Source organism: Manihot esculenta, chromosome 12 (assembly GCF_001659605.2).
Source record: "Manihot esculenta cultivar AM560-2 chromosome 12, M.esculenta_v8, whole genome shotgun sequence".
Lineage (NCBI taxonomy): Eukaryota > Viridiplantae > Streptophyta > Magnoliopsida > Malpighiales > Euphorbiaceae > Manihot > Manihot esculenta.
The window spans coordinates 24065317-24136405 of record NC_035172.2 but is presented as its reverse complement, the minus strand read 5'-3'; the positions used below and the strand labels follow the sequence as shown (position 1 = coordinate 24136405).

The window sequence follows — 71089 nt, the reverse complement described above, 5'->3', positions numbered from 1 at the left end:
CAATTTCATGCTTAATTCCATTGTTGCTTTGTGGTTTACATCAACAGGGCCAATTGATTCTTGATTGCAATGTAATAATTTGTTAGTTTGGATAGTTTTAAGTCCATAATTGCTTGAATTATTCAAACACAAGTAACTCTTTGTAACGACCTGAAAATCCGGACCGCTATCGGCGCTAGGATCCAGGTCGGCATAAGGCCACCGGGACCCGTAGCAAGCCTAACATTCATCCTGTAAACCTGTTTAATCCCATATAATCACATAAAATCTAACAAAGTTCAACTAGCCTAAACATGCATTTCTACCCCATGGATCAACTTAAAATTTTTTTAAAACATACAATGAGTTCAAGATCGGCTCTTACCTCTTGAAGATCGAGAGAGAGATGACCTAAACTTGGAAACCAAAGGAGAAGAGCTCCTGAGTCTTCCAAGCCTCAAAACTTGCTCTTTGCTCAAAAATCTTCAAAACAAGGTAAAAACTCAAGAAAATCATGAAAAGATTTGAAGAAAAGGACTCAAAATCGGCGAGGGACGGCGGAGAACTCACCTTGGCCGAAAATAGGGAGAAAAGTTCGCCCATTCGGACAAGGGGACCCTTTTATAGGTGGCTGGCCAGGCCCCTTTCGGGGGCCTAACGTGCCTCTGCATGTATGCCATGTTCGGCGACCAAACATAAGGTTCGGCGGCCGAACCTGGACTTCCCTCACTTATGCCTTCGGGGGGCCTAAAGCACTCCCGAAGTGCATGCATGTTCGGCGGCCGAACTTGAGGTTCGGCGGCCGAACCTGAGTCTTCCTCTCAAGACCATTTTCATTCAAAACTAAATTTATTTCTCGCTTAAAACCATAAAATATATTAAAACATTTTATGAAAATATGGTTTTACCCTTCTAGAGGTTTCCGACATCCGAGATTCCACCGGACGGTAGGAATTCCGATACCGGAGTCTAGCCGGGTATTACACTCTTGGTGTAAAAACTAAGGAAATTGTATGATCTAGCAATATCACCATTCGTTTGGGTAGCTAGAATTAGGTCTCTCTATTTCTTAATGCAATTGATAGTTGTTAGATGCCAAAGGCCCAAGGACGTTCCTTGGCAACTTTTTGATTAGTAATTAATTAGACATTCCCTAATTGATTTATGCTTAAGGAGGGATATGGTGGTGAGAAGAGTCTTCCATCTCCATAACTAATTTATTGAATCAAACAAAGGAACCTAAATATCAATGATCAATCCCAACAACTGAAGTAAATTCAATTCTTCAACTAGAGCTTTTCTCATATTTGAATTTCTTTACTTTAATTATTTGCTTTACTTTATTGCTTTCAATATTAGTTTAATTCAATCAATCTCAAAACCCCCCTTTTTATTTTATTTTCAGTTTATTTTCTTGGTCTTGATAAGGAAAATAGGTAAGTATCAATTCCCTGTGGATTCGATCCTTTTGCCACTATCTGCAGTTGTAAAATTGTTGATAACCAAAAAGGTTAATGTTGATCAGCTTCGACAACCGCACAGTCAAAAATTTGCGCCGTTGCCGGGGAGTTGATTTAACTAATTTATTTTTCTTTCATGACCAGATTTGGACACAAGGAAACTCTGCCTTATGATCCAGAAATTGAGCGTACAATCAAGCGATTAGGGAAGTAAGCAGCCCGACTTTGGGAGCAAGCCACTACCGAATCTGCCACAGAAGAGCCTGCCATCGCAGGAACTGATTCAGAACCTTCTAAACTTCACCAAACAGCCGCAGAGATGGCCGAAGTCAATGCACAACCTGCTGCCCATGCTGAACATGCTGTCCATGATGAATTAATACCAGAAAATCCAGTAATGAGAGCACCAATGCCAAGAGAAAAAACACTGAGAGATTTGGCAGCCCCTATAGGTGATCAAGCACCTCTCTGCATCACCTATCCGCCATTGACAGTCCCTTTTAAGCTCAAAACAGGTTTGATACATCTACTACCTAAAGTTAGAGGTTTTGGAGAATGAAAATCCACATAAGCACTTGAAAGAATTTCACATAGTCTGTTCATCCATGAGGCCGCAAGGCATAACTGAAGAGCATGTTAAACTGAGAGCATTCCTATTCTCACTTGATGATTATGCCAAAGATTGGTTATTTTACTTACCACCTGGATCAATCACTTCTTGGAATGGTATGGTTAGAGCTTTTCTGAATAAATATTTTCCAACTTCTAAGGCCATAGGCATAAGAAGAGAGATTAGTGGTATTAAGCAAAAAGATACTGAGGATTTGTATGACTATTGGAAAAGATTTAAGAGATTGTGCACAAGCTGTCCTCAACATGACATTTCAGATAAATCACTCATAGAATTCTTCTATGAAGGTTTACTACCATCTAAAAGGAAATTCATTGATGTAGCATGTGGAGGTTCAATTGAAGATAGAACACCTCAAGCAATCAGAGAGTTGATTTCAACACTTGCAGCAGCATCTAGACAATATGGAGATGAAAAGCAGCTGCAAAGAGGAGTCAATGAGGTAAGTACATCTGTTCTCACTGCTCAAATTTCTGAACTAACCTCTACTGTGAGAAGTCTTATTATAGGTCAAGCTCAACAAGCTAAAAAACTTCAGCAAATTAAACCATGTGGGATATGTGCACATGTAGGACACCCAACTCATCGATGTCCTATACTTCATGAGGATGACCAGCAAGTAAATGCAATTGGAGGATTCAATAGCCAGCCTAGACATGATCCCTACTCTAACACCTACAATCCAGGTTGGAGGGACCATCCAAACTTCAGCTATGCAAGGGCTAACAACTACCAAAACTATCAAAGAAATCCAGCACCTCCAAGTTCCAATATACACCTTGAGGAGATGATGAAGATATTGTCAAATTCTGTCCAAAGTCTCCAACAGCAAATGGGTCAAATAGCCACCTCAGTGAGCAAGCTTGAATCTCAAGGTAAGTTACCTTCCCAAACAAAGGCTAATCCCAAGCAAAATGTAAGTGCCATCATGTTAAGAAGTGGGAAAGAGCTTCAAGATGTAAAGGCTGATGATGGAAGTTCACAAGTGCAAAGACAAGCTGCTAAAGAAAAACAACTAGAAAACTGTTTGTCCAAACAGACTGGGGAAACAGCACCAGTACACCAGCAAAATACAAATCAGCAAGTAAGTTTCAAGATTCCACCTCCCTTTCCAAAAAGGTTTGAAAAATCATAGAAAGAAAAAGAAGAAAAAGAGATCCTTGAAACCTTCAGGAAAGTGGAGATCAACATACCCTTGCTAGATGTTGTGAAACAAATTCCCAGGTATGCAAAATTTTTGGAAGAACTGTGCACTAACAAAAGGAAGCTTGCTGAGAAAGAAAAGGTAAGTGTGGGAGAAGTTGTGACAACTGTCATAAAGAGAGAACTCCCAGCCAAGTGCAAAGATAAAGGGATGTTTGTTGTTTCTTGTAAAATTGACAATGTGGACATCAAAAAGGCCATGTGTGACTTAGGTGCATCAATTAGTGTTATGCCTCTTTCTATTTATAATTCTTTGAATGCAGGTGCACTGAAAGACACTAGAGAGGTCATTCAATTGGCTGACAGATCTGTAGTATATCCAACAGGAGTTCTAGAAGATGTTCTAGTGCAAGTAGATCAACTTGTCTTTCCAGCGGATTTCTATGTGATTGATATGGAGGAAGACAATAGCAACACTACTTCAGACATCCTACTTGGACGACCTTTCTTGAGCACCACCAGAACTAAGATAGATGTGCATGATGGCACATTGACCATGGAATTTGAAGGGGAAGCAATAAAATTTAATGTTTATGATGCTATGAAATATCCTCATGACATGTCCCCTAATTATGGTTTAGATATCATTGATTGTTCGAGCTAAGAAGTTTTTGATATGAATCAAGATGATATGCTAAACAATGACTTTTACAGGGAGGCTAGCCAAAAAGATGAAGGAAGCCAAAAAGAGGCAAAACTGAAAGCAACAGTCTACTGCATTCAACAGATGGACTGCGACTAAACGCAAATAGACCATGCACAAAAGCAGCATGCGAAACATTGTCTGCCCAAACCACCGGATAAGGCAGTATCTTGTCTGCCCAAATAGAAGCCCCCTATGCAGCAACCTCCAGAATCTGAAGAAAGTGAGAATGACTTCTATGAACATATCTTCCATGCCCCAACTGATGAACCATGGTATGTAGACAAAATAAAGAAGAGTGCAAAACACTATGTTTGGGATGAACCACACCTGAAACCATACTATGAAGGGTTCACAGTGCAAGTAGTGGAAGGAGTTCCACTGAATCATCCCTCTCAGCTTGCTTAGTGGATCGCACCACACAAACCACACCAGGGGAGTACTCAGTTTCCTTTAAACTTTAATATTTCCAATACATTGAGGACAATGCATGAATTAGGTGTGGGGGTGCATATATCTCTAAATTTTTATTTTAAGTCCATTTTAGCTTTAATTTTTTTAGTTTGCACACATTTTTCATTTTTTTTTATTTTTGCACTCATATGTAGCCACAATTTTTTTTCTCTCTGTTTTGATATGCTTTACTCAAACTCATAGGCTGTGTTGAATGAGCTTTCTTTCCATGACCCCATTGATGTGATGACTCTTTAAACCTAAGTTGAATCAATTGCAGTGAGTTGCATTCATTGTTGGGAATTTCCTTTTGAATTGAATCTTTGAGCTTGCCATGGTGAAAAATATATGACATTACTCATTAGAGAGAATAATAAATTGAAAGATGTGTGAATAATGAAATATGACTTGTTTTAGCAATTGGTGTTGATTTGCCCAATTCATTAAAAAAGAAATTCAACAAAGGCAGAGACTTCAAAACCACAAATTGAAAACTGTTCCAATGGTCAAAAGACTATGAACAAAGCTAGTAGCCACTTAGACAGGTGACCAACTGAGTAACTGGGGGTGGGTATCACAAATATGTACTTTCACGTCAAAAGGTTGGTGACTTTTTCAAGCAAGGATAAAGTGCAAAAAGCTGAATAAAGTGCTTCAAGAAAGTGCAAGTCACACCGAAAGCTAAGAGAAGTCTTAACTGAACAAGAATATGTGCATTGATAATCTCTCTCTTAAGGAAAATAAATACTAGCCATGGTAGGTAAGGGGAGACAAGAAAAGAAGAAGAGTAACCTTGGTGCATACACTCTTCACTGAAATGCTTCAAAGTAGGGGTCCAAGGTAAGAGTTTAAGTGGAAATAAAGGATCAAGTAGCAAAGAGAGCTTGTTTGACTAAATTTATTTGCTTGAGGACAAGCAAAAGGCTAGGTGTGGGGAGTATTTGATCAGTCCAAATTTAGACCATTTTATCTTGATATTATTAATGTTAATTTACACTTTTTCTACCTAATTTTGCCTAATTTTGTGGTTTTGATCTTATTTTGCAAAAAATGGTGTAAAAAGGTAATTTAGTAAAAATGCTCTCAAAACTGTCTAAAATAGGACAAAGGAGAACAAGCATGCTTGCACAAGCCAAGTTGCAGTTGAAGAGGAGATAAATAAGGAAAGTACATTCAGCCAAGTAATTTGGAATTCAAATTTCAAATCTTCTAGAGCATTCAAAATTTAAAATTCAAAATTCAGCTTATTCAAGAAGCCAAATCTCAAGAAGATGCACTTGCCTCTCAAGCATTCAAAATTCAAAATTCAAAAGAGAACATTCAAAATTTGAAATTCAAAATAAGGCTCCACCTCACAAGGAAACTTAGGGCAATACTTTCAGCCTATAAAAGTTTCAAGTGCCTCACGCCTCACTTCTTCTCTTCACTCAATCGGCGCACCACTTTTCTCTAAGCCAAGGCCGCCGGACATTCTCTCCTTCTTCCTTTCTTTTATTTTTTGGTTTTGTTTCAGCCATGAGTGGCTGAAACTCTTTTTTTTAGTTGAAGATTAGGTGAAACTTTAGTTGTTTTATGAATTGGGAGATCTGAACATACATTATTTATATTTTATTTTTCAATATTTATGCAATTTTGTGCTTAATTTCATTGTTGCTTTGTGGTTTAGATCAATAGGGCCAATTGATTCTTGATTGCAAGGTAATAATTTGTTAGTTTGGATAGTTTTAAGTCCGTAATTGCTTGAATTATTCAAGCACAAGTAACTCTTGGTGTAAAAACTAAGAAAATTGCATGATCTAGCAATATCACCATGGGTTTGGGTAGCTAGAATTAGGTCTCTCTATTCTTAATGCAATTGACAGTTGTTAGATGCCAAAGGCCCAAGGACGTTCCTTGGCAACTTGTTGATTAGTAATTAATTAGATGACATTCCCTAATTGATTTATGCTTAAGGAGGGATATGGTGGTGAGAAGCGTCTTCCATCTCCATAACTAATTTATTGAATCAAACAAAGGAACCTAAGTATCAATGATCAATCCCAACAACTGAAGTGGATCCAATTCTTCAACTAGAGCTTTTCTCATAGTTGAATTTCTTTACTTTAATTATTTGCTTTACTTTATTGCTTTCAGTATTAGTTTAATTCAATCAATCTCAAAACCCTCCCCTTTTTATTTTACTTTCAGTTTATTTTCTTGGTCTTGATAAGGAAAATAGATAAGTATCAATTTCCCGTGGATTCGATCCTTTTGTCACTATCTGCAGTTATAAAATTGTTAATAACCAAAAAGGTTATTTTTTATCGGCTTCGACAACTGCACAATCAGTACATAAGCAGGATGATGCCTTGACTACTAACTGGTTCGCCTGAGATGATAGAGAAAGGGGAAGAGCTGGGGATGACAAAAGGCAGGACAAGCCGGAGAGAAGGCAAGATCGAGGCTTAGAGCCAATGAACAAACACTGGTGGGAGAGAAAAGAACAGAGACCTTACCAGCCCCTAGTTCCCACCGAAGTCACACCCCTGAATATATCTAGAGCCAAAGTGCTTGTAGCAGTCCAGGATAAGGACTATGTGTAGTGGCCAAATCCCATGAGAATTGACGCAAATAAGAGGGACCCAAACAAATACTACCAATGTCACAGGATGCACATCCATGACATGAACGACTGTTATCAACTAATAAATGAGATAGAGAGGCTAATCAAGAGGGGCCACCACAGAAACTTTATGAACAAGCCGAAAGGGAAAAGGCCACAGCAAGGAGCAACCGGTGAAAGGCCCATGAGGCAAATTGGCACTCCAGTGGCACAATCAATATGATTGTGGGAGAAATAGGGAGCCATATGAGTAGGAGGGGAAGGAAGAGAGGAAGAACTGAGAATGAAAGCGACGTAGAGGTGATGCAGGTCATCGAGCACGCTCCGATGACCATCTCCTTCTCCCTAGCAAATGCACAGGAAGTACAAATGCCCCATGATGATGCCCTAGTCATCAAGGTGGTTATTCATAACTTCAGGGTCTGCAAGGTGTTGGTTGTTGATGGCAGCAAGGTGAATCTGTTGCCTTACCAGGTCTTTCAACAAATGAAGATACCTGAAGAGTAGCTTATGAGGGACCAAGCCCTGGTTAAAGGAATAAGGGGCACCCCAATAGCTATGGAAGGCAAAGTGAAATTAGCCCTCACCTTAGGAGAGCCTCCTTTGTCGTTGACCCACTATGCTGTATTTTTTAGTGGTGAAGCTGCCCCTGAGCTACAATGCTATCCTGGGAGCCATATGAGTAGGAGGGGAAGGAAGAGAGGAAGAACTGAGAATGAAAGCAATGTAGAGGTGATGCAGGTCATCAAGCACACTCCGATGACCATCTCCTTCTCCCTAGCAAATGCATAGGAGGTACAAATGCCCCATGACAATGCCCTAGTCATTGAGGTGGTTATTCATAACTTCAAGGTCCGCAAGGTGTTGGTTGATGATAGCAGCAAGGTGAATCTATTGCCTTACCAGGTCTTTCAGCAAATGAAGATACCTGAAGAGCAGCTTATGAGGGACCAAGCCTCAGTTAAAGGAATAGGGGGCACCCCAATAGTTGTGGAAGGCAAAGTGAAATTAGCCCTCACCTTAGGAGAGCCTCCTCTATCGCGGACCCACTATGCTATATTTTTGGTGGTGAAGCTGCCCCTGAGCTATAATGCTATTCTGGGAGGGCGGCGTTGTATGATTTTGATGCCATCACAAGCATTTGGTACTTAACCATGAAATTCCCAACCGATAAAGAGGTTGGAGTTGTTAGGGGAACGTAAGAAGAAGCACAACCAACAACACCAAAAATGATGAGCTAGCATTGCCTTTGTAATACCCGGCTAGACTCCGGTATCAGAATTCCTATCGTCCGGTGGAATCTCAGATGTCGGAAACCTCTAGAAGGGGTAAAATTATGTTTTCATAAAATGTTTTAATGTGTTTTATGGTTTTAAGCAAGCCAGCCACCTATAAAGGGGTCCCTTGTCCGAAACGGGCGAGCTTTTCTCCCCATTTTCGGTCAAGGTGAGCTCTCCGCCGTCCCTCATCGATTTTGAGTTTCTTCCTTCGAATCTTCATGATTGTCTTACGAGTTTTCACTTGGTTTGAAGATATTTGAACAAAAGAGCAAGTTTTGAAGCTTGGAGACCAAAGAGGTGATTTCTCCCCATCTCCAAGCTAGGATCGTCTTTCCTCTCGATCTTCAAGAGGTAAGCTTAGATCCAACCTTCCTTGTATATTTTAAACAAGTTTTATGAAGATTTATGGGGTAGAAATGCATGTTTAGGTTATTGTTGAAGTTTATGGGTTTATGTCATGTTTTTTAGCAATGTGGGTTGTTTGATGTATTGTAGTTGGGGTTTAGGATAGTTTGAAGCCCCTATGAGCTATTGTATATGTTTATGCATGTTTTGGTTGAGTTGTGAAGTTTGGGAGGCATTTATGCATGAGTTGAGGCTGAGTTCTGCCTTTGGAAGAACTCAGGTTCGGCAGCCGAAAAGACTTTCGGCCGCCGAACCTGCCTGTGGAGGCCAACCTTTGGCTGCCGAACCCTGCCCCCGAAAGTGGGCTTTCGGCACTGGAAGGGAGTTTCGGCCGCCGAAGGTGCCGCCGAACATGCATGAGTTTCGTCTCTGGAGGGAACCTTCGGCCGCCGAAAGTGCTGCCGAAGGTACATGACTTTTGCTCTGGAGGGCCTTTTGGCCGCTGAACCTGCCGCTGAAAGTGCCCTGTGCAGCCCTCCTTTGCATGTTTTCCATGATTGTTTTGAGGTGTTTTAGGGGGATTTTGGGGAGTATTTTAGAGTCATGTTCTTGTATGTTTGGTCCCTCATTTGAGTCCACCTGTGTAGGTTCGGACCCGAGGAACCGAGGACCCCAGCAGTGAGTCAGCTCCTCCAGTGTCTGGTCAGAGCTAGCCAGAGGTGAGTGGAATAACTCCTTATGTTTTAAAGTAAATAATGAATATTTCAGCATGATTCACGCATCATGGATACCATGTGATATGTTACGGTGTTTGCATTAGTATTCACAAATATGTTGCATTGCATATTATGTTGTTGATGTGGATGAATGTTGAGTGATCCATTAGCCCTCGTATATTATGTCATGATATGATGATGATACAGTATGGAAGTCCAGGAAGACCCATTCTACGTCCCTGGCACTATGTAAGAGAAAGTCCAGGAAGACCCATTCTACGTCTCTGGCATCTTGGAATGTTATGTTATGTTATGTTATGTAAGAGAAAGACCAGGACCCATTCTACGTTCTGACACTAATGGAAATGTAGAGGGAGTCCACCTGTGTAGGTTCAGACCCGAGGAACCGAGGACCCCAGCAGTGAGTCAGCTGCTCCAGTGTCTGGTCAGAGCTAGCCAGAGGTGAGTGGAATAACTCCTTATGTTTTAAAGTAAATAATGAATATTTCAGCATGATTCACGCATCATGGATACCATGTGATATGTTAGGGTGTTTGCATTAGTATTCACAAATATGTTGCATTGCATATTATGTTGTTGATGTGGATGAATGTTGAGTGATCCATTCGCCCTCGTATGTTATGTCATGATATGATGATGATACGGTATGGAAGTCCAGGAAGACCCATTCTACGTCCCTGGCATCTTGGAATGTTATGTTATGTTATGTTATGTAAGAGAAAGACCAGGACCCATTCTACGTTCTGGCACTAATGGAAATGTAGAGGGCTATTGGTGACAAATTCATCCTTGATGTGATTTGTTTGTGATGTGTTGCATTTTATGAAAGCATGAACTTTTAATATAATGTTTTATATTCTGCTCACTGGGCTCTAGTAGCTCACCCCACTCCCTTAATTCCCCAGGTTTGCAGGTACGGGATAGACCAGGAGGTCAGCTAGAGTAAAGTTATGGTCATGTAATAGCTAGTGGTGGACATGATAAATGTTGAAATGTAATGAATAGTATTAATCAATTATGTAATGTAATGGATTGATGTTTATGAAAGTTTAGAGTTGTGCTTGACCATAGTATGATGTTAATCCCTTTCTAGTACATGATCTTAAATGTTTAATGATGATTATTGTAAACCAAGCTTATACACGTTATGTCACCCCATTGGAGTATTGATGAGACTCCAAGGAGGGGTTAATGTTTATGATTATGTTTATGAATAGTGCATCCATAGGTTGAGTTTGGTGAATGAATGAAAAGAAAATTTCAAAATTTTTATGTATGTGTTGATCATGTATGGGATTAAACAGGTGTACAGGTGGTATGTTAGGCTTGCTACGGGTCCCGGCGGCCTTATGCCGATCTGGATCCTAGCGCCAGTAGCGGTTCGGATTCCAGGTCGTTACAAATTGGTATCAGAGCCCTAGGTTCATATGATCGGACCTATAGAGAATGTCGGGCTCATAGATGTTCTAGAAGGTCAAGCACAATAGGAAGATCATGTCGACTAGGATAGGATGTAGAGTCCTGTCTTGATTGATGATGTGAAATGCCATAATTTTATGCATGTGCATTAATGATATGCTATGTATGTGATGTATGTGATGCGGGTTCATGTGTTTGCACATGAACCATTTGATGCTAATGTTTATGTGATGTGTGCTGTTTTTCAGTAAGCACGATGAGAGGAACTCGCCGATCTGCACGATTGACTGGAGTACCACCCCAGGACGAGGGCACGAATGCCAGTCCTCCTGCATTGCCTAGGGCAATGTCAAGTAGGTCCAGCAGAGAAAGAGCAGTAAGAGACCCTAGAAGGTCTTTGGATCTGGGTAGAAACAGATCAGTGAGGGGAACAGTTTAGGGAGGAATGTCAGAGGATGTGGGGGATGATATGGATGTAGATCAGAGGAGGGATGGCAATCTTGGAGTGAGTATGTCGGAAGAGGATGTGAGAGAGTTCCAAGGAGGCACTCAAGCCTCGGGATATGCTCAGCCACCCCAGTACCCACCCTTTTCTCAAAATCCCGGGTATTCGATGGGAGGTACATCGGATTACCCCAGCTATAACCCTTATCACTCTCACATGCCATACCCACCTTTCTACCCACCATACCCACAGTACCCTATGTACCCACCCCCATCATTCTATCTCGGTACAGCAAACCCTACCCCAGAGGATGCTGCACCTCCTCCACCACTAGCAGAACCTACTATCCCAGTAACCCAAATGCCTAAGCCTAGCTCATTTGGAGGGAGCAAGGTCAAGATGACCGATTACATGAAGCTGGGTGCTCCCCAATTTGAAACAGGTGATGACCCGTTTGTGTACCTTGAGAGGGTCAAGATGATAACAGATGAGATAGGAGCTGATGACTGTAGAGCCATTCAGATGGCTAGGTTCACACTGAAGTGCAAGAAGGCCCGTGAGTGGTTTAAGAATTATGTGAACCCGAGGTTGGACAGCCTATCATGGGAGGAGTTTGCAAATGAGTTTGCAGGATGGGCTTTCCCTGACAGTTCAAGAGAGTTGAAGATGATTGAATTTGAGCAGTTGAGGCAGACAGATTCTTGGAGCTGTTGCCGTTCGCTGGGAAGAATCTGGATACAGATCAGAAGAAGTCAAGGAGGTATATCATGAGGCTCCATTCCAGGTATTCCTCCTTGATTCAGTCAACAGAGAGGGAGAGTTTCCATGCCATAGTGGATATGGCTCGGAGGATGGAGGCTAGTGCAATCATCGAAGGGAAAGTTAAGAAGTCAGTAGCACAGCCTTCTGGTTCCAAGACCCCAGGTGGGGGAAGATTAGACCCTTCTTCTCTGAGTTCAGGCAGCAAGAGGTGGAGTAATACCACCAAAAAGTCAAAGAAGAACAAGTTCTAGAACAAGATCAAGTCCGGTCTGGGATTAGGAAGTGGCTCGAGCTCAGGTGCAGATAATGCAGTATGTATGAAGTGTGGGAAGCCGCACAAAGGAGTATGTCGGTTTGGGACAACAGCCTGCTACAGATGTGGGCAGGAGGGGCATGTAACAACCTGAAAATTCGGACCGCTACCGGCGCTAGAATCCAGATCGGCTTAAGGCCGCCGGGACCCGTAGCAAGCCTAACATACATCCTGTGAACCTGTTTAATCCCATACATGATCAACATCATACATAAAAATAAAACTTTTCTTTTTCATTCATGAACCAAACTCAACCTGTGCATACATTAATATAGACATTAACATTAACCCCACCTTGGAGTCCTCATCAATGCTCCAATGGGGTGACATAATCATGCATTAAGTTTGGTTAAACATAATCATCCATAAACATTTAAGATCATGTATCTAAAAGGGGATTTACAACATACCATGGTCAAGCACATTTCTAAACCTCAATATCATCATTACATTACATAACTCAACATTATATTACAATAACCATCATGTCCACTACTAGCTATTACATGACCAAGACGTTACTCTATCCGACCTCCTGCTTTATCCTGTACCTGCAAACCTGGGGGTTAAGGGAGAGGGGTGAGCTAACAAGCCCAGTGAGTAGAATCATAAAACATGTTAACAAACATGCTCATATGAAATGCATCATAACTTAGACAATTCACATCAAGGGTTGGGTGAACTTGTCACCAAATAGTCCCAGCATCATTTCGTGCCAGGCCGTAGCATGGGGTCCTGGTCTTCCTGTCATATCATACATTACTTACCATTTCCCCAGGGCCTCCTCTGGGCACCTGGTCTTCGAGTCCCATATCCGTGCCAGGCCATAGAATGGGGTCCTGGTCTTTCATTTCCGTGCCAAGCCGTAGAATGGGGTCCTGGTCTTTCCTCAGGGACTAATTGGGTCATCCAACATTCACCCACATCAACAACAAAGAATGTGATGCAACATATTCGTGAAATCTAATGCAATCATCCTATTGCATAATCATGATGCATGAAACATGATAAAAACATTTAATTTCTCATTTTAAAAGATTAAGTTTAGTTCCACTCACCTCTGGCTGACTCAGACAAACACCGAAGTAGCTGAACTCACTGCTGGGGTCCTTGGTTCCTCGGGCCTGAACCTACACAGGTGGACTCAAATGAGGGACCTAACATACATAACATAACTCTAAGAACATCCCCTAAAAACCCCCTAAAACACCTTAAAACAATCAAAGAATTCATGCAAAGGAGGGCTGAACAGGGCACTTTCGGCGGCAGGTTCGGCGGCCGAAAGTCCCTCCAGAGCCGAAAGTCAGGCAGGTTCGGCGGCACCTTCGGCGGCCGAAACTCCCAGACAGAGACGAAACTCATGCATGTTCGGCGGCACTTTCGGCGGCCGAAACTGCCCTCCAGAGACAAAAGTCCTCTTTCGGGGGCAGGCTTCGGCAGCCGAAGGCTGCCTCCACAAGCGGGTTCGGATGCCGAAAGTCCATTCGGCGGCCGAACCTGAGTTTCTCCAAAGTGGCAGAAACTCAACTTCAACATGCACAAACGCCTCCCAAACCTATCAAACATGCATAAACCTGATCTACAACATGCATACAAGCTCCTAGGGGCTTCAACTATCTTAGACCCCAACTACAACACATCAAGCAACCACAACATCATACATTGCTCAAAAACTTAACATAACCCATAAAACCAACCAAAACCTAAACATTCATTTCTACCCCATAGATCAACTTAAAACTTGTTTAAAACATACAATGAGCTCAAGATCGGCCCTTACCTCTTGAAGATCGAGAGGAAAAACGATCCTAGCTCGGAGATGGGAGAGATCGAGTTCCTTGAACCTCCAAGCTCCAAAACTTGCTATATGCTCAAAAATCTTCAAAACAAAGTGAAAACTCGTGAAAATCATGAAAGATTTGAAAGAAGAAACTCAAAATCGGTGAGGGACGGCGGAGAGCTCACCTTGGCCGAAAATGGGGAGAAAAACTCACCCATTTCGGCTAAGGGACCCCTTTATAGGTGGCTGGCCAAGCCACTTTCGGGGGCCTAATGTGCCTCCGCATGTATGCCATGTTCGGCGGCCGAACTTAAGGTTCGGCGATCGAACCTGGACTTCCCTCACTTATGCCTTCGGGGGCCTAAAGCACACCCGAAGTGCAAGCATGTTCGGCGGCTGAACCTGGGTCTTCCTCCAAGGCTATATTAATTCAAAACTCATTTTCCTTTTTACTTAACATCATTAAAAACATGAAAATATTTTATAAATATATCATTTTACACTTCTAGAGATTTCCGACTTTCGAGATTCCACAGGACGGTAGGAATTCCGATACCAGAGTCTAGTCGGGTATTACAGGACACATGTCACGGGAGTGTCCTAGAGCAGCTTTTGTGGCACAGTCCCAGCAGACAGCTTCGGGTAGTGTGGCTCAGCCAGCAGCTCCAGCCGCAACTCAGGCTAGTGGCAGAGGTCGAGGGAGAGGGGCAGCCTCTTCTTCAGCGGGTTTCAGGGGTGAAGGTCCATCAGCTCCAGCACGGATCTTCACCATGACACAGCAGGAGGTAAATGCATCAAACACAATGGTGTCAGGTAATCTCATCATTGGTTGTTCTTATGTTTATGCCTTGATGGACCCTGGTGCATCGCATTCTTTCATTGCTCCGAGAGCCGTCGAGAGGTTGGGGTTGATGGTCTCTGGGTTAGAGTGTCCCCTATGGGTCAGTGGACACAAGTGTGACCCGTCAGTGGCAGAGTCAGTCTGCCAGTGTAGTCCAGTTTTTGTAGAGGGAAGGTGCCTTTCCGCCGACCTTGTGGTTCTAGATTTGATAGATTTTTACGTCATTCTAGGGATGGATTGGCTATCTACCCATGGAGCTACCTTGGACTGCAGAGACAAGGTAGTCAGGTTCAGATGTCAGGATGGGTCAGAGGTTGTCTTCAGAGGAGACAGGAGGGGTACACCTAGAGGTTTGATATCAGCCCTACAGGCTCGTAGGCTACTCAGGAGGGGTTGTCAGGATTTTCTAGCTCATGTGAGAGAGCTGGATAGTCATGTCAGAGAGCCCGCCTCAGTGCCCGTGGTCAGTGAGTTTTTAGATGTATTCCCAGACGAGCTGCCAAGTTTACCACCTGCTAGGGAGATAGAGTTTGAAATTGAATTGATGCCTGGAACTAAACCGATCTCTATCCCTCCCTACAAGATGGCACCAGCTGAATTGAATGAGCTTAAGGAGCAGTTGCAAGAGTTGGTAGATAAGGGCTTCATCAGACTGAGTACCTCACCTTGGGGTGCTCCAGTGCTGTTAGTGAAAAAGAAAGATGGTTCCCTTAGACTTTGTATCGACTACAGGCAGTTGAACAAAGTCACTACCAAGAATAAGTACCCGTTGCCGAGGATCGACGATCTATTTGACCAGCTAGCAGGAGCAGGTTGTTTCTCCAAAATAGATCTGAGATCTGGGTACCATCAGCTGAGGATAAGAGAAGAGGATATGCCAAAGACGGCGTTCAGAACCAGATATGGGCACTATGAGTTCCTTGTAATGTCGTTCGGGTTAACCAATGCCCCTGCAGCATTCATGGATCTCATGAACAGAGTTTTTAGTCAATAACTGAATCACTTCGTTATTGTCTTTATAGATGATATCTTAGTGTATTCCAGGAATGCAGAGGAGCATGCCCATCATCTGAGGTTGGTTTTGCAAACCTTGAGGGAACATGGCTTGTATGCCAAGTTCCCCAAATGTGAGTTCTGGTTGAGGAGCATTTCATTCTTGGGGCATGTGGTGTCAGAAAATGGAATCGAGGTAGACCCCAAGAAAGTGGAAGCTGTAGCTAACTGGCCTAGACCCACTACAGTGACAGAGATCAAGAGCTTCTTGGGTTTAGCAGGTTACTACAGGAGGTTCATTCAGGACTTCTCTGAAATTGCAGCTCCCATGACCAGACTGACTAAGAAGAACCAGAGATTTGTGTGGACCGACCAGTGTGAGGAGAGCTTTGAGGAGCTAAAGAAGAGGTTGACTTCAGCGCCAGTGTTAGCTCTGCCATCTAGTAATGAAGTCTTCTCAGTCTACTGTGATGCGTCCCGTATGGGACTGGGTTGTGTGCTAATGCAGAATGAAAGGGTGATTGCTTATGCTTCTAAGCAACTGAAGAAGCATGAGTTGAATTACCCTACACATGACCTAAAAATGGCAGCTATAATCTTTGCACTCAAGATGTGGAGGCACTACCTTTATGGGGTAAAATGTGAGATCTTCACCGATCATAAGAGCCTACAGTACATCCTGAGTCAGAGAGAGCTAAATCTGAGGCAGAGGAGGTGGGTAGAACTGCTTAGTGACTATGATTGCAAGATCCAGTACCATCCGTGTAAGGCAAATGTTGTGGCAAACGCCTTAAGCCGGAAATCACTAGGCAGTTTGTCCCACATTTCAGCAGAGAGGAGACCAGTGGTGAGGCAGTTCTTCGAGCTCATTAATGAAGGTCTACAGTTGGAGTTGTCTGGTACAGGTGCTTTGATAGCCCAGATGAGACTGGCACCCGTGTTTCTAGAGCAGGTGGCTCAGAAACAACACGAGGATCCAGAGTTAGTAAAGATTGCCAGGACTGTTCAGTCAGGCAAGAATGAGGAGTTCAGATTTGACAGCAAAGGGATCCTCCGCTATGGGAATAGATTATGTGTACCAGATGGCGTAGGTCTGAAGGGAGACATTATGAGGGTGGCTCATAATGCCAGATGCAGTGTTCACCCTGGAGCCACCAAGATGTATCAAGATCTGAAGAGAGTGTATTGGTGGCCAGCTATGAAGAGAGAAGTGGCACAGTTCGTGTCAGCCTGTGAAGTATGTCAGAGGGTGAAGCTGGAACATCAGAAGCCAGTTGGAATGCTTAACCCACTACCTATTCCAGAGTGGAAATGGGAGAATATAGCTATGGACTTCGTGGTGGGGTTACCGGCAACGTCCAACAGATTAGACTCCATATGGGTGATTGTGGACAGGCTGACCAAATCTGCTCACTTCATTCCTGTCAGGAATAACTACTCTGTGGACAAGTTGGTGCAGGTGTATGTTGATGAGGTTGTCAGGTTGCATGGGGTTCCTGTTTCAATAGTGTCTGATAGAGGACCCCAGTTCACCTCCAGATTTTGGCAGAGTCTGCAGAATGCTATGAGTACCAGGTTGAATTTTAGCACTGCTTTCCATCCACAGACGGACGGACAGTCAGAGAGGACCATCCAGATAATCGAGGATATGCTTAAAATGTGTGTGCTAGATTTTGGCGGTTCTTGGAGGCAGCATCTACCTTTGGTGGAGTTTGCTTACAATAACAGTCATCATGCTAGCATAGGGATGGCTCCATATGAAGCTTTGTATGGAAGGAAGTGCAGATCACCGGTCTGCTGGGAAGAAGTTGGAGAAAGGGCTTTGGCAGGGCCTGAGCTTGTAGAGATCACCAGCAGAGTGGTGCCCATAATCAGAGAAAGGATCAAGACTGCTGCAAGCAGGCAAAAGAGTTATGCAGATATCCGCAGAAGGCAAGTAGAGTTTCAGGAGGGGGATTTGGTATTGCTTAAGGTGTCTCCAATGAAAGGGGTGATTCGGTTCGGAAAGAAAGGTAAGCTAGCTCCACGGTACATCGGACCCTCTGAAATCTTACAAAAGATTGGGAGTGTATCGTACAAGCTGGACTTGCCTGCTTTAATGGAGAGAATCCATCCGGTTTTCCATGTTTCCATGTTAAGAAAATTTGTGTCAGATCTGGGCAAGGTTCTCAGTGAGCCTGATGTGGAGATCCAAGAAGATCTCACCTATGTTGAACAGCCAGTACGGATCCTAGACGCCCAGATCAGAAAGTTGAGAAACAAGGAAATCCCGATGGTGAAAGTCCTTTGGAATCACCACAACATCGAAGAGTGTACCTGGGAGACACGGGAGTCCGTGCTCCAGCAATATCCTCATCTCTTCTAAGGTGAGTGTTATGTGTTTTGTCGTGTGTTTATGTTTCATGCATTGTATGTTCATGTCTTATGCTATGCCATGTTTGTTGGTGAACATTCGGGGACGAATGTTCTTAAGGGGGGAAGAATGTAATACCCGGCTAGATTCCGGTATCAGAATTCCTACCGTCTGGTGGAATCTCGGATGTTGGAAACCTCTAGAAGGGGTAAAATTATGTTTTCATAAAATGTTTTAATATGTTTTATGGTTTTAAGCAAGAAAGAAATTAAGTTTTGAATGAAAATAGTCTTGAGAGGAAGACTCAGGTTCGGCCGCCGAAGGGACTTTCGGCCGCCGAACCTGCCTATAGAGGCAAGCCTTTGGCTGCCGAACCCTGCCCCCGAAAGTGGACTTTCGGCTCTGGAAGGGAGTTTCAGCCGCCGAAGGTGCCACCGAACATGCATGAGTTTCGTCTCTGGAGGGAACCTTCGGCCGCCGAAAGTGCCGCCGAAGGTTCATGACTTTCGGCTCTGGAGGGACTTTCGGCCGCCGAACTTGCCGCCGAAAGTGCCCTGTGCAGCCCTCCTTTGCATGTTTTCTATGATTGTTTTGAGGTATTTTAGGGGGTTTTTGGGGAGTATTTTTAGAGTCATGTTCTTGTATGTTTGGTCCCTCATTTGAGTCCACCTGTGTAGGTTCGGACCCGAGGAACCGAGGACCCCAGCAGTGAGTCAGCTGCTCCAGTGTCTGGTCAGAGCTAGCCAGAGGTGAGTGGAAGAACTTTTTATGTTTTAAAGTAAATAAAGAACATTTCAGCATGATTCACGCATCATGGATACCATGTGATATATTAGGGTGTTTGCATTAGTATTCACGAATATGTTGCATTGCATATTATGTTGTTGATGTGGATGAATGTTGAGTGATCCATTAGCCCTCGTATGTTATGTCATGATATGATGATGATACGGTATGGAAGTCCAGGAAGACCCATTCTACGTCCCTGGCACTATGTAAGAGAAAGTCCAAGAAGACCCATTCTACGTCCCTGGCATCTTGGAATGTTATGTTATGTAAGAGAAAGACCAGGACCCATTCTACGTTCTGGCACTATTGGAAAATGTAGAGGGCTATTGGTGACAAATTCATCCTTGATGTGATTTGTTGTGATGTGATGCATTTCATGGAAGCATGAACTTTTAATATAATGTTTTTATTATTCTGCTCACTGGGCTCTTTAGCTCACCCCTCTCCCTTAACCCCCAGGTTTGCAGGTACGGGATAGACCAGGAGGTCAGCTAGAGTAAAGTTATGGTCATGTAATAGCTAGTGGTGGACATGATAAATATTGATATGTAATTATTAGTGTTAAACAGTTATGTAATGTAATGATGAGTATTGAGGTATAGAATTGTGCTTGACCCTAGTATGTTATCAATCCCTTTTCGGTTACATGATCTTTTAATGAAATGTTTTATGATGCTATGTAAACCAAGCTTAATATGTTGTCACCCCATTGGAGCATTGATGAGGACTCCAAGGAGGGGTTAATGTTTATGATTATGTTTATGAATAGTGCATGCACAGGTTGAGTTTGGTGAATGAATGAAAAGAAAAGTTCAAAATTTTTATGTATGTGTTGATCATGTATGGGATTAAGCAGGTTTACAGGATGTATGTCAGGCTTGCTACAGGTCCCGGCGGCCTTATGCCGATCTGGATCCTAGCACCGGTAGAGGTCCAATTTTCGGGTCGTTACAGATTGGTATCAGAGCCCTAGGTTCATATGGTCGGACCTAGAGTGTCGGGCTCATAGATGTTCTAGAAGGTCAAGCACAATAGGAAGATCATGTCCACTAGGATAGGATGTAGAGTCCTGTCTTGATTGATGATGTAAAATGCCATGATTTTATGCATGTGCATTAATGATATGCTATGTATGTGATGAGGGTTCATGTGTTTTCACATGAACCATTTGATGCTAATGTTTATGTGATGTGTGCTGTTTTTCAGTAAACAGGATGAGGGGAACTCGTCGATCTGCACGATTGACTGGAGTACCACCGGAGGATGAGGGCATGAGTGCCCGTCCTCCTGCATTGCCAAGGGCAATGTCTAGCAGGTCTAGCAGGGAAAGAGCAGTGAGAGACCCTAGAAGGTCTTTGGATATGAACAGAAGCAGATCAGTAAGGGGAACAGTCAACAGAGAGGGAGAGTTTCTATGCCATAGTGGATATGGCTCGGAGGATAGAGGCTAGTGCAATAATTTAGGGAAAAGTTAAACAGTCAGTAGCACAACCTTCTGGTTCCAAGACCCCAGGTGGGGGAAGATTAGACCCTTCTTCTCTGAGTTCAGGCAGCAAGAGGTGGAGTAATACCACCAAAAAGTCAAAGAAGAACAAGTTCTGGAACAAGATCAAGTCAGGTCTGGGATTGGGAAGTGGCTCGAGCTCAGGTGCAGACAATGCAGTATGTATGAAGTGTGGGAAGCCGCACAAAAGAGTATGTCGGTTTGGGACGACAGCCTGCTACAGATGTGGGCAGGAGGGGCACATGTCACGGGAGTGTCCTAGAGCAGCTTTTGTGGCACAGTCCCAGCAGACAGCTTCGGGTAGTGTGGCTCAGCCAGCAGCTCCAGCCGCGACTCAGGCTAGTGGCAGAGGCCGAGGGAGAAGGGCAGCCTCTTCTTCAGCGGGTTTCAGGGGTGAAGGTCCATCAGCTCCAGCACGGATCTTCACCATGACACAGCAGGAGGCAAATGCATCAAACACAGTGGTGTCAAGTAATCTCATCATTGGTTGTTCTGATGTTTATGCCTTGATGGATGCATCGCATTCTTTCATTGCTCCGAGAGCCGTCGAGAGGTTGGAGTTGATGGTCTCTGGGTTAGAGTGTCCCCTATGGGTCAGTGGACCCAAGTGTGACCCGTCAGTGGCAGAGTCAGTCTGCCAGTGTAGTCCAGTTTTTGTTGAGGGAAGGTGCCTTTCCGCCGACCTTGTGGTTCTAGATTTGACAGATTTTGACGTCATTCTAGGGATGGATTGGCTATCTACCCATGGTGCTACCTTAGACTGCAGAGACAAGGTAGTTAGGTTCAGATGTCAGGATGGGTCAGAGGTTGTCTTCAAAGGATACAGGAGGGGTACACCTAGAGGTTTGATATCAGCCCTACAGGCTCGTAGGCTACTCAGGAGGGGTTGTCAGGGTTTTCTAGCTCATGTGACACTACAAAAAAACAGTGATTTAGCGACCAAAATTTTGGTCGCTAAAAAGACAGATTTGGTCGCTATTACGAAATAGCGACCATTTAGCGACCAAAAAAATTGGTCAGTGTTTGGCCAGTCGCTAATTATTTTGCGATAATCTGAAAATTGGTCGCTAAAATAGCGACCATTCAACGACCTTTTTTGGTCGCTAATTTGGTGTCATGGTTGAAAATTAGTCGTTAAAATTTGGTCGCTACATGGTCGCTGATTTGGTCGCTATAATTTGGTCGCTAAATGGTCACTGATTGGGTCGCTATAAGTTGGTCGCTAAATGGTCGCTGATGTGGTCGCTATAATGTGGTCGCTAAATGGTCGCTGTTTCGGTCGCTAATTTGGTCGCTATTTCGTTGTTATTTGATCGCCTCAAGGAAGAGTATTTAGTCGCTGTATGTAAGTAAATTGGTCGTTAATTTTTTATCGCGAAATGGTCGCTATTTTGGTCGCTAATTTGGTCGCTATTCCGTTGTTATTTGATCGCCTCAAGGAAGAACATTTAGTCGCTGTGTGGAAGTAAATTGGTCGTTAATTTTTTGTCGCGAAATGGTCGCTGTTTTGGTCGCTAATTTGGTCGCTATTTCTTGAGAATTTAGTCGCTGTATGGAAGTAAATTGGTCGTTAATTTTTAGTCGCAAAATGGTCGCTGTTTTGGTCGCTAATTTGGTCACAAATTAATAGTAAAATCAAATATATATTTATTATTTAATTTGCTTTTGTGGCTGATTAGTCACTAATAAATGCTTTTAAATCTGATTCATATCATTTTTCCAATAAATTCATAAACCTGCTAAAATATCAATATGTACACACATTCCAATACATAAAACATCAAAGATAATATATAAACATCAACTCCATTTCATAATTCTGCGATCTAAAAATCCAAAACATTACTATAGTTCAAGACTATGAAACTTAAAATATCTCAAAATACATAATTAATCCAAATAGTATCAAATTCATATCATAAAATATATTATTAAAGTCAGTGAGAAATGATATCATGCTAATCTATATGTGAATCACCAGGGGATCTTTGAGCTGGAGGCATATAAGATGTTGATGGCATCAATAAGGAAGACTGCTGTCCCATCCTCGTTGCCTGTAGTTCATCACGCATTTGAGCTATTATCTGATTTTGGTCTTCTACAAGTTTCTGCAAACTATTATACTTCTCTTCAAACTTTGCTTCAATTTCCTTCTTCCATTCTGGTGATTGGGATGATGGAACATTTGTTGTTTTTCCCACAGTTCATGTTTGAGAGAAGGCAGAAGAGGCAGCACTACCTAAACCATACACTCGACTTCCTTGCCATCCTCCTGCTGCAGTAATGAACAATTGATCCTCATTAATAGTTCCTCCATCTCCTTCCACATGATCTGATCCCACATTCTGGCTTGAATGTTGTTCTTTTAGCTTTAAATAATTTTCCTAGAAAATCACAGAATAACAGTTCAATTTGAATACTAAAGTAAGGAAAAATGCTAATACCTACAAGATATGACAATTATAATACCTGCAAGATATCACATTTACAATACTTGCAAGATATGATAATAGAAAAATGAATCACACAACTTAGAATCACCTAGATATCAAAATCATACTTGCAACTAAAAATCAATAAAACAACTCAAAATCAATCACACAACTGAGAATCATAAACAATTTCCTTGTGAGAATCACCTAGATATCAGAATCATACTTGCAACTGAAAATCAATCACACAACTCAAAATCAATCAACAACTCAAAAACAATCACACAACTGAGAATCATAAACAATTTTCTTGGGATAATCACCTAAATATCAGAATCATACTTGCAACTGAAAATCAATCACACAACTCAAAATCAATCAACAACTGAAAATCAATCAGACAACTCAAAATCAATCACACAACTGAGAATCATAAACAATTTCCAAGTGATAATCACCTAGATTTCAGAATCATACTTGCAACTGAAAATCAATCACACAACTCAAAATCAATCACACAACTGAGAATCATAAATAATTTCTTTGTGAGAATCACCTACATATCAGAATCATAATTGCAATTGAAAATCAATCACACAACTGAAAATCAATCAACAACTGAGAATCATATACAATTTCCTTGTGAGAATCACCTACATATCATAATCATACTTGCAATTGAAAATCAAATCACACAACTGAAAATCAATCAACAACTGAGAATCATATACAATTTCCTTGTGAGAATCACCTACATATCATAATCATACTTGCAATTGAAAATCAATAACACAATTCAATATCAATCAACAACTCAAAATCAATCACACAACTAAAAATAAATCACATAGACATCAAAATCATACTTGCAAGATATTACTTAGAAAGTCAACTTGTTTATATAGAAACTTACATAAACAATTTCAGCTCGTTTATCAACAAATTTATTGCGATCACTCTTCTTTGTATGGGTGTGGAGAAACAACTCAGCTGTTGTTGGAGGAACTTTGTCTGTGTTAGCATTTTGTATGCGTCTAGCATGCTCCTCATGTGTTATGGACCCACCTATATGTGTAGAAGGACCAGCTCCTTCACCTCCCATCTCTGTTAGGCGGTTCTTTGAGTACTTCATTGACTTTGCTACATACTCTGGAGTACTCCAATCTAAATTCCATTTATCCCAAACTTCAATTGATATATAAGCACTCCTCTTTTTTTTCTTCTTTTCATTTGTCAGAAAGTCTTTGTATCGGGTAGCTGCTTTTTTATTCCATGCCTTCCTCACTATTGCAGCACTTCCCTCATCCCAGTGAAATTCTTTCTGTAAATTAATTTAAAAGACACATGTATAATACAACATATATTATAAGACATTTTATCTTTATTAGAATGCATAATATATTGCGTACCTCAAACTCTCTGAAATAAAAATCTTTTGTGGATTGTTGGATATTCTTCCAGGAAGAACCCTCCTCGACATTGTACTTTTGAAAAATCTTTGTGCAGGCACCAGATGTCTTCTCAGAAGGCATAAGACTGTAATATTTTAATAATACGAGCATAATTTATAAATATTCAATATAATTATTTGTAAATAATTAAACAAAATGAAAACTGATAACAAATATATCAAATGCAATGATAAGTAATGTTATACATTATACTTACTTTCCGCTTGCATGCACATAACAGTAGGTCCTAGTAGCATATGATGAGGGTGTATACGAGTGATCTCCCATGCCCGATGCAGATCGACTAGCACTCGATCCAGGAATAGAACCTGAAGAATTTGGTGCAGTGGGGGCAACTGGAGCAAGTGGAGGGGCTGTAGGGGCTGAGTATAATACAGGGATTGTTGGAGTTAGTGCAGGGGCTCTAAAGTCAGCTGAAGAAGGTGCAGTGGCTATAGTGCCGCGACCACGAACAATTTCTGGATCACCTCGGCCTCGGCCTCTACCTGTACCCGTCAAAACACCACGATCAGCATTACGTGCATCTTCTTTACCTCTACCCCTGGCCATATCTGCACAAAAAAACACCACGATCACTCTATCTGCACAAAAGGAGATTAGTATGTTGTAAAATTAAAAATAATTAACAATAATAAAAAAGATAATTAGAGCAAACAAGTTTACTATATAGCTTAGAGTTGACTAATCTAAGTAATATTCGTCATTGTCTGAAGTTGAATAATGATATGTCTCTTCATCTTCTTCTTCTTCTTCAACTAATTCTGAAATAAACACTTCACCACCCGCTGGATCATTTAATGTCTCAGGTAATCCTTCCTCATTTAAGACTAAAGGCTGCAAAGTTACAGTATCTTCTTGAAATGCATCTGTTATTGACGCTGTAGCTGGTACAACAACATTTGGTAATTCAATCACTGCCCTGACTTTAATTTTTATCACAGATTGCCAATCAGACCTTGCTCGTCTTAAAGAAGGATAAGGAATGTAATAAACTTGTTGTGCCTGGCTAGCCAAAACAAATGGCTCATACTTATGAAATCTCTTTCTTTGATTTACATCCACAATATTATACATTAAATGAATTTTCACTCCAACATTTGGGGTAGGATCAAACCATTCACAGTGGAATAGAACTGTCCGCTTCATAGGTAAAGCCGGGTATTCTACTTCAAGAACCTCTATCAACTTACCATAGTAATCACTTGATTGATCACTATAGTTCGTTCCTTTAATGCATACACCACAATTCACCGTCATTCGATTAGCACTTCGTCCCTCAGTGTGAAATTTGTATCCATTTACATAGTATCCTGTGTACACATTCACTGTATTTAGAGGTCCTTTGGCTAAATCTTGGATTAGAGGATTGTTCACTGTATTGGTTGGTTCATGTACCTATTACAAAAAGTGAACATATAAAATTAATTTTGATTCATTCACCAAATTCAGCGTATTATTGCAAGTATTATAAAGCTTACGTATGCTCTGAACCATGTGGAAAAGTTATTCTCCAATGTGATGTCTACCTCTCCATCGGTAATGTTAGGTGATATCCTCCGTAGTTCCTCAATATATAATCTTGCATTAGGAGAAATTATACAACTTTGGTTATTTTCATGAATATATATGCATTTTAGAAGACTATTAAATTTATAATTTGGCGGTGAATTTCACTTACTTGATAAATGGCGAAACTTCTTCACAATTTAGTAGGATATATAAATGAGCTGCATTTCTTTCATCCTTTTTCAATAACCTTTTCTTTGATTGACCTATGGGTCTACCCGGATATTTGAATATTGATAAATTTCCTTCAATCTCCTTATCTTCCACTACACCACCATCATCATTACGTGGAACCCGTCGATGTCTTGTAGAAACATGTGACTCAAAATAGTAAGCACAAAAAGAAGATGCCTCCTCTACCAAGTATGCATTAGCAATTGATCCTTCAACTTTGGCTTTATTTTTAATATTCTTCTTTAAAATTCCATTGTACATGTATTACATAATTAATTATCATACAAATTAAGCATATTAAATAATTGATATTTTGATGAAGCAGCAGTGATTAATTATTACCGCTCATAAGGATACATCCAACGATATTGCACTGGACCCCCAATGCGAGCTTCATATGCAAGATGAACCGGAAGATGTTCCATCGAGTCGAAGAAACCCGGAGGAAATATTCGCTCCAATTTGCATAGTATAACCGGAATGTCCTCTTCAAGCCTTTGCATATCTTCCTCCCGTAAGATTGTACTCGTTAGTTGCTTAAAGAAAATACTTAGCTCGGTAATTGCTTCCCACACTCTCATTGGTAATAATTCACGAAAAGCAATAGGCAACAACCTTTGCATGAAAATATGACAATCATGACTTTTCATTCCAAATAATCTGTACTTGTTCATGTCGACACATCGAGCCATGTTAGACACATAACCATCAGGAAATCTGAGTCCCTTCATCCATTCACAAATAACTTGTTTTGCCGGTTTGTCCAATGCATATATTGCTTTTGGATACCTGCCAGTTTCTGCATTAACCTCCAACTCAGGCCGCCGACATATTTCCCTCATATCTTCTCTTGCTTTTGCATTATCTTTTGTTTTACCCTCTATATTCATAACGGTATTGAACAAGTTATCAAAAAAATTCTTTTCAATATGCATTACATCAAGGTTGTGTCTAATAAGCAAGGAACTCCAATAAGGTAAATCCCAGAATATGCTGCGTTTTCTGCATCCACATGTCTTACTAATAACAGCATTAACAACATCTGAACCTGGATCTGTCACTCTCATTAATCCCAGACTTTCTATCTCATGCAAAATTTCCTCTCCAGTCCTTACTAGAGGTGCATGTTCAGTTACAACTTTGTTTTTTCTAAACCATGATTTATTCTTCCGCCATGGATGGTTATGGTTCAAAAATTTGCGATGATTGTCAAACCAACATTGTTTGCCACCTCTTGGCAAAGTAAATGCATCAGTGTTATCCATACAATATGGGCATGCAAGCCTTCCTGCAGTGCTCCAACCAGAAAGCATGGCATAAGCAGGAAAGTCACTAATGGTCCATAGCAAAGCAACCCGCATGAGAAAATTTTGCTTCTTATCCACATCATATGTCTCAACCCCCATGTTCCATAATTGTTTTAGTTCTTCGATTAAGGGTTGTAAGAATATATCAATTTTAAATTTAGGATTATTTGGGCCCGGAACTATAACAGTGAGAAACATATATTCTGACTTCATACACAGCCATGGCGGAAGATTATATGGTGTCAGAATGATGGGCCAAGATGAGTACTGTTGGCCAGATTGTCCAAATGGTTGGAATCCGTCAGTAGACAATCCAAGCATCACATTCCTTATCTCTGATCCAAATGATGGATAACATGCATTGAAGTGTTTCCATGCGGGAGAATCAGATGGATGATGCATGAACCCTTCCTCATATTCATGTTCAGCATGCCATCTCATATGGGGTGCTGTTGCGTCTGATGCATAAAGCCGTTGTAACCTTGGAGTGAGAGGAAAGTAATACATCTTCTTATATGGCTTATGAACAACTTGCTTTGTCAAGCTATTTACCGTGCGTTTATATCTAGAAAGTTGGCAAAACTTGCATTCTTGTAACTCAGCATCACCAGACCAATATATCATGCAATTATTTCTGCAACAATCAATCTTTTCCACTGGTAGACCCAAACCCTCAATTAACTTTTTCGTTTTGTAAAAATTATCAGGAAGCACATTATCTTCGGGTAGAACTTCTTTTAAAGCCTCGACAATCTGATCAAAACATTTTACAGAGAAATGATGCTCCGATTTCATGTTCATCAAACGTGCCACAGCAGACAGTTTTGTGTGCTTATTGCATCCTGGCCATAACTCTTCACTTGCTGCTTGTAACATTTCATACAACCTTTGTGCCTCGGCATTAGGTGCCTCCTCCATGAATTCAATTTGAGGCGGTAAACCAAACCCTTCAAGTACCATTTCATGGTATCGGCCATTAGCCCCAGTTTGAAAATCGTTTTCCATGATAGTTTCAGACAATAGAACACTAGAGGTTCCTTGATCATCCCAACATTCACCATGTACTGTCCACCTGTAGTAATTAGGGACGAAACCATTTTTCATCAGATGATAACGTACATCGTCCACACAGAGGAACCTCCGATTCGAACACCTTCTCATACTACAAGGACATCTTATATTCATACCATCCATACATTCAGGATGAGTTGAAGCAAATTGTATGAACTCTTCTAAACCGTTTAAAAAATCAGTATTCAACAACCCATCCACTGTCGATTGGCATTCATTTTCCTACACAAGATATATGTAGTATAAATATATAAATTAAATTCATAAAAATGGGAGGAGGAATTAAAGTAAATTGAGATAATTTTGATTATGATTTTAATTACAGTCAACCAGTCAAGTGTTGTTGTGCAAAACAGTAGCTCAGACTGCACTTGCAGCACGTGCTGTTGTGCATAGTCCATTGGCTGCAAGTGCATTGCTGGGCAGCATGTGCACCTTGCTGCTAGGGAAAGGCTGAAAACCTTCAAAAAAATCTAGAGCCCAATGCATCCCATAAAACCAAAGAATATTTCACCAAAAGTTTTTTAAGTCCAATTAATATTAAATATTAAATAAGTCTAAGTTAATAATTTGTAAATATTATATTTAAGTCCAATAAATAAGTTTTTTTTCTCTAATCATTTACTATACAAATGCTATTAATCAAATTAATCTGAATTTGTGTTTTTATATAAGTTAATAAAAAGGGTAACTTTTAAAAATATAATTTTAGACTTATTTGAGTTTTTATTTTATTTTTAGAGTAAATTAATTTTGAAAAAAATATATAATTTTTGTTTCATTAGATAAATCAAAGAGAAAAATGTTACACATTAATTTTTGCTTGTCTCTAGTGTAGTCTATCCGGATCAACTTCTGTAATATGTCTGGGCTTTTAGTGATTCATCATATGTTCAATTTTTCATCTCCTTTTAACAAATGGCTAGTTGTTCGTCTTTTAACAAGTATTTCTTTCAAAGCTTTGACAAATTATCCGAATAGTAACACTTGTTAAAGTTCACTTGAATATGCCTGAAGATTACAGATACTTGGATTGTAATATTTGCCTTTAGGTTTTACTTATCTATGTACTATTGAGTAAACTAAATTGTTTATGAATGATTATCCTACTTGGAAAAGTGGATTGTTTGTTATTAGTGACAAGGGTTGCTGAACTAATGCAGTGTGGCTGTGAACTTGTGGAATTTTCAGCTGTGTATGCTTTCGGTATTTCTAATGTTATGAACATATGTATAGATCATTTTCCTTTCCAGTATTCTGTTGCTGCAGTTTGAGGGATGTGTTCTGGGCTATGTTTGTGGGGTTTGAATCAGTCAATAATTAGTATAGAAAATTAATAAATGCACTACTATCTGGGTAAAGATGTATGAATTGTATAAAATATTGAAACCTATGAAAATTTATGTTATTTTTGGTGGAGGCATCACAAATTACTATTCACATTACATTGTGGTAAACTGGTAATTCTGGTTCCAGGATTGGATAGTCTTCATCTCAAACTGCAGCAACAGAATATGCAACTTGTGATACATGATTATCTTCAAATGTCCTTTCTATATTCTTTGGGGGGGGGGGTATCTAGGTTTATTTTGTCCGCAAGTATGTGTTATTTGTTTCATTCAGGCAGCTTTGCTGTTGGTTTTTTTTATTTCCTCTTTCCAGGAAGGGTAAAAGAGCACACAACTAGTTCAATGAAGCTTTAATAAATAATACTTGTTATCTTCAAAATGTAAACTTATTTGTTGTAGAATGTGTAAAGAATCCTAGTGACAGTTCAAAATGTAAACTTATTTAGAATTTCTTTTTGGAACCTGATCTTTGGCATTTGAGAATTTCTTTTTGGTACCTGTTTCAGGACTTGTTTGGGCTGGTTTGCTTCTGAGCCTGAATGGTATGACATGAACAATGTGAATTTTGCACAAAGTGAGGCTCAGTCTGTCTCTCTATTTGTTCACTAACACTCACAATGTGAAGTAGACACGTACTTGATCAAAAGTACCAGTCACAAAAAAGAAGCAAGCAATGTTTTTTAAGGTTGCAAGAGAATCTAACCGCTCACTTAGTTCAGCTACGAAAAAGTAAAGACAAGTTTCACAGATCTATATAGGACTAGTCACTTAAACCTCCTTCACCCGAAAATTCCCAAAATTGCATCCTAAGCTAAAACCCCACCGAACAAACAAAGAGGAGAAAATAAGAAATGAATCACACAATTAAAAAAGCTTGAGTTTAATTATTGACTAATTATTGACTTAAACTAATTATTGACTTAAACCAATCACCAGAACCCATTCCTGATATCAGCTGAGTTTAACCAATTTATCATGAACCTGATAGCATTATCAATACAACCAACATTAGCATTCTGCATAAGTTCCCAAAGCTAAAATGTTTTTACAGACTAATAAGCGCATAAATTATATTGTTAAGCAATTTTTCTTTCCTTTTCTGATCTATCAAACAGATGCTAAGCAATAAAATTTTTAACCAAATGAACCACGAATCATAAATAATAAAATAATTGGAAAGAGATTACAATTTCTATCAGAAGCAACTCAATTGCAGAGCTGAAAATTTTAATATCAGCATATAATTAGACTTCAACCAATTGAAAATGGAAACTAACTACCGATTTGTGAAATACAGCCATCTTTGACCATTCCATTCTCTTACACCAATCCCAATTCTACCTTTTTCCCTCAAACAACAAAAGAGAAATTCTCTCTCTCTCAAAAAAAACAAAACAAAACAAAACAAAACAAAAGGGTACTCCAGAAGAAATTCGCTCTATCAAATAATGAAATATAGAACACATCAAAAGCAATTGAACTGCAATACCCAGAAGAAAAATTTTGCATATCAAACAAGAAACTGTATTTCAATACTAAATTCCTTATATTGCAGACCAATCAGATAGATTGAAACTACTTCACTAATCATTATAGCACCCAGATCTTCCCAATATCTCTTACTAAAATCAGACTACTGAGTCCAACAATGAAGTGAAGAACACGTAAAATTTAGAAATCCACTCAATTATATCAAGGGGACCAAAAAAGAAAACGAAAGAAGAAGAAAAGAAAATCTGGGTAAGTAAGACATACCAGAGAAAGAGTAGCAAAAGGTCGAGTAGGATCTTTTCAAGAAATGGGCACTCAAAATCGTGGAAAAACAAAAGGTGTCGACAACAGTAGTTGAAGTGAAGGAAAAGAAAAGCCTGAAAAAAACAAATAAACGAAAAGAATAAAAGGTGGGTGTGAAAATATGGATTGCCATGGCCCCATCACCAACCTTCTACCCTTCCAAATACACTACACAACAAATATCAAAGGTATAAAATTATTAAATATGTATCATAAAAATTAATCAAAGAATTTTCTTTTTTTTATTTTTTCCCTTCAATCAAGACCTCAACCACCAGGAAAGCCAGCAAAGGGATTGTGATATAAATGATAAATTAGAAAATCAAACCCACAACCAAGAAATTAAAAAGCTGAACCTCATTACAAAAAATTTAAGGTTCATCGATTGTAGGCAAAAAAGAGACAGATAGGGTAACCAGACTCTCCTCTCACACAGGCTACCTTTCCTTCTTCACTTATTTTTCCTTTGAATTAGTTCTAAGTTCTAACAATGGTCTAATCTTTGCAAGCCAAAAAATAAAAAAGCAAGGAATTTGCTGATATAGATGCTAAAAAAATTATTTTATTTAAAAACAAAAGTATAAACGCTAAGGAAGTAAAATATAAAAAGCAAAATTTCCTCTCAAAACAGAAAGAAAAACACAGATACATGTAATGAACAATCACCCAGAAAAGGGAAGGGAAAATAAAATTTACTGTACCAGTAACACCCAATAATTTTAACAATAATTAGAATAAAACTCAGAAAAATAAATAAACAAAAACAAGATAACCAGATCAACGAGTAGTAAAAGATCTGGGTTGGAGGCAAAATCCTCATTGATTTTTACTCCCAAAAAGAGGGGGGAGGGGGGGATAGCAAACCAGCCCAAAAAGAAACAAACCCGTGACAAAGATCTTCCTCCATGTGATCAAACACGCTCATTATATCCAAACAAAAGAAGTTTATGCATAAAAAAAAAGTTAATATATAGAGCAAGAACACTAACACAGAGAAGCAGACACGTACTTGATCAAAAGTACCAGTCACAGAAAAGAAGCAAGCAATGTTTTTTAAGGTTGCAAGAGAATCTAACCGCTCACTTAGTTCAGCTACGAAAAAGCAAAGACAAGTTTCACAGATCTATATAGGACTAGTCACTTAAACCTCCTTCACCCGAAAATTCCCAAAATTGCATCCTAAGCTAAAACCCCACCGAACAAACAAAGAGGGGAAAAATAAGAAATGAATCACACAATTAAAAAAGCTTGAAATAAATAAACAAATGAAAATTGAGGAGAAGCCATAAACAGATAATAGAGGAGAAACTGAACAAAGCGAAGACAGAGACAAAAACTGAGCAAACCTGAAGAGAGTTCCAGTCAAAGGAAATGTCGCCGGTGCCGACTGGGGAGAGAGAAGGAGATGTCGCCGATGCCAACCGGGGAGAGGGAAGAGTTGTCTTCGACTGGGAAGTGGGAGATGTCACCACTGGAGAGAGAGAAGGAGATATCGGCAGAGAGAAGATTTATCGTCGACTGGGTAGAGATAGGAGATGTCGCCAGTGCCGACTGGGCTGCCGGCACTCTTCAGTGAAGTGGGGGGAGAGAGGCGTTGACTGGGACTTATGGGAAGGGAATCGGGGGAGAGAGGTGCCGACAGAGAGAGGGAAGTGTGACTCTAGCAAAATGGAAAAATAAATGAGGGGATTAGGGTTAGTTTTGTTAGTATAGCTAATTAGGGATTAGGGATTAGAGATTAAAATTAGGGATTAGGGTTAGGGATTAGGAATTAGGGATTAGGGATTAAGGATTAGGAATTAGAGATTAGGGTTAATTTTATTATGAATTAGGGATTCATTAGGAATTAGGGTTAGAGATTACAAATTAGGGATTAGAAATTAGGGTTAATTTTATTAGGGATTAGGGATTAATTAGATATTAGGGATTAGAGATTAGGATTAGGAATTAGGTTAGAGTATCCCTTAAATTGTCAAAACAACGTCGTTTTATATACCGAATTGAAATTACTTAATTTAAAATTTTAAATAAAATAAAATTTAATTAAAAATTAAATTAAAATTTTAAAAATAAAATGATCGCTGATTGGTTGCTATTTAGCGACTAATTATTTTAGTCACTAAATATGGTCGCTAAATATCCCCGCCCAAAAAGTTGTCGCAATTTCGTCGCAAATATGGTCGCTAATAACTTGCGCCATTAATTCCCGCTAAATTTAGCGACCATTTCATATTTGGTCGCTAAATAGCGACCAATTAACGACCAAAAATTGGTCGTTAAGCTTTTTGTTAAATAAAAATATTATTTCATTCATTTAGTCGCAGAATGGTCGCTGATTGGTAGCTATATAGCGACCAAAAAATTTGGTCGCAATTTCACAGTTTTTTTGTAGTATGAGAGAGCTGGATAGTCATGTCAGAGAGCCCGCCTCAGTGCCCGTGGTCAGTGAGTTTTTAGATGTGTTCCCAGACGAGCTGCCAGGTTTACCACCTGCTAGGGAGATAGAGTTTGAAATTGAATTGATGCCTGGAACTAAACCGATCTCTATCCCTCCCTACAGGATGGCACCAGCTGAATTGAAAGAGCTTAAGGAGCAGTTGCAAGAGTTGGTAGATAAGGGCTTCATCCGACCGAGTACCTCACCTTGGGGTGCTCTAGTGTTGTTTGTGAAAAAGAAAGATGGATCCCTTAGACTTTGTATCGACTGCAGGCAGTTGAACAAGGTCATTACCAAGAATAAGTACCCGTTGCCAAGGATCGACGATCTATTCGACCAGCTAGCAGGAGCATGTTGTTTCTCCAAAATAGATCTGAGATATGGGTACCATCAGCTGAGGATAAGAGAAGAGGATGTGCCGAAGAAAGCATTCAGGACCAGATATGGGCACTATGAGTTCCTTGTAATGCCGTTCGGGTTGACCAATGCCCCTGCAGCATTCATGGATCTCATGAACAGAGTTTTCAGTCAATACCTGGATCACTTCATTATTGTCTTCATAGATGATATCTTAGTGTATGCCACTTTGGGAGGCATTTATGCATGAGAAAGGCTGAGTTCTGCCACTTTGGGAGGACCCAGGTTCGGCAGTCGAAGGCTCTTTCGGCCGCCGAACCTGCCTGTGGAGGCCAACTTTTGGCTGCCGAACCCTGCCCCCGAAAGTGGACTTTCGGCTCTGGAAGGGAGTTTCGGCCGCCGAAAGTGTCGCCGAAGGTGCATGACTTTCGGCTCTGGAGGGACTTTCAGCCGCCGAACCTGCCGTCGAAAGTGCCCTGTGCAGCCCTCCTTTGCATGTTTTCTATGATTGTTTTGAGGTGTTTTAGGGGGATTTTTGGGGAGTATTTTTAGAGTCATGTTCTTGTATGTTTGGTCCCTCATTTGAGTCCACCTGTGTAGGTTCGGACCCGAGGAACCGAGGACCCCAGCAGTGAGTCAACTGCTCCAGTGTCTGGTCAGAGCTAGCCAGAGGTGAGTGGAAGAACTTTTTATGTTTTAAAGTAAATAAAGAACATTTCAGCATGATTCACGCATTATGGATACCATGTGATATATTAGGGTGTTTACATTAGTATTCACGAATATGTTGCATTGCATATTATGTTGTTGATGTGGATGAATGTTGAGTGATCCATTAGCCCTCGTATGTTATGTCATGATATGATGATGATACGGTATGGAAGTCTAGGAAGACCCATTCTACGTCCCTCGCACTATGTAAGAGAAAGTCCAGGAAGACCCATTCTACGTCCCTGGCATCTTGGAATGTTATGTTATGTTATGTTATGTTATGTAAGAGAAAGACCAGGACCCATTCTACGTTCTGGCACTATTGGAAAATGTAGAGGGCTATTGGTGACAAATTCATCCTTGATGTGATTTGTTGTGATGTGATGCATTTCATGGAAGCATGAACTTTTAATATAATGTTTTTATTATTCTGCTCACTGGACTCTTTAGCTCACCCCTCTCCCTTAACCCCCAGGTTTGCAGGTACGGGATAGACCAGGAGGTCAGCTAGAGTAAAGTTATGGTCATGTAATAGCTAGTGGTGGACATGATAAATATTGATATGTAATTATTAGTGTTAAACAGTTATGTAATGTAATGATGAGTATTGAGGTATAGAATTGTGCTTGACCCTATTATGTTGTCAATCCCTTTTCGGTTACATGATCTTTTAATGAAATGTTTTATGATGCTATGTAAACCAAGCTTAATATGTTGTCATCCCATTGGAGCATTGATGAGGACTCCAAGGAGGGGTTAATGTTTATGATTATGTTTATGAATAGTGCATGCACAGGTTGAGTTTGGTGAATGAATGAAAAGAAAAGTTTAAAATTTTTATGTATGTGTTGATCATGTATGGGATTAAGTATGTAATACCCGTCTAGATTCAGACATCGGAATTCCTACCGTCCGGTGGAATGCGAGGATGTCAGAGGTTTCTAGAAGAGTAAGAGAAAGGTTTTCTAAAATGTTTTCGAGTATTTTAAAGGTTTAGAATGGAAATGGATTAAGTTTTGAAGAGAAAAGGCCAAGGAGGCATTTTGCCATGTTCGGCCGCCAAAGGTAATGTTCGACCGCCGAAAATGCCCGAGATTCGGCCCCCGAAAGTCTGAGTTCGGTCGCCGAACGTTGAATGGTTTTGCATGCGATTCGGCTGCCGAAGCTGAGGCGGTTGGTCATCTATAAAGGGCACCGAGTCCAGAAAAAAGGAGGAGGATTCTTCTCTCTTTCTGGCCTAGGTGAGTTCTTGATCTCCTTGGATTGTTTTCATGGTTTTTCATCAATCTTTCAAAGTTAAACAAGTTTTAAGTAAGGTTTATGTGTTTTTGAAGAGTTTGAAAGCTTGGAGGAGTTTGGAGCTTGGATCTCCATATCTTCGAGTTTAGATCACACCAGCCTTTGTTCTTCAAGAGGTAAGTGGAGATCCTTGGTTTTTCTACTGTTTTCTAGGAGTTTTATGAAGGGAAAAGGGAGTTTATGCATGGTTGTGCATAGTAGGGTTCATGGACCCTTTATGCTTTATGTTTGCTTGCTGAGCTTGTTTGTCGGAGTTTAAGTTGTCTTAAGCTCCTATATGCTTGTTGTTTTGAGATATGGATGAGTTAGAAAAGTGGGATGCATGTTGGGAAGGATTGGAAGGTGTGGGAGGCGTGTTTATGCACGAAGCTGAGTTCTGGATGAACTCAGGTTCGGCAGCCGAAGGAGGATTCGGCCGCCGAACATGCCCGACTTTCGTCTCTGGAGGAGACATTCGGCCGCCGAAGGTGCTGTCGAAGGTGCCCTGTCCAACCTTCCTTTGCTTGTTTTGCATGCATGTTTTGACGTGTTCTAGAGGGGTTTTGGGAAGTTGTTTATCAGTTGTATAGAGTATGTTTGGTGCCTCATTTGCGTCCTCCATTGTAGGATTGAACCCGAGGAATCGAGGTGTTTAGCAGTAATAGCTGCTTCAGAGTTAGAGGTAGCCCAGAGTGAGCCAAGCAGTGGCTCCAGGTGAGTGGAACTAAACTTCATATTTTACTTGAGAAATGACACGTTTCTAGCATGATCCATGCATCATAAAATGCCATGTTATGTAGTAGGTTGTGTTGCATTAGAATTCACGAATATGATGCATTGCATAAGATGTTGTTACTGTGGATGAATGTTGGATGATCCTTCGCCCTTGATAGAGATATGATACTATGAGATGAGTTATGGCATGAGATAGCCATACCAGGTCGCTCCTGGATAGTCCAGGTCGCTCCTGGTACTATGAGTTAGACAGATAGCCTGTCAGAGCAGAGATAAAAGAAGTCCAGGTGATGACCTAGTCTCCTTGGCACAGTGGGACATGTTATGATATGAGACAGATAAGAGAAGTCCAGGTGATGACCTAGTCTCCTTGGCACAGTAGGACCTATTATGACATGTAGTAGAGGGCTATTGGTGACAAGTTCATCCGTGAGATGATATGTTTGTGATGTGATGTATTTCATGAAAACATGTAATGAATGAATTGTTTTATTGTTCCTCCTCACTGGGCTATAGAGCTCATCCCACTCCCTTAACCCCAGTTTTGCAGGTTCTGAGATAGCTATGGGAAGTCAGAGTCCGCACGAGTAAAGGAAGATATGCATGAATGTATGTTTGTAATAGCATAGTGGACATGATGTAATTAACAGATTAGTTGTAATGTAATGTATAGATATGTACTGTCATATACTGGATAGACTTGTGCTTTCCCTAGTGTCTTTGCTTTAGTGTGATATATGATTAATCCCTTGTACATGAATCCTGTTTTACGTTTCTTGATGAGAAATGTGTGTATCAGGCTTAATGTATGGCTTTGATGAGATACCAGTGGATTGTGTTACAGATTAAAAGGGTTTCAATCCCTTGACCCACAGCAGATAGTAGTCACTGGTATAGGCCCTGAGGGCCATTTCAGATTTGCATATCTGAGTAGCAGTAGTTAAGCCTGGAGTGTTTTACAGGATTGTTGAGTAGTTTGATCATGTATGGGATTTATCAGGTACACAGAGAGTATAGTCGGCTTGCTACGGGTCCCGGCGGCCTTAAGCCGATCTGGATCCTAGTGCCAGTGATGGTTCGGACCGTGACAGAGGGGTACCGGTTTCTGGGCTGTTACAGATTGGTATCAGAGCATAGGGCCTCAAGAGTACGGTGTGTTGAGCATCTTTGTTCAAGGACTAGTGATATCCCACATCGGAAAGAGGTGTTGTCTTGTATAGGAGGGTAAGCACAATAAGAAAAATCATGTCCACTAGGATAGGATGTGGAGTCCTGTCTTGCATGATGATGTGAAATGCCATGACAAGATACATGTGCATTATTGCTATGTGATATATATGTTGTGGATTCATGTGTTCTAACATGGATCATTTGATGTTTTGTGTGATGTTGTGCTTTTCAGAAACTGGATGAGAGGGACTCGTCGATCTACTAGATTGACTGGAGCTCCGCCGGAGAATGAGGACATGGATGCCCATCTCCCCGTTCTGCAAAGGGCAACATCAGATAGATTAAGCAGAGAAGGTACATCAAGGGACCCTAGAAGGTCTGTTGATGAGAGTAGAAGGGGAGTCGTTCAGAGTGGTATGTCAGGGGATATGAGGGAAGTAGAGGAGGATGAGCAGAGCAGAGATGGTAGTTTGGGCATGAGTATGTTAGGAGCAGATATGGGTGAGTCCCAAGGAGGCACTCAGGCCTCGAGATTTATTCCACCTCAGTATCCGATGGGTGGTACAGCGGGTTTCCCTAAGTATAACCCATATCCCACCTTTATGCCTTATCCTTCCTTTTATCCGCCATATCCACAGTATACCATGTTTCCACCCTTCTTTGGTTATCCAAATTCAGTAAACCCTAACCCAGGGAATGTTGCACCTCCTCCACCACCAGTAGAATCAGTAGCCCCAGTTGTCCAAACACCTAAGCCTAGTTCACCTGGAGGAAGTACGGTACAGATGACAGACTATTTGAGGTTGGATGTTCCCAAATTTGAGACAGGTGATGACCCTTTTGAGTATCTCAGAACGGTCAAGATGATAACTGATGAGTTGGGAGCCAGTGAGAGTAGAGCCATTCAGATGGCAGGGGTCACATTGAAATGTAAGAAGGTAAGGGAATGGTTCAACCAATATGTGGACCCGAGGGTAGAAAGCTTATCCTGGGAGCAGTTTGCTACAGAGTTTGTCGGATGGGCTTTTCCAGATAGCTCAAGGGAGTGTAAGGAGAGTGAATTTGAGCAGCTAGGGCAGACAGAAAACATGAGTGTAGAAAATTACCCAGAGAATAGGGATCGTTTCCCTTTGGGTGAGGCTGCTGCAATGAGTAAAAAGAAAGTTAGAGGCCTAAAAGGGTCAAAGAAAAGAGAGTTCTGGAATAGGTTAAAGTCTCGTATGGGTTTTAGCGATGGCTCGAGTTCTGTTTGGGAAAGTTCTAGATGTACAAGGTGCGGTAGGAGGCACAGAGGAGTCTGTCTAGTAGGGACAACAGCATGTTTCAGGTGCGGACAGGAGGGACACATAGCACGTGAGTGTTCCACCGCGACTTTGATGACACAGTCCCAGTAGACAGCCTCAGACAGAGTGGCTCAGCCAGGAGCTCTAGCCATGGCGCTGGGCAGAGGCAGAGGGAGCGAGATCACTCCTTCTTCCACAAGTTCCCCAGGTGAAGGTCCATCAGTACCAGCACGGATCTTCGCTTTGACGCAGCCGGAGGCTCACACATCGGACATGGCGGTGACAGGTACTTTTCACTTCCATATGTTTTGATGTGTCTGCTATTAGAGGCTCTGATGTTTCGCTTTCCTTAGTGCTTTGAGAGCCATAGAGAGTAGGGATTAGAATGTCCTCTTTAGCTCAATAGACCCAAGTGTGATCCATCAGTGGCAGAGTCAGTCTGCCAGTTGAGTTTAGTGCGCGTTATGAGTAGATGCCTTCCAGCTGACCTAGTGGTTCTAGAGTGATTGTTTGATGTCATTCTAGGGGTGGATGGGCTAGCTACTCATAGTACTGCCTTAGATAGCAGAGACAGAGTAGTCAGGCTTAGAGATCAAGGTGGATCACAGGTAGTTTGTTGAGGGGACAGTGTAGAGATGCCTGGAGTTTGATATCAGCCCTATAAGCTCTTAAGCTGTTTAGAAGAGGTTATCAGAGGTTTCTTGCTTGTGTCAGAGAGCATAGCAGTTAGTCAGATCAGGAGGGGAACCAGTTTTAGTGCCCGCAGCCAGAGAAAAGTTTTAGATATTGTCCCAACAAGCCGTCAGGTTTACCACCTACTAAGAGAATAGAATGGGATATAGGAATGGTGTCTAAACCCAGAACCATTCCTAGTCTTCTCTGCAGGATGGCACCAGTAGAGTGAGAGAGATAGTAAAAGCCAAATGAGTAGTAGCTAGAGGTTAGTAAGCCAGGAAAGAGCTCGAGAGTGTTGCTATGAGATGCTATGACCTTGGATTTTATCCAGGTATAGGGAGAGTGATCTCTCATCTTCAAGTGCAGCCCTCAAGTATAATAAATAATTTAGAGAACAGAGTAAGAAGTAGAAGAGTAAGAAAAGAGTACAAGCAAGTGAGATAGATCAGAATAAGAAGAAGAGAAAAGTAATTGAACTAGAGCAGAACAGAGAAAGAAAAGAGTAAGAGAAAATGTAAGTTCAGGAGGAGATTTCATTTTAGTCTGGGATTAGGTGGTGGTTGAGGCAGAGGAAAGGATTACTTTTCCATTAGTAGGTTCCCGAGGGAAGTTCCGTTAGCTTTAGCTCGGATCTTCACCCTGACTCAGCAGGAGGCTATCACATCGAACATGGTGACGTCAGGTACGTTCACTTGTGAATGTTCGGACGTGTATGCTATTTGTTTTGAACCCGAGTGTTTCTCTTTCCTTGCTGCTTAATGAGCCGTTGATAGAGTGGGTTTGATGACTTCTAGGCTTACGGTGTTTTCTCTAGGTCAGTGGACCTGAGTATGATCCATTTGAGGCAGAGTCAGTCAGATTAGTTTAGAGTTTGTGGTGAGTAGATGCGATCCAGCTGACCTTATGGTTCTAGAGTTGACTATGTGATGTCATTCTAGGGCGGATTGGCTCGCTACTCATAGGATTACCTGTGTCTACAGAGACAAGGTAAGAGAGTACAGAATGCAAGATGGATCAGAGGCAGTCCTTAGAAGGGACAAAGTATAGGTGCCTAGAGGTTTGATGTCAGTCCAGCAGGCTCATAGTTACACAGGAAAGGTTATTAGAGGGTTCTAGCTCTTGTGAGCGAGTTTCGTAGTCAGGTCAGGGAATCAGCCTCAGTGCCCGTTGCTAGCGAGTTCTAGATGTTTTTCCCAGACGAGCTGTCAGGTTTACCATCTGTCAGGGAGTCAGAGTTTGGAATAGAAGTGGTGTCTGGACGCAGAACCATTTCTTTCCTTCTACCCTACAGGATGGCACCTGCAGAGAGAGCATAGTCAAAGTGGTACAGAGAAGCTTGGTAGATAAAGGTTGTATCCGACCTAGTACCTCACCCTGGAATGTTCCAGTGTCGTTGTGAGAAACGAAGGATGAAACCTTGAGACTTTGTCATAACTGTGAGCAATTGCACAAGGCCACTACCAAGGACAGGTGTTCCCATGTAGAATGGATGATCTATAGGAACAGCTAGTAGAAGCTGGTTGTTTTCCATAATAGATCTGAGAGTTGGGAACTATATGTCGAAAGTTAGAGAAAAGTCAGTTTAGCAGTTGAGTAGAGATGAGATCTTTATCGATCAAAGGAGTTTATAGAGAAGAGTCTGAAATAGAGGTAAGGGGTAAAACTGCTCAGCGACTCTGAGTTTACCAAACAATCTCTACTGGGTGAGGCAGATGAGATGTTAGCTGTCCTCAGTCAGAAGTCGCTTACCAGCTTATCCTATAGAAACAGGTATTACTTCAGGTTGATGATCGGTTGGATCAGCTGGCAGGAGCCAGTTGTTTTCCAAGCTAGATCTGAAATCTGGGTGCTAGCTGTTGAGAGCTAGAATAGTCCAGTGTAGTTCGAAGGGATCAGAAGCGAAGAAGCCAGTATAGTAAAGAAGAAGAAAGGCGGGCAAGGATCAGAGTGCGTAGCGGAAGGTTATAGTGTTGTTTGTGGTGTCTCCAATATGTGGTGAGCCGTTGAGGGGTGAAGAATAAAAGGTTAAATCCATAGAATCCTGTAAAGGATTAAAGAGATAGGATTTACCTGTTTGTAAGAGGAAAACCATTTGGTTTCCTTATTTCTTTTGTTCTAGAGTGGTGTTGGATCCGATAGAGGTTCTGTATGAACCAAAGGTGGAGATCTCAGGAAATCTCACCTGTATAGCATAGTGAGAACGGCTCATACACACTCAGCTCGCATAATAGAAGAATAGGAAGCTTTGCGAAGGAAGTCCCTTAGAATCACCCCAAGAGTGTAGTATGGATAGGCGACCCGGGAGTGTTTACTCCAGTAATATCTGTGTCTCTTCTGAAAGGAAGGTGTTAGGCTTTCCTTGATTGCTTGTTTACATGTGTGTTTGTTGTGTGAACATTCGAGGACGAATGTTCTTAAAGGGGGGAAGAATGTAATACCCGGCTAGATTCAGACATCGGAATTCCTACCGTCCGGTGGAATGCGAGGATGTCAGAGGTTTCTAGAAGGGTAAAAGAAAGGTTTTCTAAAATGTTTTCGAGTATTTTAAAGGTTTAGAATGGAAATGGATTAAGTTTTGAAGAGAAAAGGCCAAGGAGGCATTTTGCCATGTTCGGCTGCCGAAGGTAATGTTCGGCCGCCGAAAGTGCCCGAGATTCGGCCCCCGAAAGTCTGAGTTCGGCCGCCGAACGTTGAATGGTTTTGCATGCGATTTCTTAATCTCCTTCCTTTGCATGTTTTTCTATGATTGTTTCATGATGTTTTAGGGAGTTTTTGGGGAGTAGTTTAGAGTTATGTTCATGTATGTTGGTCCCTCATTTGAGTCCACCTGTGTAGGTTCGGACCCGAGGAACCGAGGACCCCAGCAGTGAGTCAGTTGCCCCAGTGTCTGGTCAGAGCTATCCAGAGGTGAGTGGAATAACCTATTACGTTTTTAAAGCAAATAAATGGACATTTCAGCATGATTCACGCATCATTAATGCCATGAAATATACTAGGTTGTTTGCATTAGAATTCACGAATATGTTGCATTGCATACTTTACTATTGTTGTTGTGGATGAATGTTGGATGATCCATAGTCCTCGATCTATGATGTGATGATGTGAAATGTACGGTACGGAATGTAAGACCAGTGGGACCCATTCTACGTTCGCTGGCACTATGTAAGAGGAAGACCAGGACCCATTCTACGTTCTGGCACAGTTGGACTGTTATGTTATGCCATGTAAGGGAAAGACCAGGACCCATTCTACGTTCTGGCACAGTTGGACTATGTAGAGGACTATTGGTGACAAATTCATCCTTGATGTGATTAGCTGTGATGTGATGCATTCCATGTTATCATATGTTTTGAATGTTTTATTATTATGCTCACTGGGCTCTAGTAGCTCACCCCTCTCCCAAATTCCCCAGGTTTGCAGGTACAGGGTAGACCAGGAGGTCAGCAAGAGTATTGAAGTCTTATCGTTTTGTAATAGATAGTGTGGACATGATAAATGTATTTGATGTTATGTAAAAGTACAGTTTAGACATGTAATGTAATGAGGCTTATGGATGATAGAGGTGTGCTTGACCATAGAATGTAAGGTATCCCTTTTTATACATGATCTTAGATGTTTTGTGATGTTTATGTAAACCAACTCAACATATGATGTATTGCCCATTGGGGCATTGATGAAATCCCACAGAGGGGTCATAGTTATGATTATGATTATGTACAGTGCATGTACAGGTTGAGTTTGGTGTATGAATGAAAGAAAAGTTTTAATTTTTATGTATGTTGTTGATCATGTATGGGATTAAACAGGTTTACAGGTTGCCTGTCAGGCTTGCTACGGGTCCCGGTGGCCTTAAGCCGACCTGGATCCTAGCGCCGGTAGCGGTCCGATTTTCAGGTCGTTACAAATATGATGCATTGCATAAGATGTTGTTACTGTGGATGAATGTTGGATGATCCTTCGCCCTTGATAGAGATATGATACTATGAGATGAGTTATGGCATGAGATAGCCATACCAGGTCGCTCCTGGTACTATGAGTTAGACAGATAGCCTGTCAGAGCAGAGATAAGAGAAGTCCAGGTGATGACCTAGTCTCCTTGGCACAGTGGGACATGTTATGATATGAGACAGATAAGAGAAGTCCAGGTGATGACCTAGTCTCCTTGGCACAGCAGGACCTATTATGACATGTAGTAGAGGGCTATTAGTGACAAGTTCATCCGTGAGATGATATGTTTGTGATGTGATGCATTTCATGAAAACATGTAATGAATGAATTGTTTTATTGTTCCTCCTCACTGGGCTATAGAGCACATCCCACTCCCTTAACCCCAGTTTTGCAGGTTCTGAGATAGCTATGGGAAGTCAGAGTCTGCACAAGTAAAGGAAGATATGCATGAATGTATGTTTGTAATAGCATAGTGGACATGATGTAATTAACAGATTAGTTGTAATGTAATGTATAGATATGTACTGTCATATACTGGATAGACTTGTGCTTTCCCTAGTGTCTTTGCTTTAGTGTGATATATGATTAATCCCTTGTACATGAATCCTGTTTTACGTTTCTTGATGAGAAATGTGTGTATCAGGCTTAATGTATGGCTTTGATGAGATACCAGTGGATTGTATTACAGATTAAAAGGGTTTCAATCCCTTGACCCACAGCAGATAGTAGTCACTGGTATAGGCCCTGAGGGCCATTTCAGATTTGCATATCTGAGTAGCAGTAGTTAAGCCTGGAGAGTTTTACAGGATTGTTGAGTAGTTTGATCATGTATGGGATTTATCAGGTACACAGAGAGTATAGTCGGCTTGCTACGGGTCCCGGCGGCCTTAAGCCGATCTGGATCCTAGTGCCAGTGATGGTTCGGACCGTGACAGAGGGGTACCAGTTTTGGGGCTGTTACAAAGTAGGTTTACAGGATGTATGTCAGGCTTGCTACGGGTCCCGGCGGCCTTATGCCGATCTAGATCCTAGCGCCGGTAGCGGTCCGATTTTTGGGTCGTTACAGCCTCTCCTCTCGATCTTCAAGAGGTAAGCTTAGATCCTATCCTTCTTGTATGTTTTATGAAAGTTTTGAGGGGTTTTAAGAGGGTTGATGCATGTTTTAGAGTATATGCCTAATGTTAGGGTTTATGTTGGTTTTATGGGTAATGTATGATATATGTGTTGCTAGATGTGTTTTGTTGGGGTTTAGGCTAGTTTGAGACCCCTATATGCTTGTGTATGTGTGTATGCATGTTGTAGAATAGCTAAATGCATGTTTAGGAGGTTAGGGAGGCTTAAATGTGCATAAGGGCTGAGTTCTGCCATTTCTAGAAGAACTCAGGATCAACAGCCGAATGCACTTTCGACCGCCGAACCTGCCTGTGGAGGTAAGCATTTGGCTGCCGAACCCTGCCCCCGAAAGTTGGACTTTCGGCTCTGGAAGGGAGTTTCGGCCGCCAAAGGTGCCGCCGAAGATGCATGAGTTTCGGCTCTAGAGGGACTTTCGGCCGCCGAACCTGCCACCGAAAGTGCCCTGTTCAGCCTTCCTTTGCATGATTTCTATGATTATTTTATGATGTTTTAGGGGGTTTTTGGGGAGTAGTTTAGAGTTATGTTAGTGTATGTTTGGTCCCTCATTTGAGTCCACCTGTGTAGGTTTGGACCCGAGGAACCGAGGACCCCAGCAGTGAGATAGCTTCTTCAGAGTCTCTTCAGAGTCAGCCTGAGGTGAGTAGAATGGAACTTTATGTTTTAAAGTAAATAAATTTTGAGATTGTTCATGCATTAAGAATGCCATGATATATTAGGTTGCTTGCATTAGAATCCACGAATATATTGCATTGCATACTTTGATGTTGATGTGGATGGATGTTGGATGACCCATTAGCCCTAGATATGATATGATGACGATGATACGGTGAGGAAGTCCGGTTGACCCATTCTACGTCCCGGCATAATGTAAGAGAAAGTCCGGTTGACCCATTCTACGTCCCGGCACATTGGAATGTTATGATATGTTATGTTTAAGAGAAAGTCCGGTTGACCCATTCTACGTCCCGGCACTTTGGAATGTAGAGGGCTATTGGTGACAAGTCCATCCTTGATGTGAATTGTTTGTGATGTGATGCATTTCATAAAAGCATATGTTTTAAATATAATATTTTACTAGTCTGCTCACTGGGCTCTAGTAGCTCACCCCTTTCCCTTAATCCCCAGGTTTGCAGGTTCGGGATAGATCAGAAGGTCAGCAAGAGTAAAAGTATTGTGTATGTAATAGTTAGATGTGGACATGAGGAAATAATGAAAGATATTGTAATGGAATGTAATGTAAAGTAATGTGTAAGAATGTTATGAGGATTAGTATTGTGCTTGGCCCTAATTTAATGTTAATCCCCTTTTGTACATGATCATTATGATAAATGTTTTAATGTTAAGAAATGTTAGACCAAGCTTGATGTATGGTATGATGTCCCACTAGAGCATTTGATGAGGGCTCTTGTGTGGAGTTTATGTTATGTTTATGATGTATGCAGGTCAAGCTTGGTGAATGAAAATGTTTGAAAATTTTATGTATATGTTGATCAGGTATGACAGGTTGTATGTTAGGCTTGCTATGGGTCCCGGCGACCTTAAGTCGATCTGGATCCTAGCGCTGATAACAGTCCAATTTCGGGTCGTTACAGATTGGTATCAAAGCCCTAGGTTCATATGGTCGGACCTAGAGAGTGTCGGGCTCATAGATGTTCTAGAAGGGCAAGCACAATAGGAAAATCATGTCCACTAGGATAGGATGTGGAGTCCTGTCTTGAATAATGATGTGAAATGTTATGATTTTATGCATGTGCATTAATGTTATGCTATGTATGTGATGCGGGTTCATGTGTTTCCACATGAACCATTTGATGCTAATGTTTTATGAGATGTGTGCTGTTTTTCAGTAAGCAAAATGAGAGGCACTCATCGATCTGCACGATTGACTGGAGTACCACCAGAGGATGAGGGCATAGATGCCCATCCCCCTGCATTGCCAAGGGCAATGTCGTGTAGATCAAGCAGAGAGAGAGTGTCAAGGGACCCTAGAAGGTCTTTTGATACTAGCAGAAGGAGAACAGATCTAGGAGGAGGATCTTCTGATGTGAGGGAAGTGATGGATGAGGATCAGAGAAGGGATGGAAATCTGGATGTGAGCATGTCTGAAGAGGGTACAGGGGAGTCTCAGGGAGGCGCTCAGGCCTCGGGGTTTGGTTATCCACCCCAGTATCCACCCTTTCCACAGGGCTTAGGGTATCCGATGGGGGTACATCGGATTACTCCAGCTTTAACCCTTACCCTACCTTCATGCCTTATCCACCTTGCTATCCACCATACCCCCAATACCCAATGTATCCACCCTCACCTTTCTACCCAAATGTGACAAACCCTAATCAAGGGAATGTTGCACCTCCTCCACCACCCCCTGAACCTGTAGCCCCTGAAGTCCAAATACCTAAGCCTAGCTCATCTAGAGGGAGCAGAGTTAAGATGACAGACTACTTGAAGCTGGATGCTCCCAAGTTCAAGACAGGAGATGATCCTTTTGAGTACTTGAAGACAGTTAAGATGATTACAGATGAATTAGGGGCAGATGACAGTAGAGCCATTCAGATGGCGGGGTTCACACTCAAATGCAAAAAGGCCCGTGAGTGGTTCAAGAACTATGTGGACCCTAGATTGGACAGTATGACCTAGGAGGAGTTTGCAAATGAATTTGCAGGATGGGCTTTCCCTGATAGCTCCAGGGAGCTGAAGATGATTGAGTTTGAACAGCTAAGGCAGACAGAGGAGATGAGTGTAGATGAATTCACTGATAGGTTCCTGGAGCTGTTGCCATTTGCAGGGCAAGCTTTTGACACAGACCTGAAGAAGTCTAAGAGGTATGTCATGAAGCTTCACTCCAGGTATTCCTCTTTGATCCAATCAGCAGAGAGGGAGAGTTTCCATGCCATAGTGGATATGGCTCGGAAGATGGAGGCTAGTGCCATCATTTAGGGGGCAGTTAAGCAGTCTGTGGCACAGTCTTCGGGTTTCAAGACCCCATGCGGGGGAAAGTTAGATCCCTCTTCTCTGAGTGCGGCAGCTCCAGGCAGTAAGAGGTGGGGTAACACCACCAGAAAGCCAAAGAAGAACAAGTTCTGGAATCGGTTGAAGTCCGGTCTGGGTTTAGGTGGTGGCTCGAGCTCGGGTTCAGATGGTGCAGAGTGTTTGAGGTGTGGTAAGCTACACAAGGGAGTATGTCGGTTTGGGACTACAGCCTACTTCAGATGTGGGCAAGAGGGACACATGACACGGGAGTGTCCTAGGGCACCTTTCATGGCACCATCCCAGCAGACAGCTTCTGGTAGTGTGGCACAGCCAGCAGCTCCAGCCATGACTCAGGGCAGTGGCAGAGGCCGAGGGAGAAGGGCAGCCTCTTCTTCAGTAGGTTCCCGAGGTGAAGGTCCATCAGCTCCAGCTCGGATCTTCACTATGACTCTGCAGGAGGCGAACACATCCAACACCGTGGTGTCAGGTAATCTCATCATTGGTTGTTCAGATGTGTATGCTTTAATGGACCCTGGTGCATCTCATTCTTTTGTTGCTCCGAGAGCCGTAGAGAGGTTGGGTTTGATAGTCTCCGGGTTAGAGTGTCCCCTCTGGGTCAGTGGACCCAAGTGTGATCCATCAGTGGCAGAGTCAGTCTGTCGGTATAGTCCAGTGTTTGTGGAGAGTAGATGCCTTCCAGCCGACCTTGTGGTTCTAGATTTGACTGATTTTGATATCATTCTAGGGATGGATTGGCTGTCTGCTCATGGGGCTACCTTGGACTGCAGGGATAAGGTAGTCAGGTTTAGAGATCAGGATGGGTCAGAGGTCATCTTTAGAGGAGACAGGAGGGGTATGCCTAGAGGTCTGATATCAGCCCTACAGGCTCGTAGGTTGCTCAGGGGAGGTTGTCAGGAGTTTCTAGCTCATGTGAGAGAGCTGGATAGTCAGGTTAGGGAGCCCGCCTTAGTGCCCGTGGTTAGAGAGTTCTTAGATGTCTTCCCAGACGAGCTTCCAGGACTACCACCTGCTAGGGAGATAGAGTTTGAAATTGAATTGATGTCTGGAACCAGACCAATCTCTATCCCTCCCTACAGGATGTTACCAGCAGAGTTGAAGGAGCTAAAGGAGCAGTTGCAAGAGTTGGTAGATAAGGGTTTCATCCGACCGAGTACCTCACCTTGGGGTGCTCCAGTGCTGTTTGTAAAGAAGAAAGATGGATCCTTGAGACTTTGTATCGACTACAGGCAGTTGAACAAATTCACTACCAAGACCAAGTATCCCTTACCTAGGATCGACGATCTATTTGACCAGCTAGCAGGAGCAGGTTATTTCTCTAAAATAGATCTGAGATCCGGGTATTATCAGTTGAGAATCAGAGAGGAGGATGTGCCAAAGACGGCGTTCAGGACCAGATATGGGCATTATGAGTTCCTAGTGATGCCGTTTGGGCTGACCAATGCCCCTGCAGCATTCATGGACCTCATGAACAGAGTTTTTAACCAGTATCTGAATCACTTTGTTATTGTCTTCATTGATGATATCTTAGTGTATTCCAGAAACGCAGAGGAGCATGCCCATTATCTAAGGATAGTTCTGCAGACCCTAAGGGAGCACGGCTTGCATGCCAAGTTCTCCAAGTGTGAATTCTGGTTAAGGAGCATCTCATTCTTGGGGCATGTAGTGTCAGAAAAAGGAATTGAAGTGGACCCCAAGAAAGTAGAAGTTGTAGCTAACTCGTCTAGACCCACTACAGTTACAGAGATTAAGAGCTTTTTGGGTTTGGCAGGTTACTACAGGAGGTTCGTTCATGACTTTTCCAAAATTGCCGCTCCTATGACCAGATTAACCAAGAAGAATCAGAGGTTTGTGTGGTCTGATCAGTGCGAGGAAAGCTTTGAAGAGCTGAAGAAAAGGTTAACGTCAGCGCTGGTGTTAGCTCTGCCTACCAATAATGAAGACTTCACAGTGTTTTGTGATGCATCCCGAGTGGGATTAGGTTGTGTGTTGATGCAGAATGAAAGGGTAATTGCTTATGCTTCTAGGCAGCTGAAGAAGCATGAGTTGAATTATCCTACACATGACCTAGAGATGGCAGCGGTGATCTTTGCACTCAAGATGTGGAGGCATTACCTTTATGGGGTAAAATGTGAGATCTTTACAGATCATAAGAGTTTGCAGTACATCTTGAGTCAGAAAGAGTTAAATCTGAGGCAGAGAAGATGGGTAGAATTGCTTAGTGACTATGATTGCAAGTTTCAGTACCATCCGGGAAAGGCGAATGTTGTGGCAGATGCCCTAAGCCGAAAATCACTTGGCAGTTTATCCCATGTTACAGCAAAGAGAAGACCGGTGGTGAGGGAATTCTAAAAGCTCATTAATGAAGGGCTGCAGTTGGAGTTGTCTGGTACAGGTGCTTTGATAGCTCATATGAGAGTGACACTCGTGTTTCTGGAGCAGGTGGCTTAGAAACAGCATGAGGACCCAGAGTTAGTAAAGATTGCTAGGACTGCTCAGTCAGGCAAGAATGAGGAGTTTCGTTTTGACAACAAAGGGATCCTCCGCTACGGGAACAGGTTATGTGTACCAGATGACGTGAGTCTGAAGGGAGACATTATGAGGGAAGCTCATAATGCCAGGTACAGTGTTCACCCTAGAGCCACCAAGATGTATCAGGATCTGAAAAGAGTCTATTGGTGGCCAGCTATAAAGAGAGAAGTGGCACAGTTCATGTCCGCCTGCGAAGTATGTCAGAGGGTGAAGCTGGAACATCCGAAGCCGGCTGGAATGCTTAACCCACTGCCAATTCCAGAGTGGAAATGGGAAAATATAGCTTTGGATTCCGTGGTGGGGTTACCGGCAGCGTCCAACAGACTAGACTCTATATGGGTGATTGTGGACAGACTGACCAAATCTGCTCACTTCATCCCTGTTAGGAGTAGCTATTCTGTGGACAAATTGGCGCAGGTGTATGTTGATGAAGTTGTTAGGTTGCATGGGGCTCCGGTTTCAATAGTGTCAGATAAGGGACCCCAGTTCACCTCCAGGTTTTGGCGGAGTCTGCAGAATGCTAGGGGCACCAGGCTAGACTTTAGCACTGCTTTCCATCCTCAGACTGATGGACAATCAGAGAGGACCATCCAGACTATTGAAGATATGCTCAGAATGTGTGTGCTGGATTTTGGTGGTTCTTGGAGGCAACATCTGCCTTTAGTGGAGTTTGCCTACAATAACAGCTATCATGCTAGCATCGGGATGGCTCCTTATGAAGCTCTTTATGGGAGAAAGTGCAGGTCACCTGTCTGCTGGGAAGAAGTGGGAGAAAGGGCCTTGGCAGGGCCTGAACTAGTAGAGATCACCAGCAGGGCAGTGCCCATTATCAGAGGAAGGATCAAAATTGCTGTGAGTCGGCAGAAAAGTTAAGCCGATGTCCGCAAGAAGTATGTTGAGTTTCAGGAGGGAGATATGGTGTTGCTCAAGGTGTCTCCTATGAAGGGGATGATTCGTTTTGGGAAGAAAGGTAAGCTAGCTCCACGGTACATTGGACCCTTTGAAATCTTGCAGAGGATTGGGAGTATATCGTACAAGCTAGACATACCTGCTTCAATGGAGAGAATCCATCCGGTTTTTCATGTTTCCATGTTACAAAAGTTCGTGTCAGATCCGGGCAAGGTTCTTAATGAGCCTGATGTGGAGATCCTAGGAGATCTCACCTTTGTTGATCAGCCAGTGCAGATCATAGACACGCAGATCTGAAAGCTGAGGAACAAGAAAATCCCGATGGTGAAAGCCCTTTGGAATCACCATAATATGGAAGAGTGCACCTGGGAGACACGAAAGTCTATGCTCCAGCAACACCCCTATCTCTTTTAAGGTTAGTGTTTTTGTTGTTATGTGCTTCATTGTGGATATGTGTGTGATAGAGCCATTTTTAGACCCATTTTCTATATTGATATTTATGCTAATTTACACATTTTCTGCCTAATTTTGTGGTTTTGATCTTATTTTGCAGAAAATGGAGTAAAATGGTAATTTGGCAAAAATGGCCTTAAATCTGCCCAAAAGAGAGCAAAACCGCACAAGCATGGTTTGCCCAAATTATTTGCCCAAACCAAAGTTGAAGCTAAAATGGAAGAGGAATAATCTGCTGTTTGACCAGACTGTTTGCCCAAACAGACTGGGCAAACAGGCCAGCAGGGCGGAAGCAGTGCGCAGGCAACAGGGAAAACAGACTGTTTGCCCGAGCTATTTGCCCAAACAACGTCGGGCAAACAGCACCAGCAACCAGAAAACCAGCAGATCTGCAGAATTTGAAGACCAAGTCAAACACGAGTCTTGTTGCACTCCACTCACGTGGGACAGCTCAGAAACACCTAATTACACCTCAGCACTCTCTCCTACATATTTAGGAAGCCAAGAATCAAAAAGACACAATTGCCCTCCAAGAATTCAAGACTAAATAGGAAAAAGAGTCCATCTCATCAAGAAACCCTAAGGCAGCCTCTTCAGCTATAAAAGGGCATGCAAACCAGCAAAGAAATCATCCTTGGATCATCTTTGGATCACCACACTTGCGACAGAACCTCACCAGTAGCTGCGCCCTTACGCCAGCCCCTCTTTTCTTCTTCTTTTTGTTTTCTTTTCTTTTCTTTTATGTTAGTTTCAGCCATGAGTGGCTGAAACCCTTTTTCTAGTTGAAGAATAAGGTGAAACTTTGGTTGTTTAAGGTGGAACTTTGGTTGTTTATGGATTGGGAGATCTGAACCTATATGTTCTTCTTTTATTAATCAGTATTTATGCAATTTTATGCTTAAAGTTATTATTGCTTTGTTGTTTTGATCAAATTGGCCACTTGATTCTTGATTGCAAGGTAATTGATTGTTAGTTGGGATTATTTTTAGTCCGTAATTGCTGAAAATATTCTGACCTAAGAACACTTGGTGTAAAAACCAAGGAATTGCATAATCTAGCAATATCGCCAAGCTTTTGGGTAGCTAGAATTAGGTCTCTCTATCTCTTAATGCAATTGATAGTTGTTTGTTGCCTATGGCCCAAGGACGTTCCTTGGCAACTTGTTGATTAGTGATTAATTAGAGGACGTTCCCTAATTAATCTAAGCTTAAGGAGGGATTTGGTTGGTGAGAAGCGTCTTCCACCTCCATAACTAATTTATTGAATCAAATAAAAGAATCTTTGTGTCAATGATCAATCCCAACAACTAAAGTGGATCCAATTCTTCAACTAGGCTTTTCTTATTATTGATTTCCCTTTATTTTATTTGCTTTACATTATTGCTTTTAATTCTAGTTTAGACACCAAACCTCAAAACCCCCCAATTTACTTTTATTGTCTCTTTATTTCCTTAGTCTTGATAAGAAAAATAAGTAGTATCCATTCCCTGTGGATACGATCCCTTTGCCGCTATCTACAAGTTGTGAAATTGTTGGTAACCAAAAGGGTTATTTTTTACCGGCCTCGACAACCGCGAGTCAGTGTGTTTATGTTTATGCTATGCATGTGCTTGTTTGTTGAACATTCGGGGACGAATATTCTTAAGGGGGGAAGAATGTAATACCCGGCTAGACCCCGGCATCGGAATTCCTACCTTCCGGCGGAATCTCCGTTAGAATCCGGAATTTCTCGAATGTTGGAGCCCTTTGGAAGGGTAAAATAAAGGTTTTCTAAAATGTTTTTAAATGTTTTATGGTTTTAAAGAAAGAAAGAAATTGAGTTTTGAAAGAAAATGTTTTGGAGGAGAAACCCAGGTTCGGCCGCTGAACCTCATGTTCGGCCGCCGAACATGGTGGAGTTGCGGAGGCACTTTTGGCCTCCGAAGGTGGTCTGGCCAGTCACCTATAAAAGGCCCCCTGTCCGAAAATGGACGAGTTTTCTCTCTCCATTTTCGGGCAAGGTGAGTCTCCGTCACCCCCTTGTTGATCTTGTGTTTCCTCCTTAAATCCTTCAAGATTTTTATGAGTTTTTACCATGTTTTGAAGATTTTAAGCTAAGATCAAAGTTTTGAAGCTTGGAGACCCCCGGAGCTCGTTCCTCCATATCTCCAAGTTTGGGATCGCATCTCCTCTCGATCTTCAAGAGGTAAGTGTAGATCCTCATCTCCTTTTATGTTTTAAGTAAGTTTTGAGGGGTTTTAAGGGTGCTTAATGCATGTTTAGAGTAGATGTAAAATGTTAGGGTTTATGTTAGTTAAATGATGAATGTATGTTTATGAGATGATATGTTGATGTTTGTTGGGGTTTAGGCTAGTTTTATCCCCCTATATGCTTGAATGAGTGTTTATGCATGTTTTAGAATAGTTGAATGCATGTTGTGAGGTTTTGGGTGGCTGGATGTGAGAGGCAGAATCGGGTTCTGCCCTTTGGGAGAGCCCAGATTCGGCTGCCGAAGCCAGTTTCGGCCGCCGAACCTGCCTGTGGAGGCAGCTTTAGGCCGCCTAAACTCACCCCCGAAAGTTGGACTTTCGGCTCTGAAGGGGAGTTTCGGCCGCCGAACCTACCCCCGAAGGATGGTGATTTTTGGTTCTAGAAGGACTTTCGGCCGCCGAACCCTGCCCCCGAAAGTGCTTGACTTTCGACTCTGGAGGGACCTTCGGCCGCCGAACCTGCCGCCGAAAGTCCCCTGCCCAGCCTTCCTTTGCATGTTTTCTATGCATGTTTTATGATGTTTTAGAGGGGTTTTTGGGGAGATGTTTAGTGTCATGATAGAGTATGTTTGGTCCCTCATTTGAGTCCACCTGTGTAGGATCGGACCTGAGGAACCGAGGTGATCAGCAGTGAGATAACTGCTTCAGAGTTAGTTCAGAGTCAGCCAGAGGTGAGTTGAACTAAACTAATCTTTTATTTCGAGAAATCAAATGTTTTAAGCATGTTCATGCATCATGATATATAACAGGTTGTTTGCATTAGAATTCATGAACATGACGCATTGCATTATTCACTGTGGGTGTGGATGGACAACAGGACGACCCATTAGCTCTCTAGATATTTCTATGTAACAGAAGTCCTGAGGAGCCCCACCGAGGGCCAAGCACAGAGTACAGAAAAGACCAGGCGAGGCCTGCACTACGCCCCTGGCACAGAGCTTATGTTATGTAATAGAAGTCCTGAGGAGCTCCACCGAGGGCCGGGCACAGAGTAGAGGGATTTTTGGGTCAGTCCATCCGTGATGTGATTTGTTTGTGTTGTGACGCATTTCATGAAAGCATGTATTTAATTAAACTGTTTTTACTATTCTGCTCACTGGGCTTTTGTAGCTCACCCCTCTCCCCTAACCCCCAGGTTTGCAGGAGCACAGGTAGCTATGGGAAAATCAGCAAGGTTATGGCATAGTCTATGTAATAGTCTAGTAGTGGACATGATATGTAAAATGATGTAATGTAAAGTAATGTATTGAGGATTAGTATTGTGCTTGACCCTATTGATAGATTGTAATCCCTTTTGGTACATGATCTTAATGAAATGTTTTTATTATTTTACATGTTGAACCAGGCTTGACATTGAGATGTTGAACCAGGCTTGACATTGAGTTGTTGACCCAACTGGAGCATTCGATGAGGGCTCCAGTAAGGGGTTTTATGTATACAGTTATGGTGCATGCACAGGTCAAGCTTGGTATATAAAAAGTTTGAAGTTTTTATGAAAATGTATGATCATGTATGGGATTTTATCAGATGTACAGGATTTTATCAGATGTACAGGATTTTATCAGATGTACAAGATGTATGTTAGGCTTGCTACGGGTTCCGGCGACCTTAAGTCGATCTGAATTCTAGCGCCGGTAACGGTCTGATTTCCGGGTTGTTACAGATTCAATATTGCTGGTAATTATAAAAATCTTTTTAAATTAGATGTTACTATAAATATCTAATTAATCATGGTTAATACATTTGTATAATTATTCGCATAAAGTTTATCGACTAGATTCAATAATTTTAATCAAAATAATATAGTTTTAAATGAAATTCTTTAATTATATAAAAAAATATTTTTATAAATCACTAATCAAATTATGTAATTATAAAAAAATACATATTTCATTAAAACTCCATAGTTTTAATTAAAGCTATATAGTTTTGACGTGTTACTAATAATAACTTAAAACTAGTTTTGACGTGTTACTAATAATAACTTAAAGCTATGTAGTTTTGATGTGTTACTAATAATAACTTAACAAATAGTATTTGCTAATTCAGATTTTTCAGGTATAAATTAATTAATTTTTTATTTTTTTAATTTATAATACTAATTAGATAATGAGACATTTGTTTATATTGCTAATAGAGTTATTTTTTATATTATTTTGAAGGTTATATGAATGTTGAAGTTGGAATTCAAGTTGATTAGTTGAGCAAGCATGAAAATGATTAAATTATATTAGTTTGTTTCAAACGTTGAAAGTTGAAATCAACTTTATTTATTTGATATGTGTGTTATTTGTATTATATCGTTGAATTTGTAATTATTTTTATTATTTTTATTATGAATTGTGTTATGTGAATTTTTTTTTTAATATGCTTACTCTCTTTTTTTTATGTTATTTATATTAATGATTATTAATAACTGATTAAAGTATGTTGATAATAATTTGTAATTATTAATTTGAGCCTGAACTTGAATTCGAGCTGAACCTCTTAATTTCGAGCTTGATCTCGAGCTTTTTTAACGAGTTTCTTAATCGAAGTTCGAGCTTTGTTAACAAGCTTCTTAATCGAGTTTTTCGAGTTCGAGCTCAAATTAGGCTTGTTATTTTACTAAATGAGCTTTTCACGAGTCAAGTTCGAACTGAACTCGATTATAGTATTTATTTCTCGAGTAGATCTAGAGCCAAATATTAGAACTCGAGTTTCAAAATTTTTTTAATAAATGAGTCTGAACTTTACAAAACTTGGCTCCGCTCGACTCGGTTCGATTACACCCTTATTCGGAAGATGCTTAAAGAACCTAAAAGATGCACAAGAATAAAAGTGCTTGGACAAAAATCAGGGCTATGAGCCCGAAAAATGACAGGGAGAGAAAAGAAATCGAACTAAAGTCTAGGGCAAAAAGACGCGCGAAAAAAAATGATTGGAAGCTAGTCAGAGCTACAAAATGCTCAGAAGCTCCACATGGCAAAAAAGTTCGAAAAACTAATTAGGGCTAGACAACGACCGAAAGCCTGATAGGGCAAGAAAATGCTCGGAAGCTAGGCAAGGCTTAAAAAAGCCCAAAAGATCACCAGGACCATTGGAGCAAGAAAGTGCTTGGAAGAAAGTTAGGGCTAGAAATGTGTGGACTCCCGTCAGGGCTGTAAAAAGTCAGGAAGCCCACTAGGACTGTATAAGGCCAAGGAGCTCGCAAGGATTAGAAAAATGGTTGAAAACTCGTCAAGGTATTTAATGCAAGAAAGGCTGAAGGGATGTCAGGGCTAAGATTAAGGCTAGAAAAATGGCCGAAAGATCGTGAATGCTAGAAAAACCAAAGAACTTGTAAGGGCTAGAAAAATGCTCGGAAGCTCGCAAATGAACTTGGTGCCAAAAGCTTGTCAGGGTTGTAAAAGGTCAGGAAACCTGTCAAGGTTGTACAAGGTCAAGGAGCTTGCAAGGTTTAGAAAAATGCCTGAAAGCTCATCAAGGCATTTGATGCCAGAAAGTCCGGAGGCACGTCAAAGCTAAGATCAGAGTTAGAAAAATGCCTATAAGCTCGTGAAGGCATTTGATGCCAGAAATCCTGGAGGCATGTTAGGCTAGAAAAATATCTGAAAACTTATCAAAGCATTATTATATTGCTCAAATCAATCTGAAAACTTATCAAAGCATTATTATATTGCTCAAATCAATTTTTGGCAAGACAATATCTTAAACCTGACTGATCGGCAGGGTAAGCAAGAAGAAAGTAAAGATATCATACGCTCAATCTGGACAAATAAACCAAAATGACACAGATCATGAAGATAACTATCACCTTCGAATCGAAAGAATCAAAGACCAGCTGGGGATCTCTGATGCTACATAAAAATTTTCCAAAGTAAGCCGCAAGTTGTCACTATAAGATAAGTCACGTGGCAAGGTTTGATAAACAGATAAGCGGTCCCACCCTTAGAAAGGAAGACTTGGACGACCGTTATATTTAGAACCAAAAGAAAGAAGACCTGCCTCCAGATAAGTCGATCTCAAGTCGGACAGACTTGCCCTCTCAATTTCAGAACGAATCTCCATAAGAAAGTTACCATTAACAACTACAATCCAGCAAATCCCCTTCATACCTGCAATCACGTGATATCTGACCAATTAGCCGGGTAAGATTTCGTATTAGCGAGTCGACCACATTATCGCTGTTATCAGAAAATACTATAATTAACCATCGTCTTACAATATAAAAATCAAAAATATTAAAACTCTAAATAATTCATTACACTTTATCTATCGAGATACTAATTTGAGCGTCCGAGTGACTACTATATACACCTACCACCACCTCACGTTGTTTCCCTTCAGGTTCCAGCCTATTGCAGTGTAGCTCCATTTCGGTCACACCATTAATACTATTTCTGCAACAATATTTAAATTCATAGCTGATAATAACTTAGCATCAATAATAATAATATCTAATCACTAAAACATTTAATTATAAATAACCTGTCGCTAATAATTTTAGCAAGGAATAAATTAAATAGGTATAAAATTTATTTTTTTAATGTTATGATTAATAAAAATAAAATAAAAAATATCATTGTGCAATAATATTTTTACTTTTAATAATATAAAAATAATATAATCACTGAATTTCAATTTATTTAAATTTTAATAATTTTATATCTTTATGATTAGGTTAACACATTTATTTAAAATTTTAATTTAAACTTTGCTATTTCATTATATAAATAAAAGTTTTATAATTATAACTTAATTTTTAATTTTTTTTTAAATTACTTTACATTCGAGTTTTAGAAATAAATTTTTATAATTTATAATATAATATATTTTAAATTAAAAATATAGCAGAAATTAATTTTATATATTTAAAATTTTTGTCAATAATAAAAAAATAAAAAAGTTTAAAATTAAAATTGAAATGTAATATATTTAGTAAATTTAAGCATTTCAAATTTTATTATTTTCAAAATATTTTTAATATATTAACTTTTACTTTAATAATTATAATTCTAATGCTATTAAAATAAAATATTTAAAAACAAAAAATATTAAATTTTCTAATAAGAGTAAATTGTTGTAAATAATATTTTTTATTATATATATTAAAATAAAAAAATATAAGATATTAATTACAAATAAAAATTATAAATTATTAAATAAAAAATATAAGATATTAATTATAAATAAAAAAATTATATATACTAAAAAATTAATTATATTTTTTAAATTATAAATTATTAAACATAAGTTTATTATTGAAAATCAACAATTTAAGTAAAATAAAGTATTTAACAATTAATTCTAAAATTTTTATTGTATTATGATAAATCTAAGCAATAAATCACTTTTTTAACTTACCATCTATAGTATAATTGAATTATAATAATTTTCTTAAAATATATGTTAATAATAAATTTATTAAATATCCAATATTAATAAATAAATTAAAAAATTCATATATTACTGCTTATGTTTATAATATTTCATTATAATTATTGTTATTAGAATTGTGCAGTTCACATGTGTATCGAATCAAAATAAAATCGATTTGAATCTTATGAAGAAATTATAAAGATGAGCGAATCATGAAAAAATCACAAGAGTCAAAATAGAATTACAAAATCGATATGAATTGTAAGAATGACCAATTAACGAAAAGTGTAGAGAAAAACATATTTAAAAACCAAAAAAAAAAAAAAAGTCTAAAAGACTAAGAAAAAATTTAATTAAAAAAGAGATTTAAGTTAAAGGCTTGATTCCAAACAACAGCTCAATCGGCCATTGCCATTATGTTATAATTTATCTAATATAATAAATTATATATAGTTATTTTGATATTAAATCATGTTTCAATTTATAGTATTTGAATTTAATTTTTATTTTATTTTTTTCAATCACTGGTTTGGGTTAATATGCATTGTTGAAAGTCCTCCATTCTTAATAAAGTGTCTAAAAATAAAAGCAATGATCCCATTTAAAAATGTTGTTGTCGAGTAAGTGATTTATTAATTGGAATGGAGATCTTTTAGCCTGCATTCATAATAGTATAGCACCCAACAAAAAATTAATAGAAAATGTATAAAAGTAAATAATAAATATAGAATGAGTGCAAATAACATACCATGCAACTAAAACTAAATTCTAAGTTATCTGAAATATCAAAATAAATAAATAAATAAAAATCTGAATCCTAATAATTCCAAAATCTAAAATAATATAGAATATCAGTGGAGAAAAATATGCAAAATTTAATGTATAGATTTTTTTTTAATGAAAATTGGGAGATAGGAAAATAGAATTTGAAACTTTTCAAATTTACTTGAATGTATTTATCATTGAATTAATTTTGTGAGTGCCGAAAAGTTTCGTAAAAGGTGATTTCATGAACTAAGACATAAATTAAACTTCAAATATCAAAATTAAAATTTACAGTATATATATAAGAAACAAGAAAGGACTTTGGGCTTGCAATATCCCTTTTATCTTTGAGAAAATCGTGGAAATAATGAGCTTATGTAGGGTGAGTTAAAGGAAAAAAAAAAAAAAAAAGTTTGTAGTGATGGGCTTAATTCAGTAATAACATTATAAAATTGATTTGGTAAATTTTGAATTCAACTCTCTCAAATCTCGCCTCACTTTGATGAAAAAAAAAAAAATTAAAAGAAGTCTATGTACAATGTTACTATTAATAAGTTGATCAAATATATTTTTAAAATCTTATTAATCATCTATAAATTTTAATTCCGATAAATATTTTATTTTCTCCGTCCACTTAATTGAATATCAACATATCAAAAAAATACTTTAATCTATTTTTTAAAAATAAGTAAATGAGAGTTAAATAATAAAAAATAGAGACTAAATAGCTTTTTATTAAATTTAATTAATGAAATATAACAGTGAAAATAATAAAATATATATCGAAATCAAAATTTAACAATGTGTTAATGAATTTTTTTCCTTAATGTATGAATCATCTGGTAATAGTTAGAGACATTGCAAGCATAAGATTTTAACCACCAATTGCTACTAGAAAATAAAATTTAAAAATTTATTTCCAAAATGCTTAATATTGCAAGTCTGGTAGACATTGTGCATAAGAGGTTTGATGCCCTTAGGCTGCTGGTCAACATTGTGCTTGTTTTCTTTTTATCCTTGTTTAAGAAGAAACTTAAATCCTATTAATAGAATTCAATTTATTTCTATTTATTACTAATTAACTATAAATTTAACGAAATAACTATTTAATTAATAAAATAAAAACTCAGGACCACATATTGGGCCTAAGCTTACATCCAGTTATCAGCCAAGGTCAATTGATGTGGTGACAGTCCAGCTCATTTACATTCGTGGGCGGAAGTCTGCAAATCGTACGGTCTGAGGAATCCTCTCTTTTATCATAAGCAACAAAACCGTAGGATGAGATGTGCCCACGATAGCTAAAGAAGTAGAGATTTATTGTAACAAAAGTTATGGCCCATCGTTCCCCTGTGGGAGGAGGAGCTGGCATGTAGCAACGAGAAATTGTGGAGCACCCTCCAGAATCTTCCAGAAATGTTGTCGAGTTCTTGCCTAATATTTAGGTTCCTCTCGTAGACTTCGTATTCGGCGAATTTTCTCTCTAATCTATCTCTCCCTCTGTCCCTCGATCGATCAAAGTTTAGCTTCATCAACTGTTCAGTACAAGTGAAGCTCAGGTCAGTAATCTCTGATTCTTTCTCCTCATTTCGTTGTTTTTAGTTCTTTGTTTCGATATTTATGAGCTGATTTGCTGATTCAAGAGACGGGAAAGGAATGGGGAAATTGGGATTTTTTTTAAATTTGTCAATTTCTTCTATAGATGTTAATTGGAATTGGATTTTGCATACTAGGCTGGGAAATGGGGATTTACAATGTGATCGGTTGCTTTATATTGGACTTGATGAATATGTGTTTCTGATTTGGTCTTCTTGATTCTGAACTTCAATTATCGATTTTTTCTATGGAGATCGTGTGTATTAATTTGGTTTTTATATGAAATCTGAGTCTCTGTTTTTTTTTTTTTTTTTGGTTTGCTTTACTCGAGTCTCGTAGTGATTTTATCAAGAAGGTTTATGTTGGGTTGTCTATTTACAGGCAGTATCACTTTGGCTTTTAGATATAGAGATGGCAAGCGGGTTTGGTGAATCAACAAGCATGCCACCTGAAAGTTCGGCCTGCTCGGGCAATAATGCCAATGATGCCGGTGATTTCGAATGCAATATATGCTTTGAATTAGCTCAAGATCCGATTGTAACCCTTTGTGGTCATCTCTTCTGCTGGCCTTGCCTGTATAGATGGCTTCATCATCATTCACATTCTCATGAGTGCCCAGTTTGTAAAGCTCTTATACAAGAAGAAAAATTGGTTCCTCTTTATGGCAGAGGCAAACATCAGACGGATCCTCGAGCCAAATCATATCCGGGTATTGATATTCCTAGTCGCCCTGCTGGGCAAAGACCTGAAACTGCCCATTCTCCTTCCCCTTCCCCGCCACATGGAGCTAATAATTTTCCCAATGATGGGTTTGGATTGATGGGAGGATTTGTACCGATGGCAACTGCAAGGATTGGTAACTTTACATTATCAACTGCTTTTGGTGGTCTTGCTTTATTCCCTTCATTGTTCAATGTACAATTTCATGGTTTCCCGGATGCTACAGTATATGGGACAACATCTAGTTTTCCATATGGATATCATTCATTTCATGGTGGCCATGCACATGGATTCCCCCAACCAATGAGACGAGGTCAGCATGCTGATAATGTTTTGAAGAATCTTCTTCTGTTGATTGGTTTCTTAGTGGTCCTTGCTCTGCTTTGGTGGTAAAATCAATCATATGCCGCTTGAATTTAAACTGTGATTAGTCATGTTGAGGTGTCATCCTGTTTCTGTATATATGCCAGCTGCTTCAATCATATCTTTTTATTCTCGAGAAAGTTGTCAATATGATAACTTCTGATTTTGTAGTTGTAAACACTTTCTGATGGATTTTATTATTTCTAAGAATGTGTTGCAAATTGTATTCTCTCTGCTGATTGTATGTGCATTTTTGTGTTGTAAACAATTCCTTCGGTTTTATTGTATTCATTTTTTGCTGACACAGAGACATTAGTTTTGTGATTAGTTTATCTTGTGAATTTGGATGTTTTGTCTTATGGCAAAATCAATGTTGCCTGGTGCCTCTACTTTTGTTGGAGAGTATGTTCAAACAAGTTCTTTTTGAGAGTTATACAAACTGATTTTCTCCAGGCAACCAAGAATCACCCCAGACCTTAATCTATCTTCCATTTCCTACCCTCCATCTCATTTCCAAATTTATCAGATCTATAGTCTGCATAATACTACAAATAAAACTCGGGTTTGAACTCCACTGTGCTCTAAGAAAATTCCTATTTAAGAAATATTTAACTTTGAAAAAAAAAAAAAAAAAAAAAAAAAACAAGAAGAAAGAGCTAGGATCTAAAAGGATATGCCACCCTTGTCTACTTCACATTGTTAAGTTAAAATTACGAAGGTTTTTAAACCCCATTTAAACTCCTTACCAATATACATACGGTCTCTCAAAATCAAAACTCCACCAAAAGGAATTCAGCTCCTTTGAATCTTCTCACACAAGGAAGAAAGAAGCAAAGGCACACTCATATAGTAAGAAGGGATTGCTTGAGCAACTAATTTAAGAAGGATCTCTTTCCCTGCCCTAGACAATAACTTCCCCTTCCATCCACAAATTCGCATCCAATCCCTTTTTTTTAAATAGAAACAAACAACTCTCTTACTTTTACACCTATAAACGAAGGAAGATAAAGTATCTTGCATGATCTAAAAGAGCTAACACATCCAAAATGACATTGTGACTAAATTTTTATAAGTTTCAGATACATTAGAGGAAATGAAAATACCAGACCTCTGAAAATTCACCGTCTGACTAGCAGTAGCCTCATAAGTGCTCAAGATATGCTTTACCATCTTGCACTCCCTCTCTTCAACTTTAAAAAAGAAAAAACTATCATCGGCAAATAAAAGATAGGATATACTAGGATCCCGTCGATATATCTTTACAGTCCTAATGTCTCCTCTAGACTTAGCCTTCCGAAATAGAGTAGACAACATTTCTGTACACAAAATGAATAAATAAGGAGAGAGAGTGTCACTCTGTCTAAGCCCTCTATGAGGGACGATAGGTCCAAATTCAGTCCCATTTAAGAGAACAAATTATTGTATTGTATTGATCCAAAGCATAATTAGATCCACCTAGCAAGGAGCAAAACCCAACCCAACAAGGAGCAAAATCCAATTTTAGCATAACCAACCTGAGAAAGCTCCAATCCACCCTATCATAAACCTCATTGATGTCGACTTTAAGAAATCCACCCTATCATAAACCTCATTGATGTCAACTTTAAGAGTCACCTCTCCTCTATTACCTCTACTCTTCCTCTTCATATAATAGACAATTTCAAAAGGAACCATCGCATTATCTGTGATTAGCCGACTCTTATTGATATGGCGCAACAATATGGGACAATAACACCTTAAGCCAATTAACTATGACCTTTGAGATAATTTTGTAGAGAACATTGCATAGGAAAATGGGCCTAAGATTCTTAAGGGAGGATGTTTATCCTTATTCGAAATAAGCACAAGCAAGGTGTCATTCATCTTTATTGGGAAAACTCCAGTAGTCAACCAAGCTTGGCAACCAGCTACCCCATCATCACCTTCTGATAGAATGTAGGATTAAGGCCATCAAGTCCTGGAGATTTGTCAGAGTGCATTTGAAAAATAGCCTTTAAGAACTCATCTGACTTGAAAGGGGCTAGCAATCCATTGTTTATGTCATTCGTGACTTTATTCTCAAGCAGATTCACCACTGGCTCATAATTACTTGAGGGAGTAGAAAAAAGATCATTGAAATACTCAACAATTAATCTGCCTGTACCTGTTTTATCCTGCACCCAACCTCTATTAGGATCTCGTAGAACATCTATCGTGTTAGTACGCCTTCTAGTAGAAGCTTGAGCATGAAAAACTTAGTATTGAAATGTCCCTACTAGAGCCAAAAGGTCTTCGACCGTTGTTTCCAAAATGTCTCTTCTTTTGCAAGGACTCCATTAAGATCCTGTCTCAACCCAATCTCGACATAGGCAGCAATATCATCATTTTGACCTTTGATAGCAGACAATTCATTTTGAAGCTTCCTAATCTCTTTCTGAAATTTTCTGGAATAGATTTTCTCCAAACTTGCAATCTTTGAACATAATGCCTAAGGTGAAGAAGGATATTTGCACCACGAGAATCCTCCTAGACTTCGCTAATAATCTTTAGAAGTTCAGAATTGGTCAACCAGTAATTCTCAAACCTGAACCTCTTAACCTTTTCACACCACCTAAGGCAACTAGTCTGTAAAATAAGAGGGGAATGATTTGAAACAGGAGCTTAGACGGCAATTAGGAAATAAATCTAGCCATGCTTGATTTGCAAGAGCCCTGTCCAATCTTTCTCTAATCCAAACATCTATACCCCATCCTTTCTCCATGTGAAAGCATAATCAGAGATAACGGGATATTTAACAACTGACAATCAGAAACAATACCTTGAAAGCCCCTAAGAAGGTACCCTGGATAAGAAAAGCCACCTAACTTATCATCAAGACTTAGCATATCATTAAGATCTCCACTGCACACCTATGATAGATTGGATCTTTGGACAAGCTGGGTTAAGATACCCTAAGGTTCTTGTCTCCTGTGTCACTCAACATAACTATAAAATCCAATGATACGCCACGGACCAGTTTCGGAACTAATCACATTCATATCAATAAAAGTGAGAAAAAAAGCAAACAATAGAAACATAGCAAAAAGAATTCCATAACACTGCTAGACCACCACTATAGTCCAATCAGTCCATAGAAAAACAATTATCATACCCAAAGTGAACTTTTATTTCATTTATTTTATTTTCATGAACAAAGAGTCTCACAAAGGAAAATAACATCAAGTTTGTTGGCACTAATCAATCCTTTTAACGTTCGAATTTTATGGCAATTGTCAAGACCCCGCAATTCCAACTTAAGCAAATCAGGATCCCAGCGAGCTTGATCACCAGGACCCACCAATGTAGTTAGAAACAAAGTATGCATTAGCAAGGTGTATTTCACCTGAACTATATTGTCCTGCATCTTGTGTGATAGAATCAATAAACGTTCTTGGGAATTTGTTACAATCCTCCAAAAAGACAACATCCTCCTCTCCCGTCCCATCGGTTCGATCCTCAATTTCTTCTATGGTTTTCATAGGTACATCATTAAAAACATGCAAAGAGTCATTGTTCATTGTGCCACCTACAACATTCTGGTTCACAACAGCTCCAAACTTGTCTCAAATCCATGGATTATCCAAAATAAAAGTTTGATGAGTATCTACTCGTAGCCAACTACTCCATGCACAAGGAGCTGTGGACATCAAAGCATCAAAGAGAAGCTCGCAAAAGTACTCAGAATGGCCTATTCGACTACACATGTAGCAAAAAGTGGGCAATTTTTCATACTTGAAAGAGACATTTACTTCTTTACCTTCCTTGGTTGTAACTTTTTTTCATCTTTTTCAAAGGCTTCCTAATATCCACAGAAACTTGCATTCGAAAATAGTTCTACCACCCTTTTGAGAGGGAAGCCGAGTGATATGCCACAAATTTACCCAAAAAGTTACCTAGTAACACAACAACAGATTCATTATAATAACCAATCAGGATGTTGTGCACTTGGATCCAGAAAATAGCATCATGCAAAGGAACCTCCATCGGATTGTCACCAGCCTGTAGATGGTGTAAAAGGAGAAGTGAATTATTGAAGGTCCACGGGGAGCCCTCTAAAACTCACTTTAAATCAACGTCATGGAAGAACTAAAAAAGAAAACGGCACTGCAAAATTTCTTGCATGAAGACCCTTTTCCCTGGCCGCCATAAACTTGACAAAGTATTACGTATGGCTCCAAAATTTGTAGGCTTATCCATTAAAAAGCTAACCACCAGGCAGAATTCATTAAAGGCTGTCAAGTTCTCTTCCGCTGTAGACTCAAGTGGAAGGACAACATCTTCATCATTATTGCTGTCAACCAAATTAAGGGTTGCAAAATCAGCATCCATGAGATAGAAGACGACTTGCACTTTGCAAGGCAAAAGAAAAGCATGCCAAATGGCAAGACTAAAATTTAGGAATACTAATAATATTCCATTAAACATGCAAATTAGAATTATATCTATTAAATGCTTAAAATTATTAAAATTAAAATAATTAATCACAAATTTATTATGTTACCAAAAAATTGTGAAAATAAATAAAGAAATAATAGTTTCACTTGTTACTAATTATAAGCTTATTAAATAAAAATTTTAAAAATTCACTATAATTTAAGTTTATGTTCAACACTTTAAATCTCAAATAATAAAATTAAATCTTTTTCAAATTATCATAATTATACTAAAAAAACTTACATTAAATCTGAAAAAATTAGTTTTTTATTAGTAAAAATATGATCTTATTTAAATTTAATATTAAAAAATTAGTAAAAATATGATCCCTTATTTAAATTTAATAGTAAAAATAAATATATCTATATATTTAGATATATGATAATAATAATTATACAATAGTAATAAATCCTATTATAAAATGAATTTTAATTATATATAATATTAGGAGTGAGCAATCGCTCTGGTTCAAAATTGAATAAAAAAATTGAAAATTAAATTTTAAATAAATATAAAATCAAATGAAATGAAATTATTTATTAAAAAAAATCCAATCAAATTAAATTGATTTTTTCGTACGGTTTAATTTTCGGTTTCGAAATTTTCTAGAGCTTTTTCAAAAATTCCTATATTTTCTTTTGGTTTCTCTCAAGCCAAAAAATATGAATTTATTCTGTTTATCTTAATTTTTTCTTTCAAACAAAACATCAATCAAAAAACGTAAATAAATAAGATTTACACAATAAAAACACAAATCCACATAATAATTGTAAACCCATCTTAAAATGAAAAGTAACAAACCCATATTAAGATTAAAAGAAATATAATACAAGAGTAGAAATATCAACACAAGGCTTTGAATGCTGTGTTGCTGCGATGTGGGAGGTCGCCTAGCGCTACTTGGAGCTGTGCAGCGGAGACATTGAGAAGCCACTTAAAGCTGTGATGCTCGAGCTATAGTACCACAAGCTGCATCCTTCTTCTTGATCCATATATTTGATTTTAAAAATGGAGAAAAAATTGCTAGTATTGAGAAGAGAAAGGGGATGAAGGAGTGGTAGAGGAGGAGGCGGCAAAGAAAAAAAATAATATGATGTCTAGGGTTTCTCATTTTAAAATGATAAACATATATATATGAAATTTGACGGCTGAGATTTATTAGAATGAATGGTTAGGATTTAAAGTTAGAAAAAAAAGGAAAGGAAAAAATTACTCATTGAAGATGCTGAGATTGGATCCCTCCTAAAAACTTTAAGTATAACCTTGTTAACCAGCAAAACACAATCAAATGTTATAATTGATTTTAGCTTTAAAAATATATATACGGTTGGTTTGATTCTATAATGATTTATTATATAAAACGAATTAATTTTTTAAATTAAATCAATTCAGTCAATTTATTTAAATCGAAGCTCATGAATATAAATGTTTAACATAAAAATATTTCAATTAAATATTTATATTGAACAGTCAATTATACACATTAATCATATATAATTTTACTATTTGACTCTAAATTTTTCATAAAACAATAAAATACCCTCGTTTAATAACTTTATTAATTTATACATCTCAAATATTAATATTATTGATAATTTGTACCCTTAATTTTATTTTAAATTTTGCTCATTTTATTATAATTTTTATAAATTCATATACTCTCCAAATTGGATCATTCAGTTGTTTAATAAATTAATCCCAATTAATACAAAAATGTAATTATACATTCAACCAAAAAAAAAATTTATTGTTACCCATCGCCAGTCTGACTTAACGCTTGACCTACAGCATAAAGGCATCCAAGGTTCCTTCGCAGCTCACCACTCAGCTCACAGCTAATACAGAATTTACTAGTTAAAACCAAATGCAATTCCAAGAACAGATCAATCTTTGCTAAGATCAAGCATTTGAAAGATCTCTTAGTTAAGATTTCAACTCTCAACAATGAATCTGCAAATTACACTAATATACAATGTGGAATCAAGATAAAGCTGCCTTGTTTGCATCCATGTAGTCTCCATATTCTTCTTCACGGCTCATCATTTTTCGATGAAGGTATCTGTAGTAGATGTACTGCAATATGATCTGTCAAAATTATTGTTAAGGCATAGCAAGTTATGTTGTAAATTTAGCAACAAAAAGCAACAGAAAATACAAGGAAAAGGGCAATCATTCTGCAAGAGAACATAAAGCAAGGATACGAATAAGTCGAGTGCGACGCAGACTGCAGCATCTAGCAACCATGGCATATTAGCTTTGATACTGTCCCATTCTGTTGTTCTAACAAGAATACTGCAGTTATGCACAGAGAAGTTAGTGAGTCTAAAGATTTATATATGTTCGTGTGAATGCGTCGTGCGAATATGCGTGTGAGGAATGTTACGAAAAAAGAGTTGAACCTTAGAACATAAGTGAGGTTTGCCACTAGTGCGAAGATGAACATTAGGGGATTTAAGCCCTGCATAAGTTTCAAGTTTAATCTCAACTTAGTAAAGATATCTCAAAAAAAATTTCTCAATAAAAGCAGAGAAAAATAGTCAAGGGAATGTGCAGAAGCATCACCTCGACGCTCCCTCTTTTGATCTGCCAAAGACATCATTAATTTGGATTAGAAATTACAAAAATAGATTATAAATAAGACAATTTACTTCTCAATCAATGAAGATTTACATTTAACCAGATTTGAGGGATTCGACCTCCCATATATATAGCTGCCATAAGCCATCCCAGCCACTGTCCGAAAGAACTGTGCTCCATTGCACCTCCTTCCTGGTATTGATCACAAACATACAGAGAAATGAGAAGTTTAAAGAAGAAATTTTCCGAAAAAAAATTATTTTAAAATCAGAATTACTCATGATCATACATGTAAAAGCCTTCTACCAGTAAATCCAATGTATGCATCTGTCAAAGCCTTGCTGTGCAGGGGCAGGTTGAGCGATGTGGCTAGAAATGTTCCATAACCAGCCTGAAAATTTTGAAATAATTCAAGTCAGTCTCATGGTTTCCAACAGTTTCTGGTAAGTTTCGGGGGCTCACCGATCGTGGAATTGGCCTAGGCTGGCTAACAAATTTAGATGGAACAGAAGCTGCCTCATCATCTGAGGATGATTCATGGTCAAGTCCCATTGCAGAAGGGCCGCTTCTGGCAGCTCTAAGGTAACTTCGAAATGGTGGAGTACCACTGCTTGCCATAGATCTAGCTGAACTGAAAAGAAATATAATTTTGTTAATCATCATAATTAATTACAAAAATTACATAATTAAATAGGATAAG

General features: G+C 39.7%; 5 protein-coding genes across 10 annotated transcripts in view; 1 reads left to right on the top strand and 4 right to left on the bottom strand.

Moving 5' to 3' along the window:
• Nucleotides 1-22395: 22395 nt before the first annotated feature.
• On the bottom strand, nt 22396-24738 carry LOC122721400. Its single transcript, XM_043949139.1, has 4 exons — nt 24633-24738; nt 24374-24500; nt 23878-24285; nt 22396-22916 (listed from the first exon to the last, which is right to left on the bottom strand). Exons 1-4 carry the CDS (start codon nt 24701-24703, stop codon nt 22737-22739), a joined length of 786 nt encoding a protein of 261 aa, XP_043805074.1. The 5' UTR covers nt 24704-24738; the 3' UTR covers nt 22396-22736.
• LOC122725279 lies at nt 24720-31925 on the bottom strand. Its single transcript, XM_043962317.1, has 3 exons — nt 31659-31925; nt 24812-24987; nt 24720-24725 (listed from the first exon to the last, which is right to left on the bottom strand). Exons 1-3 carry the CDS (start codon nt 31828-31830, stop codon nt 24720-24722), a joined length of 354 nt encoding a protein of 117 aa, XP_043818252.1. The 5' UTR covers nt 31831-31925.
• LOC122721337 lies at nt 24987-28044 on the bottom strand. Of its 3 annotated transcripts, none has more exons than XM_043948628.1 (3): nt 26115-27074; nt 25915-26014; nt 24987-25831 (listed from the first exon to the last, which is right to left on the bottom strand). In XM_043948628.1, exons 1-3 carry the CDS (start codon nt 26435-26437, stop codon nt 25118-25120), a joined length of 1137 nt encoding a protein of 378 aa, XP_043804563.1. In that variant the 5' UTR covers nt 26438-27074; the 3' UTR covers nt 24987-25117. The 3 variants fall into 3 exon arrangements, 1 of the variants encoding a protein (XP_043804563.1); XR_006347895.1 differs by having other exon boundaries at nt 25342-25831; nt 26115-28044; XR_006347894.1 differs by having other exon boundaries at nt 25342-25831; nt 25915-28044.
• A 29948-nt stretch (nt 31926-61873) lies between the features above and the next one.
• On the top strand, nt 61874-64013 carry LOC110628141 (E3 ubiquitin-protein ligase RNF185). Of its 3 annotated transcripts, none has more exons than XM_021774653.2 (2): nt 61874-62240; nt 62681-64013. In XM_021774653.2, the coding sequence occupies exon 2, from the start codon at nt 62689-62691 to the stop codon at nt 63388-63390; it is 702 nt and encodes a 233-aa protein (XP_021630345.1). In that variant the 5' UTR covers nt 61874-62240; nt 62681-62688; the 3' UTR covers nt 63391-64013. The 3 variants fall into 3 exon arrangements, with proteins under 3 accessions (XP_021630345.1, XP_021630343.1, XP_021630342.1); XM_021774651.2 differs by having other exon boundaries at nt 61877-62239; nt 62649-64013; XM_021774650.2 differs by having other exon boundaries at nt 61880-62240; nt 62659-64013.
• Nucleotides 64014-66487: 2474 nt separating this feature from the next.
• LOC110628140 (probable vacuolar amino acid transporter YPQ1) overlaps nt 66488-71089 on the bottom strand; it is a 6363-nt gene continuing 1761 nt past the window's right edge. The window contains exons 6-13 of one of the 2 annotated variants that reach the window (XM_021774649.2): nt 70852-71020; nt 70679-70780; nt 70483-70581; nt 70375-70395; nt 70212-70270; nt 70014-70104; nt 69774-69897; nt 66488-67669 (exon numbers count right to left, since the gene is read on the bottom strand). In XM_021774649.2, coding sequence (XP_021630341.1) covers nt 69793-69897; nt 70014-70104; nt 70212-70270; nt 70375-70395; nt 70483-70581; nt 70679-70780; nt 70852-71020 — 646 coding nt within the window. In that variant the 3' untranslated portion in view covers nt 66488-67669; nt 69774-69792. Of the gene's footprint in view, nt 67670-69682; nt 69898-70013; nt 70105-70211; nt 70271-70374; nt 70396-70482; nt 70582-70678; nt 70781-70851; nt 71021-71089 lie in introns of those variants that run through there. The other variant, XM_021774648.2, reaches the window with a different exon arrangement.

Bases quoted from the DNA above. Each gene is read 5' to 3' on its own strand.
- LOC122725279 (XM_043962317.1), bottom strand. From the start codon at position 31,830: ATGGCAATCCATATTTTCACACCCACCTTTTATTCTTTTCGTTTATTT. The intron at 24,988-31,658 runs GTATGTCTTACT...TTTTTTGTGCAG, and splicing joins CTTTTGCTACTCTTTCTCTG to ATATGGCCAGGGGTAGAGGT.
- LOC122721337 (XM_043948628.1), bottom strand. From the start codon at position 26,437: ATGTACAATGGAATTTTAAAGAAGAATATTAAAAATAAAGCCAAAGTT. The intron at 26,015-26,114 runs GTAAGTGAAATT...TCCTAATGCAAG, and splicing joins GAAGTTTCGCCATTTATCAA to ATTATATATTGAGGAACTAC. The intron at 25,832-25,914 runs GTAAGCTTTATA...TTTTTGTAATAG, and splicing joins CCACATGGTTCAGAGCATAC to GTACATGAACCAACCAATAC.
- LOC110628141 (XM_021774653.2), top strand. From the start codon at position 62,689: ATGGCAAGCGGGTTTGGTGAATCAACAAGCATGCCACCTGAAAGTTCG.
- LOC122721400 (XM_043949139.1), bottom strand. From the start codon at position 24,703: ATGGGAGATCACTCGTATACACCCTCATCATATGCTACTAGGACCTAC. The intron at 24,501-24,632 runs GTAAGTATAATG...AAAATATTACAG, and splicing joins TATGTGCATGCAAGCGGAAA to TCTTATGCCTTCTGAGAAGA. The intron at 24,286-24,373 runs GTACGCAATATA...ATTAATTTACAG, and splicing joins TTTATTTCAGAGAGTTTGAG to AAAGAATTTCACTGGGATGA.